The sequence below is a fragment of the Helicoverpa armigera genome, chromosome 24 (assembly GCF_030705265.1).
Source record: "Helicoverpa armigera isolate CAAS_96S chromosome 24, ASM3070526v1, whole genome shotgun sequence".
In the NCBI taxonomy this organism is placed as follows: Eukaryota; Metazoa; Arthropoda; class Insecta; order Lepidoptera; family Noctuidae; genus Helicoverpa; species Helicoverpa armigera.
Window position 1 is genome coordinate 5,038,903 of NC_087143.1, and position 72,089 is coordinate 5,110,991.

The following is a 72,089-nucleotide window of genomic DNA, read 5'->3' on the forward strand; positions in this document are numbered from 1 at the left end:
GAAATATCCGATTAAAAGCCAATCCTTTACTTGGTAATGTGAAATAGGTTTCTCTCTTGAGAATAAGCTTCCACGAATCAGTGGTGCTCAAACCACAGCGTAACGAATTCAAAGAACCTGAAACATTAACCCTCTAATCGCTACGTGAATATTTATACCTACTGAGTGGTCGACTAATTTGCAAGATATTAATCCCGGTACGAATAATCCCATTATAAAGTTATTACGTCTCTCATTTAATTTAATATCATTCTGAGGTTCTTTCGGTACTGCATTTCGAACGGGGTTCTTATTAAGTGGGTTAAGAGCTCGTGAAAGATCTTTTTGCGTATTAAAGGCCTCAGATTAAGAAGTAGGATTTATTTTAATATTGACGGTTGTGGTGTGAGATAAAGGGTTTATAGGGGGACGTGGTAGAATTGGGTTGGTTTTATATTGGTCCTGAGTTGTAAGGAATTTGGTCCTTAGGTGAGAATGTCTTCATTTGCATAATATATAAAATGATTATAAACATTATTCGGCAAAAATATTCCAGGATATATACAATTAACTACAATATCTACAGCACTGGTATTTATTTATCGGTACACATTCCCGGTATTGACTCATACCTACGTGCAGTAGCCTTCATTACAAAAAGATATGCCCCGGGTGAGGATCGAACTCACGACCTTAAGATTATGAGACTTACGCGCTGCCTACTGCGCCACCGAGGCGGATGACAGCTTCATGAAATAGCTGATTAATAAAAGAAACAGTATCATTATATCCTCACTTTTCTGTCTAAAATAGAAACAAAGACTACAGTACAATATCATTGGTTACAATAGGATAATTATACCAATTGGTATAATTCTCTCCTCATGATTTTTTTATTTAGATTTAATTTAAAATTTAAGACCATTTCCCCACAACACCAGCATTTCAGAAGTTTTGGTAAGAGTCTGACACTAACTGCCGTTCTATCTACCACATGCGCAGTCATTTGTTTTACGATCCTCCAAAAATGCTCCATTCGTTGCTCACCCACACATACGCACAAATCTTCTTTGTCATTAAACGAAGTATAGTTGCACTATCTCAGTCTCACTACTATGAATTACAGTCGAGACGTGAATGCATTAGGTTTGAAGCTGCACCTGTCATCTGGCCACGTAAATCACGGAGATACTGCCCGAAATTATGGTGGAACACATTATATTCAATGGTCTGTGTATGTGTTTGTGGGGTTCATGCATGGGTGGTCATTCTTGCCTTAGAAACGGCCGATGATAGACCATCTTATCTTACTTTGGTGGATACCTGTGTCTTTCGACTAACTAGGGATATCGTGATATATCTCAATTTCTATGTATCTAGAAAAATAGAAAGTTCAACATTTTAACATTTTCTACTTGGTTAAAATATCTACAGCAATTGCCCAATCGATCAGAGCATTCTATTTTTTTCGCTATATTTTTCTTTCGCTACGAATCAAAACTCTCGGTCGATGACATAATAGATTCACTTATTGCTTTTTTCCTTGAAAATGTGACGTTTGTAAGACATTCGTTTCATTTAAAATGATCGTTTATTACGCAAGAATAACATTTGGGTATTTTGATAATGTAGAAAGAATAACACTCGAAAAGAAATGAAAACTAAAAAAAAATATTGAAAACTAAAAATACAGTTATTTTTTCAAAGGTTCATATAACAACATTTACATTATATACATACTACACCAGTGACTTTAGTACAAACATGTTTAAACCTTCATTCGTTATCCCGAAAAAGCATAAATTCTTAGACGGTACACAGCAAGATAAGCGCTCGCATGCACTAACGACCCTTAAAGTTTGCCCGTAATTTGGCGCAAAAGGAACGGTCCCTTTATGCACGAATATTAGGACCAAAAGCTAAGGATAATAAAGGTCTCTGCACACAGAGGGCGCGGCGCGGCGGGACGGGACGACGCCACACAGAGCCGTCCCGCTCGACGCGACGCGACGCGACGATCTTGTACATTGTGTCGCGTCGCCGTCCCGTCCCGCCGCGCCGCGCCCGCTGTGTGCAGAGACCTTAACAGGACTGACGGATGCCAGCTATTCCAAGCGAGGTATTAAAATAACAAGTACTAAACTCTGTAGCCTTTATAAAGGAACTCCATTATGACTTTATGAATTTTATGAAAATACTAGCTGTTGCCCGCGACTTCGTACGCGGATCCTGTCCCTTATGCCAGCGACTACGGGGTCAGCAAAATCAAAGATCTAAATAGTCTGATATTGAATTTTAAGGGACCGAAGAGAAACGTTCTATATACTTAATTTTTGTACTTTAACAGCAAAAGCACAGCAGACTAAACAAAACGCTGAGAACTGAACCGCAATAGACGTGACCATAGGGATAAAAGTAGTGATTCTAATTAGTCCGCATTTGTGTGTGGCAAAAATATTACACAAGTATTATTACCTAAAAAAACAATAAATAGATGACAAAGTCGTGGTGACTAAGTGGAAGTCGTGGTGGTTTAGTGGGTAGAGAACCAATCTCTCAAGTATGAGCGTGCGTCTTTGATTCCAGGTCTGGCAAGTGCCTGCCAATGCAACTTTTCTAAGTTCATATGTACTTTTTACGTATATTTTGGATGCCAATGACCGTCATTTGGAGGCACGAGGACATTCTTGGCATTCTATAGTCCCGAGGTCTGGAAGAGACATACAATATAATAATGAGATATAACGCAACAAAGTCGGAGAGTGGGGGCTTGTGACGCCACGTCTAGGTATGTAAAATTTGTACTAAGCAGTGAATTCAAGCGTTGTTGTATCTTCTTTATTATTTGTTTGTGAGAGAGAGAAAAGAAAAATACGTGTCTAAAAGACGGACTAATTACTTTTTTGATTCACCATACCTATTTCATAACATTCATTTCTATACATTTCAAGTGTAGTATTGCTCCTGAAGTTCCACATCAGGTGTTCCAGATTTTCGATGTTTATACGTCAATAGAGAGTGCATCAGATTGAACCACTTTTGCTAAAACGTCATATCTTCATATGCTATAGTCTAGCTGGGCTCCTGGAGTTCCACATCAGGTGTAGGTGTGGTTCAATTTTTATAAGTCAAAAGAGAGTGCTTACCAGATTGAACAACTTTTGCTAAAACGTCATACCTCTATATGCTTATAGTCTAGCTGGGCCCCTGGAGTTCCACATCAGGTGTTTTAGATCTTCAATTTGTGTAAGTCAATAGAAAGTGCTTATCAAATTGAACAACTTTTGCTAAAACGTCATACCTGTATATGGTATAGAGAAGCTGGGCTCTTGGGGTTCCACATCAGGTGTTCCAGATCTTAAAATTTATTATCTCAGCTGAAAATGCTCATCACATGAAACAATTTTTGCCATGGCACCATTTTTGTATCTCTAATAGTTTTGTTGGTCTGTAGGAGTTCTGCATCAGGTCTTCAAGTTTCGAAGATAAATTATAGCCTATATGTTGACCAGGCTTAATACTGATACAACAAAGAAAAAATCATTGAAATCCGTTCAGTAGTTCGGAAGATTAGCTTGTACAAATCTAAGAAGATGTATACAAACTTTCATTTCCTATTTTATCCCCTTAGGGATGGAATTTATCAAAATCCTTTCTTAAAGGTTGCCTACGCCATAGTAGCTTTATGCATGCAAAGTCTCAGTCCGATCGGTTTAAAATTGACAAAGTTTCATACAAACTTTCATTCCCTATTTTATCCCCTTGGGGGTAGAATTGATCAAAATCCTTTCTTAGCGGATGCCTACGTCATAACATCTACCTGCATGCCAAATTTCAGCCCGATCCGTCCAGTGGTTTCAGCTGTGCGTTGATAGATCACTATGTCAGTCAGTCAGTCAGTCACCTTTGAGTTTTATATATTTAGATAAAGTCTTTAGAAGATGAGACTGGTATTTTTTACTGTGTTTTTATAGTTGACTTAATTCACAAAATACCTTTCATGAATGATACTGTCTGCAGTGCCAAATTGTTTGTAATTATTTTTCTGACATAACAACACAGGTATTTTTAAATTAAGAATTTTTAAGTGTGTCATAATTTTTTGTAGGTTTTACAGCCAGTTTCTTCATCAAAAGTTAAAGCCAAAGTAAAAGTCAAAGTAATGTCTAAAGTGAAAGTAACGGTCAAATTCAATTTTTCTATTAGTTTTGCTGTCACTTTAGCCTTGAAAAAACGAATTTGACCGTTACTTTTACTTTAGACATTACTTTAACTTTAACTTTTGATGAAGAAACTGGCCGTAAGTCTGTTTTTTGAAAAAATATAAGTATGTGTAAACGCTGGATCAGGCAGTGTTCAGACTTCATGGTCATATCCTCTTTTCTATTTTTATTTTTCTTCCTGCCATGACGGGTTTCGTTTTTGTTTGACACTTCTCTTTGGGAAAGTCAAAAAATTGGTATCGCCCGCGGTTCGTCGCGCGATAAAAATAAGAAAAACTCATAAAAGCCTCGCTAGAAGTGCTGTTCGTTAGTGCCTCGACAACCCGGACTCGTGAAAAGGACAATACAAAGCAAGTGCAGAGAAAGTGTCCCGCTGGCCGGCCGGCATTCGAGCGCCCCGTCGTCGGCAGACGCCTTCCTGTCCACTTCCCTGTTTCCCGGGTAAGTTTGCCTTTTTCACCTACATTGAGGGTCACGGGGTTTCAACGGGGACTTCAACGGAGTTTGCAGTAAAGCCAGCAATTTCCCCAGCGAGGCCCATCCATTCTTCTTTTGGTGCCTCCTGTGAGGAACGAATTTCCTCACAAAATCTCGTAAATACTAATATTTTTTAGTAATATTTTCTCAAAATAATATTTCCTATCGAGTTTTCGATCTGTTCCACTCGCAAAACTTCTTATACCTAAGAGTATTGTTGCTGCATTCGCCGTTGATCTCTTATAAGTAGTTCGTAGTGACAGTTGTGCTCGAAGGATTTTATTTTAACTATAAACCAATCAGTTAACTTTTTCTTTCTTCATTCAGTAGTCTCTGAGCAAGATGGAAGTAGAATTGAAATCGTTGATTAAAGAACGCGAGTATGCGTTCAAAAACATGCAAATTATTTACGACTTAGTTAAAAGTTGCCAAGAAAGTAAAGCAAGAATATCTACTTTCAATGCCAGATATAAGTCAATAGAAAAAATTCGCGATACTTATGTTGAAGTCTGTAAACAAATTAATAAAATACAATTAAAAATTAATCCGCAGTTCGTAATTGATGATCACGTTTTGTTGTCGTTTGACGAGTTATATTACGCGGCCGTTGAGTTTGCCGATTCGCTTGACTCTAGTACGTGTGCGCCATTGGCAGTAGCATCTTGTACACAATCATCGGTTGCTGCTGTAAAGCTACCTAAGTTGCAAATTCCAAAATTTGATGGCCAGATTGAAAACTGGCAGACGTTCAAAGATAGCTACGAGCCATTAGTGCATAATAACGCCTCGTTATCCGATATAGAAAAATTTCATTATCTAATTCCATGCTTGTCCGGCAGTGCGTTGTCGCTCACGAAAGGCGTTCCTATTACATCAGCGAATTACGCTGTCGTATATAACGCGCTCATCGATAGGTTCGACAGCAAGCGCATTCTCGCGACAACTTATTTAGAGAAATTATTTAAATTATCCTCAATCCAAAAACCATCTTTATCGAATCTATCCGAGTTAACCAATACACTGTATGAAAGTGTCAATGCACTTCGTGCTCTAAATATTAATGATTTAAGTGAATTTATTCTATTTTACATTGCGTCTCGACCTCTTGACTTTGACACTAGGCGAAGGTTCGAGTTAGAGAATAAGGACGAACTTCCCACGTTCAATAACTTTCTGGCTTATTTACAAAATTATATAAAAGTTCTGGAAGTAAGTCAGCCACCCGCGTTAGCTTGCTCTTCCAATTTTAATAAATCTAACGTTCGGATTAACAAGGTCGAAAATCATGATCGTCCGCGAACGTCACTAATTTCCTTAAATATTAAGCAACCTACCTCAAATAATACCAAGTCAGACCAGATAATATGCGTTTGTTGCAATGAAAGTCATTCTGTGTACCGTTGCGGAAAGATGCATTCAATGTCGGTTGATCAACGCAGAACATTAGTTAAAGATTTGCGTCTGTGTACTAACTGTTTGCGTCCTGGTCACGATTATGTTAACTGCAAATCAAAGTCGTCTTGCTACATTTGTAACGAGAGACATAATACACTGCTGCATATCGAACGTCAAAGTAAAGAAACACAGGCGGGTGATTCAAAGGTGACTGTGAGAGCGGGTTCAAGCACCACGCTTACCTGCTCATCTACGACAGCTGAACCGTTCAAGAGTACAAAGATCTTAGGTACTGCTGTAGTGCGCTTGCGTCACTCAGATGGTTCTATGCAGTATGCTCGTGCGCTCATCGACAGCGGGTCGATGGATTCGTTGATCACAAATGAGTGCGCACGCAGATTAGGTTTGCGGATTAGAAAATGCAACTTAACCGTGTCTGGGCTTGGTCAAAATTTCGTTAATATCAAGGGTCACACTGTTGGTTCGATAATACCTCGGTTGAGTGAGTCACCACAGTTTGACATCTCTTTGGTAGTTTTACCAAAGATTGCGGGAATGATGCCTTCGTCATCGCTGCCGATGTGCGTCAAGGATCATTTCGCACACTTAGATCTCGCCGACTGCGATTTCTATAAATCGGGTCCGATCGATCTTTTATTAGGAGTTGAGTGTTTTGACCAGATATATACTGGCTCTCGTTACACTCCCGGTCCCGGGTTACCTTGCGCGTTATCGAGTGTATTCGGCTGGGTGATAACAGGTCAGTTTCTTCATGACACGTTAACTCGTACACCAGATCAATCCGTTACGTCACTCGTCGCGTCATCCAGTGCGTTCGACGATACCGTTCAACGGTTCTGGGAGTCTGAGGAGCCGCCGAAATGTAGAATTTCCGGCCCTGAAGATGAAGTTCACGAAGCTTGTGAACAAATATACAAATCCGGTACATATCATACTCCGGAGGATAGGTATTTAGTTCCTTTGATGTTAAAGGATGATGCCCCTTCCCATGGTGATTCTTATCGCCACGCTTTAAGCCGATTTCTCAACCTAGAGAAACGTTTATCTACTCAACCTGAGTTCAAAACGGAATATCAGGATTCCATAGAGCAGTACAAAGACTTGGGACATATGCAGCCTATTGATACTTTGTCTGCTGGTCGGTACCATATTCCGTATCACTGCGTCGTGCGTCCAGAAAGTACTACGACACGACTGCGGGTAGTCTTCGACGCCGGTAGTCGGACTACGAATAATTACACGTTGAACAATATTGTTCATACAGGACCTAAACTTCAAATCGATATCGTCGATTTAGTTACAAAGTTTCGCCTTTATAAAATTGTTTTTACTGCTGAGTTTTCTCCTGTTTGTAAAATGCACAGACAGATTCTGATCAGGCCTCAAGAAAGGTGCTATCAGCATACTTTATGGCGAGACAGTCTTACCGAAGCTTTTGTAGAATATGAGCTCAACATAGTTGCTTATGAAGTAACTAGTTCGCCTTATTTATCTTGGGATGATGCTATTCCTCAACATTTAGCCAAACAATGGCATTCGCCTGCCGCGAATTTATTCAGTTTGAAAAGTATAATCTTACCGCGGCTAGTCATACCTCCTGATCTTATTGATATCTACTTAGTAGGATTTTGCGACGCTTCGATAAAAGAATATGAATGCTACGTGTATTTATGCGCTGTTACATGTACGAATTCTACTGTAACGCATCTATTGATAGGAAAGTCTAGAGTGGCTCCTTTAAAGCCGTCTACAGTGAATAGGCTCGAGCTAAGCGCTGTTTTGCTTCTAGCGCGTGTGCTATCTCACATGTATAATCTGTTAAAGGATAAAACTCCTATCCAAACTAATCGTGCTCATTCTTATAGCAGTAGTACGCTCTCTTGGATTAATACTGATCCTCATTTACTAAAAATGCATGTAGCTAATCGTGAAATCGTTATCACGGAAAATTTACATTCTCGTCAAGTTCGAGATGTAATTTCAACTTTAATTTCTAGACATTCCAATTTTATAAAACTTCAAGGAACCTTAGCATGGTTTCGCATTATTTCGAATTTTAAACGTCCCAAACAAAATTGGGACACTTCTCCTCGTTCTAGCGCTGAACTTAATAAGTTATTGAGAACTCTGGTTCAGTATACTCAAAGTCAATATATGACAACGGAATTTAATCCAGTGCTTGATAAGCAACAAGGTTACAAATCTATTCAAAACCTTTCACCGTTTATAAATGAGGACGGTTTGTTGCGAGTGGGGGGACGCATTGGTGAGGTTTACTTACCCACATTTACGTTACACCCTCTGCTTTTACTTAAACTAAGTCCACTGTCTCCAATGATAGTTAAACATTTTCATTTAAAGGATCTTCACTGCGGTCCTAGAACATCGCGATCGTTGATTCAACATAATTTCTGGATAATCGGATTTGCTTCTCGTCGCGATATGTGTTATTATGTTCTAACCGCTTGTCGTAAAAATTTCTTAGGCGCGAATAAATGTCTCAAAGAGTTCGTTAATGAACTTTATAAAAATAAATCTGCTATATACGATGGCTTAGCTTGTCATCAAATCGTCTTTTGGCGAGCTTGGCAACGTGATTATCTTCACACACTTCAACAAAAGAACGAATTGTTTCAAACCGCGCCTAATTTAAAAGTTCACGATTTAGTCATCGTCAACGAACCGAATCTTCCACCTTTGCTCTGGAGATTGGCTCATATAGAACAAGTGCACCCAGGTGCCGATAATATTGTTAGAGTTGTTACTCTCCGAGCTGCTAATGGCAAGACGCTTCGACAACCTGTCGTCAAGCTCTGCTCTTTGCCAATTAATTAAATATTCTACTAGATATAACTCGAGCAATATCGATCTCAGTAATTTATATCGTATTGCTCATTCTTAGAAGTTAAGTTTTAGTTTAACATATATATTTTTCGAGCATAGCTTTCGTTGCGTTCGACTTATCCGTGAAACCCATGTGGCTTTCAAGTGGGGGGAAATGTTCAGACTTCATGGTCATATCCTCTTTTCTATTTTTATTTTTCTTCCTGCCATGACGGGTTTCGTTTTTGTTTGACACTTCTCTTTGGGAAAGTCAAAAAATTGGTATCGCCCGCGGTTCGTCGCGCGATAAAAATAAGAAAAACTCATAAAAGCCTCGCTAGAAGTGCTGTTCGTTAGTGCCTCGACAACCCGGACTCGTGAAAAGGACAATACAAAGCAAGTGCAGAGAAAGTGTCCCGCTGGCCGGCCGGCATTCGAGCGCCCCGTCGTCGGCAGACGCCTTCCTGTCCACTTCCCTGTTTCCCGGGTAAGTTTGCCTTTTTCACCTACATTGAGGGTCACGGGGTTTCAACGGGGACTTCAACGGAGTTTGCAGTAAAGCCAGCAATTTCCCCAGCGAGGCCCATCCAGGCAGTATTTAATGTAGGTATATTGGATTTCAGCCTTTATTCAACGTTGAATATTTCTCACGATGATTACAGTATTTCGTTACAATATCGAAATAACCTCGACCTAGTTATTAAAATATCAACGTACATGATATTAATTTTATTTCATGAAGGAGTTTCCCTTATTTGCAGGGAAGTTATTACAGTAAAACATAATAAGCAGCTGAAAAACAAACTCATAATATTCTAGCGTACCTTAGTAATGGTATTATAAGGAATAACCGTACCTAAATTAAAGACCCACCAAAAACATTAAATGTAAAAAAATGCCAAGTCTCTCGATGCAGTCTTTCCATCGTAAAAAGTTTTAAGATCTCATAGAAGCCAAGTCCTATTCAAAATATTTTGTAGTTATAAATCAACATTTAGTAATTGTATCAATAGTTTTCTTTCTATTATGATTATAGTGACTTGGCAATGAGCACAAGAAGAAACAAATAAAACGGCATATTTGGAGGAGTTGAAAGTTACACACACCGCATGCGTAAACATTAATATCACAAAATTAATGTTCTTTTGGTTTATCCGTGTCGTCCCAACCGAATTTCGGCAACGGCAGTCAGTCTTAGTGTACTCTCGATTCATTTACTTTCATAAAGCGATGGCCCGTAAGGTATTCTTAATTATTGTATTGGAGCATGTAGTCGGTAGTGACCATCATGATTCACACATAACAAATAATCTGATCACTGGTCTCGTCAGTAACATTTGCACATAATTCCAGGCAGCAAGCAGCTTTTAATTTGTGCTCATTGCCAAGTCACTATAATTATAATATAAAGAAAACTATTGATACAATTACTAAATGTTGATTTATAACTACAAAATATTTTGAATAGGACTTGGCTTCTATGAGATCTTAAAACTTTTTACGATGGAAAGACTGCATCGAGAGACTTGGCATTTTTTTACATTTAATGTTTTTGGTGGGATCTCATTTTTTTTTTGTAAGTGTATTTCTTTCTTGTTTTTTAGGTGACTTGCTTAGAACCCATTCTCTATCTCTATCTCTTTTGTTTCTTCTCTGAGTATGTACAATATTTCACGTTCCATTACATTCTATTTACAATTACTACTATAACAATATATTAATAGGGCTTAAACTTATATATATGCATATATATATATATATATATATATATATATATATATTTATATTAAATAACTAACGAACTAAATAGAACTAAACTAACTAACTAAATAAATATAAATCTACTAACTTACAAACTATAACTAAACTAAACTAAATAACACGTAAAGTTCTCCGAATATCAATTATCACTACAATATTTTTTAGTTTCGAAATGGTTTTTCATAGACAGATGGCGCTATCAAATGAAAATTATCGAATTATTTTGAAGTACTACTTAGACTGCGCTTTGTAACGAAACCATAGCGCGATTCAGACAGGTACAACGCCATCTATCGAGCGCGCATACAATATTTATCGCAATACAATGGAGTTTTAGCTTTATTAATTTAATGAATTATGAACTTTATGTATTAATTTGTATTAATGATAGTCTATGTATTACATTTATATTATTCTTTTATATTCTATGTATGTATTCAATTATTCATCCAATTGAATAGGTACTTAAACAACGAACAAAGTTAACAATGCAGTCAAAATCCATACATAATGTTCTTGCCAAACCGCAAATATAAAATTGTTTTCTATGGCATATTATTTTTTAATGTTTTTATAATTTTTCCTTTATATGTGGCTAATGACCTATCTTTGTGCAAAATTTGAAGTTTCTAAGTCTGCTAGAAGTACCTTAGATTTTTGATGATCTGTCAGTGAATCAGTGAGTCAGTGAGTCAGTGAGTGACAAAATGGTGTAACTTTGATCGACCGTAACTCCTAAACTATTAATTCAATTGGCATGTAATTTCGAACTAAGCTTGTTCTAATGCCTACTATTATTCACTGAAAACCTAAACTCCTAGCTTTGTCCACGTCGAAGATATAGGGGGGGGGCGAAACAGCCGCGAATCGCTTCGAGAAAAGATGGTTTGCTCGAGACTTGGCTGGGGCACTGCCGTGCCCCCAGATATCATACTCAAGGTTATGAGAAAATGTTTTCGGCTGTAACAAAGAAAGAAGTTTCTGAAAATACTATTATCATCAGTGGATTTTATTTCTTTTTTATAAATCATAAGAAAATACGAGTAACTCACCCTACATAAATAAATTTTACACAAATGTGTGTAATTGCAGCACAAAGTCATTCAATTATTGTTCTTCTTTATTGTAAAAAGCTATCGCTCAACGTGGGGCTCGAACCCACGACCCTGAGATTAAGAGTCTCATGCTCTACCGACTGAGCTAGCCGGGCATGTTTAACCCATGTCATATTTAGCGATCTCTTAATCGATAGTAAGCGTTTAACTTATCGTTTTATGAAAAGAAAATGGGTATTTTTTGCCATCACATAATTTTATTTTACACTAATTAATAAAAAAATGTCCTGCAATTGTCAGATTTTCATAACTAGAATGGTCTGTGCCAAAGCGTTTTTCAAATGTGCAGCACGGATAAAAGGACCAAAAATATCGCCCAACGTGGGGCTCGAACCCACGACCCTGAGATTAAGAGTCTCATGCTCTACCGACTGAGCTAGCCGGGCATATCCTCCTCTTGAGATAATAACTATTTGCTATTTGCTCAACTTTCACAAACGAATAAAAACTGAAGCAATTTAGAATGAATTTAAAAATACATCTTTTGTTAACGACTTGGCCTTTGTGAAGAATTTGAATCGCTCACCTAGCAACAATAGTAAAAAAATACGAAATTGCTTTACTGAAAATAAAGTAGACTTTTCATGATATAATGACAATTTAGTTTTGGCTTCAATTTGTTATTAGATAGTGGAGTCACTTTGTAGAAAATTCTATTCCAATTTGTAGATTTGGTACGTTTGAGATATAGGTCAAAGGTAAATTAAAGTAATTAACGACGATAAATAACTGTTAGTTTATTTAACTCAGTTGTCGTAATGAATTGAGATCAGACTGAAATGACCTTTAGAAATAACTTGTTAAATGTAGGATATTACAAATGTTTACTTTTTGTATGATTTACCTACTCTGGGTGTTGAGTTTGCAAATTTTTGCATAAAAAATTATGTACCAAGAATAGTGTTCTAAAATTTTAATAAATTAATGGTTTTGTTTTTATATACTCTCAATGATTTTCAACACCATAAAACTTTTTCAAATAAAAACTGATAGAACGGTAACGATGTGGCGGTTGGTACAACCCTACTATAGAGGTAATATTGATAAAAATAGAATACACACAAAGTCTAAAACACCGAATAATTGGTATCAGAAAAGAATACGGAATTAATAAATCCAATGAATGTCCTTAATGTTACAGCGAGAAATAATAATATAAGCTTTCTATCCAAGCTCTGATAAAGCGAAATATTTAGCTATTAATAAGACATTAAGTAATGTACTCCCATTTATTAGAGTAACATAAAACCCGAGGAAAAAATGCTTAATAGAACTTAAATCATTACGAAAGAACAAAAACCCAAAAACTTTTATGTTACTGAATACATTTTATGGTTTCCTCTTTTCATTAGCGAGGTGCAATAATTTTGCAAAAGTTTATTACCTGAATGTACGAATTGTTTATTCGTAGAAGAGTTATGTGCTTTAAGGTACTTTTTACTACTTAACTAATCCTGCTCCTTTGAGTATAATAGATGATAAAACAATATCGCATCTAGTTGGTCTAATTGACATTCGTAGAGGCAGGCCTTTTAATACACCCATGGTTTTTATTTTTAGTTATCTGGTTTCTTAAGGTTCAAACCAGGGTTGAGAAGTACACCCATGGTTTTTTTTTGAGTTATCTGGTTTCTTAAGGTTCAAACCAGGGTTGAGAAGTACACCCATGGTTTTTTTTTGAGTTATCTGGTTTCTTAAGGTTCAAACCAGGGTTGAGAAGGTCAGATAGTCTCCATATGATACGAAACTGCATTTGGTGAGACTAGAAGCCGACTTAAACAGTCAGAAACAGGGTGATGACGACAATAATAACTTCTTTCACAGCATGTAAGCAAAGTGACGGAAACTTACAAATCAATATTTTAAATGAGTAAAAGTTAGCAAACAGAACAGGTACAATATATCAAAATTTATCAGCAATTTATAATGGGTTTTATTAAAATTCGTGTTTAGACAAATTAGATTAGAATTACAAACTAGGATAATTAATCTAGACCTTTCAAACAAGCCGCTGTTAATTAGTTTGGGTTGTAATACTATTAAAATTATTCCCTAATGGACAATTTAAAGTTTTTACACGTGTTGGTAGGTTAATATTCAACTAGCTTCGGTGTTGTGTGCACATTTTAACTCATTAACTATCTATATAGGATATAGTTTGAGGGATTTTCGGCTTTCTATTGGTGAAATCGTTTTTGGAATTTAGTCGTTCTTGACATTAACCGTATTGGCATGGATAAAAAGTTTTTTTTAAGAATTAATCTCTCAGTTACACTTCACTTTAAAATTTATTTTAATAAGGAAATATTTTTAAACCTAAGATGGACAGGAGCTGGATGCGAGAAGCCGAAAATAGATCTCAGTGGCGTGCACTTGGAGAGGCCTATGTCCAGCAGTGGACTGCGATAGGCTGATGATGATGATGATAAAGATGGACACAGGACTTTGTAGCTAATGCTGTTTTACTAGCGACCTTGTGACATGAAGCCGCGTTATACAACTAGTTAAGTAATACAACATAACATACGCCACAGAAGACACTAAAATATGGCACATACAAAAAGTCACCTGTGCGTTGCGGTAGCCAAATTTACGGCAGCTAAATGTACGCGGTCGAAATGCAAAATGTTGCCCGCTTTAAATTTAATGAGGAAAAATGTACGCGCGGACCGAAAGACCGCGTAAGGAATAAACAGTCCTGTTTGTGTCAAATAGTAAGTAATTAAAGCGACCCAATTGGGTGTTGGACAACGCAGTATGCTCCATGTAAAGTAGCCAGTATTTTTACGGCATTGAAGTAGCTTGCTTAATGAAAGTAGGTTTTATTTGCTTAAATATACTTTACATCCTTTTTTTAACATAATATTGATACGTGTTTCAGATTTCTGGGAGAAATTAATTTGCGTAAATAGTTGCTATCTGCCAACATTTTCCCGTTACTAGGCCAAGGCCTTATCTCGTTACATTCGCATTACTTTGAAATATAAATAACACTATAATAATAGTTTTTGTGTCCCACAAAAATCACAATAGTAAAATCTACCGTATAAAATTAGCATTAGGTATGACAATACAGAACACGTTAGCACGCCCGGCTAGCTCAGTCGGTAGAGCATGAGACTCTTAATCTCAGGGTCGTGGGTTCGAGCCCCACGTTGGGCGATAACTTTTGGTCTTTTTATCCCAAGAAGCAATAAGCATACAAACAAATGGTCATTGTTGATGTTAGAATCCAGTTCAATTTTTCGCTTTCACAAAAGTTAAAATCACTTAACAAGGTAATTTTTTTTCTCGAGAGAGTGTTGTCCAGTTCATGACATCTCTGAATATTCTGATAGTGATAAGACATGCCCGGCTAGCTCAGTCGGTAGAGCATGAGACTCTTAATCTCAGGGTCGTGGGTTCGAGCCCCACGTTGGGCGACATATTATTTTTGAATGAAATATTGTATCATTGTATTATATGTAATTTTCAATGAAGGCTTTTTTGGGTGGTTAACCAAGCTGGTCATTTGTAAACGTTGTCTATACCAAACAAAGTTAATGTTTGATTTATTTCAAGAGCAATCACAAAACGATTAATGAACACAAAAATAGAAATCAACACATCAAAGAATTATCCAATTAATTTCAAAACCCAAAAACCCACTTGGCTACACAGATTTTTGATACTTCATTCCTTCTTTGATGTTCACAGGCCCAAAAAGGTATCCGAAATACCTTTTTCACGAAGCTTGCATTGCTCATTTCGCCTGAGCTACGATTATCTTAAAACATAATGTTTAATGTACACTTCGCTTTTAACGTTTGAAATTAAATGGGTTTTATATGAATCGTGTCTATTTTGGGGTTTTGTAACCCTTTGGTGTATTATTTTTAGTTTAAAGCGGTGTTTTATTTTTAAAGAGTAATTCATATGTTTTTTTGCTAAAAATAAGAAAAGGAAAGATATATTTTAGCATGGTTTATTGAACAAATTAAACAAAAGTATAGCCAAGGATTATACCTACACTAACGGATTGTCAATGACTGCGGAGCAGAGCGAGCACGCAATAAGGTCCTAGAAAAGTTACAAGAATTTTAAACCGTTTTTTGCGACATCTTTTAGAACAACGTACCGGTTAAATTTACCAAAATCAAAGGTCCTGGCTGAATGCTGTGTGCCAATACCTGTCACTGGTTATTACAACTATCAGTTTTTACGACTAAATATGAGTAGTCCCTTCGATGTCTTTATAACTGATTTTGACGGTAGTTAAAAAACATAATACCCTACTTAAGTATATACTAACATTAAAGGTTCCATCACATTTATATTATAATTGTCATGGCGGACCGTTCATCCATAATAAACTTTAGTAAACACATACATTCGGACAATCGAAGCTAAAAGAATGATGGTCATTGTCCTAATGAGCCAACGCGGAATACATAAGTAATGTTATCCGAACACAGATATAGGGAGAATGGATGTTCTAATTCTCTTTGGAAATACTGGAGAACGCAAATAATAAGCTCATATGAAATAGATACGAAATTCTTCTAAAATATTCATAAATCAGAAAACAATTCCACTACCTCAGGAATGTATAATAACTGAAAAGAAATCAACTTAATCAGGAATTTACAGTTACTGCATTATCTTTTCTATTCAAGCCTATACGCATATCACCTCTTGTAACTCTTATTTTTTTTTTATTTATTATATTTTTATATTTATTTAGGTACCTTTAGAAACACAACATTACTTTATGGTTAATTCTCTCTTCCTTCTCCTATACATCTTCTTATATATAAAAATTAATTGTTGTTCGTTAGTCTCACTAAAACTCGAAAATGGCTGAACCGATTTGGCTCATTTTGGTTTTAAAATGTTTGTAGAGGACCAGGGAAGGTTTAAACGATAACGAAGTTCGCGGGATCAGCTAGTATATATATATATACTTAATAACACATCCACGCAAAGAGTATCATAGTAGTATAGTCTATTCTCATATACCTAAATATAGTACCTACAAAAATAATCACTAGCAAATTGCCCATTCCATTGTCTCAACATTCCGTGTATCGAACATATAGATTACAGCCAGTCGTTCTGGGAGATCGTGAACGAACAGAAATTAAACTTTTTGGCCGCGTCAGAGGGTTGAGCCACAATGAGTATGGTATTTATAAGAATTAGACAGGGCTGCCTGGTTAATCTAATGGTCATCAGTGAATAGAACTGTCTTTATTGCATATTAAAGTGAGGACATAAACAAGTACAAATTGAAATATATAAAACCGCTTTCATGTTTTATCTTCGATTCCTAGATTAAAACTAAAGTGTCGAATTAAATTTTTAGCACTGATCTCATTTAGTCACCCTGGCTTGAAAACCTCCTGAGCCACGAGCACTGATGTACCTTGCTTGGACCTATGGACCTTATTGATAATAATAATAAAATACGTATTAAACAGCAATGTACGCCAGGATAAGCAAAAGAATAATCGTACATTTTCATAAGTTCAAACTTGGAATAACTATACTCCATGTTTATCAATAGGGGGGTAGGTATATGAATACTTCTTCCCGTGGATTTAATCCTATCCCATTGATATAAACCCAAAGCTACATCCTCAACAGTGAACTACGATTGTTCGATTAACGACCGACAGTTAAACCTACAGATTATCACGTACTTTAAACTTAGCCTCATAACCGTACTACCAAGATTATTACGCACACATAGAAAGCAACTTAATTAAGTTCACATAAATTCAACAAGTGAGTAAGTTTAACTTTCAGTACCAAGACCAAAGTTAATATGTGAAGTTATAACTTTACACATTTTCAAATTTAACTTAGAACGAGTAATGCTAATATTTGTGTTTAAAACAGGCTAAAATTATATTTTCTTTGCTTTGAACAGGTTTTAGTGTAAATAATGAGAGATTTCTTAAGTTCAATCAAAATTACCTCCCACATAATTTAATCGTATAAAATCATTATTATGATTCAAAATAAACTAACAAAATATCGATATCCTATAACAATGCAAAGTCAACTGCCAATTTTCGATAACATTAAATCTTAACTCATTACTATAAAGAAGATTGAAAATTTCTCATAGTAAAGAAAACTCAATAAATCAGTTCACTGGCCACCTGTCGTTTGGATTTTATTAAAAAAGTTCCCAATGTTCGTGGCAATTTAATTCAAAAAATTTTGACCCAAAGGAAAACTCCATTGGAAAATTAATTCGTAAGTTGCCTGCATAATTCCAATGAAGTTCTTTGCGAAACTTAATAATATTTTCTTTTGATAGTTTTTCATTCAATCTGAGATTTTCTAATAAGTTAAAATCTATGTTTATTGGGGTAGCAAATTGTAATAGCAAAGAATGTTGATTGAATTTTCTGAGTAGATCTTTTCCTTTTAGCGTTATCTGCAATGATACCTACAATTAGATTATTTTCTTTCTATAAAAAGTATAGTATCCACATATTTTTATATCCAAGCCGAAGTTTCGTCAATCAGATTACTGAAAGATATCGTACCTACAAGTTTTATTGCCAACTTTCTTTAACTAAGCAAATCAAGGGCCAAATATTATTCTGTGTTATAGTAAGATTATTTTCATCAGCTGGTTTATTCTCACGGGGAATATGTAGGCGTTATTGTATTACCTAGTTAGTAAAATGTTTTGTGAGTACTTAATAATTGCCTGAAATAGATTGTGACGATAACCTTACCCCGAAGACTACGGTACTGTCTAAATTAGTATTTTTAGTCTGAATATTAAACATACCACTATTTTTCGGATGAAAGGGCCAATACTTTACTACATTATCGAGACCCTGGTTCCTCCACCTCTTCCAAGCCTTCGAAACTAGTTCAGCATTCACACGTAACAAATAGAAAGCTATATTTAAAGAAATTACTTTTCTTAAATAAAAATAGTCATTGAGCCAATCATTATTTAAAACCTAATTCCATTTGTCCTTCAGTCCTTGAAAGTCAGAGGACCCTTTGTGCTCGTAACTCATAATTTCCGTGCATAGGTTATTAGTATGGAACTTGGCAGACGACCCTCGAACGTAGGTATGTGTACATAAGCTAATTTGGTCGCCTAAACGACACCCAAAGGAGTCGGAACTCATCGATACGAGTATCCATTCGATAGGGTTGTGAAAACATTTTAGGATGCCTAACTACATAGTATTATGAATGAGAAACACCATGCAGGGCTATCCTGCATGTGTTAAGCAATCACGCTAAAACAGATACACCGATGGAGATGTAATTCGGCATGGAAATGGATAGTTACTTGGAGAGTTGGAAGAAATCACAATGAACAAAGTGACAATGAACTTGAGACTTCAGAAAGAAGAATTGAAATTGATTGAGTAACTAATATGTCCTTTTCATTAATTCATCTTTTTATCAGCCATCACAATAGATTTTTCCTGCTTCCATGCGCCATAGTTGAAACAAATTATGTTATACTTAATGCTTTTAATCTTCAAGAAAATACCTCGTCTGTTTTTAAAACACCTGTTTAGCTATTCAACCGTAAAACTTTACAGGATTTACACAAAAACTGGCAACCCTATTTACCCTGTTGGGAACAACGCTAATCCCAGAACTATCAACTGATATTCTGTGCGACTAGACCAAATACGCATTGATAGCTCCAACTAGGTCTCAGCCGAGCCAAGACCAGCATTACACAGAATTATTAACACGGCCGAGAGCAGTTTGTTAGGAAATTAGTTGTTTAATGAACTTGAGACTTAGGCCTTGAAGTTTGAATGGCTAATTACTTAGAATTCTCGGGGGCGTTTTTGTTTTGCACGGTGTTTAAGTATGAAGTTGAAATGTCAGTTTTAGGTTTATTTTTTTGGATTGTTTTGGAGTGTTTAATAAATTGTCGCAGATTTGTAAGTAATTTGCAAGACAAGTTAATTTAAATACAGTTTTTTTCAAATATAAGTATTTCGTGTTTGACGGTGAGTTGCCCCATTGAACGATAGTTGAACCATTTTCAGTTGTCAAATCACCGTTAGATCAATGTTTGACAAACACACGGCTGCTTATAGTTTAGTCATCGCTGTAGTTAAATAGTTCAACTGGGTCTTATTACTTAGATATTATAGATAGATTTACGTCTTTAAAATCTTCTTGATCAAATCCAAACCAAGACATTTCCAATTTTTTACCGCTAAAGACAAGCAGAGTACATTATTTTCGCTGACTTCACTGTGTTAGACAAATCTCCCTTGAGATCTTACAAACGGTTTCCTTTAAAAACTCTTTTAGAATTTAAAATCGTTTGAAGTTCGTCGCTTGCTTTGATAAAATGATTTAACTTGAGTACGTGCTGAGCGTAGTAAGTTCAAGACTGAAGAAAGTGTGTATACTGCTATTAAAAGTATTAAATACTGAAAAACGTGGAGATTAAATTGTGTTTTTATATAAACATGAGCAGAACTAAACATTTGTTGTTCTACAAAAAATCACAACCCACACCGCCGTCGGAGAGTCATCAGATGAATTCCCTCATTAAAAAGTTTCCTCAGCAATGTTTTGTTTTACTTAACCTGCTAATTCTCCTTCAATATTTAATGGGAAATCAAAAGATCTTCTATACGTTATCGTATCAGAAATCTGTAGTAGGTACATTATATGGCTTTCCTGAAGTCCGCTAAGTCCTAGAATAAGTTAAAGCTGGATTCCATCGATCCTTACGTAATAACCTTCTTCGAGGCAAGGTTGGAACCGGTACATACTTTTTATTTAAGATTAAGATTATTACGTGCAATTTGATATGGTATTTCTAGTACTAAAATTTATTTTATTATATTATATCTAGCCTGTAGTGTCCCACTGCTGGGCAAAGGCCTCCCCATCTCTCTTCCACCCTTCCCGATCTTTCGACCGTGTCCACCAATCCGGACGATAGGCGTCTGTACGACAGTACCTACTCAAATATTTTTGTTTATTTACTGCAACTGATACATTGAGAAAAGTGAAATTCGAATTCATGAGCATTCTTTTATGATTCTTTATTTCTAACCAAGCAGGAGATATATAACATTTATAGTATACAATTTCGTGGTAAGTATGTATGTATAGACTATCACTCCTTTTTCCGAATACTTTATCGTCTTTAATATTTTCATACACTTATTACTTTAACCTCAGAACGCTCCTAAAAATAACAGCCATCATAAAAAGCGAGAAGATTTCTGAAATAACATTACATACATGATTACTTGCGTACTTATTTTTTACGGCTCCCAAAAACGACTTTAATTTTAGCCAAGATTATAAGCATATTTTGTTTTTACACCTTAATGGGCAAAGAAAATATTTGAACATCTAACTGATATTTGTGAATGAGAAAGTATGCCAAGAACTTAACTTTTTTGTGAAATAATGATAAACTTTAGTCCAAAAAATCTGAACTTAGAAAAAGTTTTTAGACGAAAGAACTAACAAGTCTGAAAGCACTATAGGAAGGATAACTTTTTGATGGAAGATAATTTGACCCAGATTTGGAACAAGATAAAATGATATATGATACAAATCCTTTAGAAATATATTTCGCTCCAAAATACTAGTATTCAGGCTTTGAAAGCAGTACAAATGTGCATATTCACGCCATATTAAGTCCAAACAATCGCTTCTGGGCCGTCAAATATCATGTAGACATGTTGTTTTATTCACACTATTGAATGAATTTTGGGGAAAATTAATTTCAAATGGCCAAGCAATATTACTTACAATAGACATGGCTACTTAGGTATATTAAAAAATGACTCTGTATCTCCGTCTGTCCGGTTTTCACGAATCCGTTTCAAGAAAATTTGCAATATTGATACATAAATAACACTTTGTTCTGTAAAATTTTTGTGTTTAATTTCTTCTACTACCTCATAAAATATAATAAAGCCTTTTGCCTGACATCATTTTTTTTTGCTCAACTTAACTTCACGAACGATTTTAAATCGTTTTTATTCAAGTTCACCATTCAGGCAACAAAAGCTTATCAAGCAGTCTGATTGGGTCAAGCTTGAACTGTCCTCGCTTTTCAATTTCCGTTTCCATCCGATCCGAGTTTATGTGGCGTTTATACATATGTACCTTGAAGCTACGTAGGTACGTATATAAGTAAGTATGTATAAAGATCTTCTTTTGAATCGGAGGCTAGATAAGATTGTAATAGTCTTGAGTTGATATTTTTCACAGAGAACAATTAAATCGGTTCAGTATTCTGGTATGAAAGTGAGACAGACTGAGTTACTTTCTCAGTTAAAATATTAGTCAAATTATAAAATGAAACTGTCATGAAAATCACAATATTTTTTGAATGCGTGTAGAAAAATGAGCTCCTGGCTTTTGTACAAGTCAAGTCAAAACATTAGATAGATTTAAGTAAAAACTAAATTAGTATTGATTATGTATTATTCGGAAGCAGCTTTTTGTCTATGTACTTGCTATGAAAATAACAACATAATATGCTATTTAACAAAGCATAGGTATTATTCTGAAATATCTAAAAAAAAATACCGTGCAGATTATTTTGTTTCAAACTTCTTGGTTCATAGTATACGAAAAACTGAATACTCTATGTAAATCTACATTCTGCTATCAATTACACTTTTGGTCACACAAAAAGGACCACTAACTTTATGTTATCCGTGAGTACACCCGTCTTTCAGAACTTTGTTTATAAAGAGCAATATAAACTGAACCATTTTATGTGATCCACTGTCATTTTTATAGGCTACTTTTTTATTAGTTTTTTTTAGATGTTCTTAGGCTTTTTCAATAAGTTCTTGTTATAGTAGTAGGTAATGTAATATTGGAATACAGTAGACTTATCATATGCTTTATGTTAAGAAGAAGAAATAGAAGTAAAAGTACTATACAAAAGTTCTAAGAAAAGTCAAGAAGTATTTTTTGGTAATCGAATTCTGAAATGTGACATCACATAAAGGAGACAATCTACCAAAGTCTTATTTAAACGATCCAAAGTGGTAATCACCGATTAGGAAATACTGGCACAAAATAAATTAAAGTTGCCTTCAAAACGTCTTCAAGGATTAACTCACAAAAATAAATATCATTTCATTTCAAAAAAGTTGCAGACGTTTATAAGCTAGGCAGACTTAAATGAAGTCTAGACGAAAATAATATTAGGATTTAAGTAAAGACTTTTGTTAAGGCAGAAAAAATCCTCGAACAAACACAAGCATTCAACATGAGTTCAATAATTACAGCTCGTATCAGTATAACTATCTTAAAATAATAAAAAGAAAATTGCAGACGGGATTGTTTACCTTAGCTCGATGGATATAGAGATTAGATTCGCGTGAGCTTCCAAGTGGTCGATATCCTTCAGAGCGTATTGGATAACAAAGGTATGGGGAAAATATGTGTCAGAGTACTTGAGAGAGGAAATTGAATAACAAATCCTTCAGTCGGGCTGCGAATAAGTATGTGTATCCTACATTTTTGATTTATTGCAAACCCCGCACTTTGATTTCTTGAACTTTGAAAGAGATATCACGTACGGCCAGAATTATGGAGATTTTTGGATTGAAACGGTTTTATATCCATTGTCGCTTACGGAGGATAATATCATACTGACATTACGGCCACCAAAAGACTTTGGTTGTATGCTTCAGAAGAAACCGAGTGGTTGCAAAAATAGAGCACATTCATCTATGTGTAACAATGATAGCTACAATGAAGTGACAAGCAGGAGCCTCAAACAAAGAAAAGGACCAACCAAAATTTTCCCATAAATGTACAAACGACTCTTAAAACCAATCATATTAACAGAAGATTACTCTATCACGACTCAAACTACAATTTCAAAACTGCAGTTCTTCGATCAAAACAACGATATATTCTCATAAAGTTGGTACAAGTATCAATATATCAAAGCCTGGGGCGAACAATCTAATTGCCACGAAAAACTAGGTCAAATGAGCTCTGCTCGGCACAATAGCGTTTGCTTGTTATGGATATCCTGTCAGATTGACTTCATAAGTGTATTGGCTAGTTTGCGGAATTCTTTGCTGCTCCAAATGGACTTTTTATCTTGGCTTTTGATGTTGCTAGTTTAAGAGGATCTGTGTTGCCTTTATGAAGAACTTGGAGATTGATTAGACACGCATTTTTGAAAATTTTATTTTTGAAAATACTTACCTAAATTTTTCGTGAAACCAGCACGGGAGAAGACTAAGTATCATTCAGATTATAAAATAATCGATTCTAAAACCAGGGCCCCGATTCTCCTAAGTTAATAATGTCAAAATCGAATAGAAATCGAATCGCAATATGATCGTAATAGCAGTTTTAACCATATCGGGCATGCTACTAATAAAAGACCAATCGTATTCGATTGACATTTGATTGGTGTGCGATTGGTCTGCTATTTTGATGATTTTGGTCTATACGGTAGTTTGCTGTACAATCATTTTGCAATCGTAAATCATTTGCAGACAAAATGATTCATTATTGAATGACAGAAAAGGATAAAAACGTTTATTCAAAGAAAAAATAGCGGAATGCCACATACGCTTCAATCGTAATCGAGTCGGGATTGGATCTCAGTCGAATCGAGTCGAACGTCAATCGAATGGCGCTTAAGTAAAATTAGGAGAATCGGGCCCCAGGACGAAATTAATTCTCCATTCTTAAAATACAGAAAATTATAACAAAACAGGTCACTATATACCAGTGGAGCCGAATAAGCGTTACCAACTTCTAAACTCGGGACATAATCCAGAAGGATTTGTAAATTCATTACCCACGATAAAACTTCTCACTGAATTAAAATGGAGATTATGAAGTTTGAAAGCGGTGAAGGCGGGCGATTGGCAATTTTTTATACCCCCATGAAACAAGAAACTTGCTTGATTTATTAATAATTCTCCAGTGTATTACCAATATTGCGCAAAAATGGAATATTGTTTCCAGTGTTCCAGGGTAAAGTTTTAATTTCTAGACCCTTTTATTATAGTTGAACTTGGTCGGTCATGTTTAAAGTTTGACCATTTAGATATTTCATAAAAATGAATAAAAGCTTGCTATTCTTAAATGTTAATTGTGGGTTTAACTATCTCTTTAAAATTACGAGAACATTTTCATCATCTTCCTATCCTATGCAAATAAACGAATAAGTACCCAAATTCTCTAAGTAAGAACTGGACATGACAAGATGGTCACCCATCCATGGAGCGACTGCAACAAGGGTCGCTTAACTTTATGATTTGGCTTTAACTTCGCCACGAGTTTGTAAAATTATACGAAAGCTAATAAACTCCATATATTCCCGGTGAAAATTCTTAAATATCCTTGCTACTTAAATCCTAGGCCATTTGCAATGTACATTGAAAATAATTGGTTTCTATTTTAACGATTCTTTTCTCTCTTTGATCTATTATTAAAGGTAATGAAATCTTTCGTTCTTTGAAATGTTCGTTAATCGTCCGTTTAAATTCCGTATTTTTGCGAGGAAATTAAACGTTCCCTTTTTGTGTTGATGTGAATGTAGATTGAAAACGGATCGTTTTAGTTTTTCTATTTTCAGTAGAAATGTTTAGAGGAATTAATCAGTTTGCAGTTATCACTTAGAGCTCAGTGTTCGAATATGCATATGTAGATTTATCTAGTCTGTTACCTGTATATTAATTTTTATGTAGATTAATAAACTACGCATTTTTAAACTAAGTTAAATAATTGGATTGAGAGTTTTTACTGATCAGAAATAAGACAAATATTTTTTGTATGAAGACGTCATATTTGCATTTTTCTTATTGTACTACCATTCGACTCAAGACATTCTAAAACTCAAAAAATCCATCTCACCAAGCCCTAAGTCCCCAATCGTCTCGCTATATTTCAATGTTAATTAAATAAATAAATTACAGTTTGGTTGGTCTCCATTCTATTATAAGTTGACGCTCGGCGGAGCTGAAGCATTAACTCGATGGTCGAGTTTCATCTCGAGAGACGGTCTAAGGACTGCAGTCTATTGCGGTGAACTAACTTCGATGAATACTCGAAAGGTTAAAGAGGCTAATTTAAATATTTAGTAAAGTGACATTTGCTATGATCTAGATGAAGTCCATCAATATATTTGAACCCGTTTTGTTGGTATAGGTATGAGAAATCATTAAGCCAAGACTAAAACCCACCCACGTTTCTTCTGGATCTCTTTATGTTACAGGGCTCACATACAGACAATGGTTGGAAAGTGCATCTAAAGCATACGATAATTAGAAGAAAAATCGAAGAAGTTGATCAGTCGCATTATTTTATTTGTGTGGATTTTGAAAATATTAACTCCAAATATAAATACGTATTCTTTAAAACTCGCATTGTTTATTGAACAAAATCGCAATGGGATTTTGTGGGCCTTATAAAGAAGACCCAAAACATAAATACATATTATTTACACACCCTTTCGAACTATTCGATCGCTAACAAACTCGCGCCCAAAAGTAACTAGGGACGAAAGGAAAAACTCTATCAAAGTACCGAAAAGTGTGGCCCAAAGAGAAACATAAAACGCTTTCTCATTTAAAGTTCGTGCAGTAAAACGTTTGAATCTATTGCTAGTGTTTCCGAAGGTCTGTTAAATCTGTCATGATGATAGTTTTTCGGAAGTGGAGTTGGTTTGCAAAAACTTTGTTTAGTGGGCCACTGGGCCTTGTTTTTTTGCGTGTCATGAAGTATTTAATTAAGTTCGGGGATTGGTTTGTTTTTATTATTGTGGTACCTATATAGTTTTTCGATCTTTTTGATGGAAAGGTTTTGCTTATACATAAAGAGAAAGAGTACTTTAGTTACCAATTTATATTCAGTGAATATCTTTAACTAACAAAATACAAATTACGTTTTAAAAGTGCCGTAACCTAATTTTAGAATAGTTTCGTCAACAAAAATGTTTCGCCCAACGTGGGGCTCGAACCCACGACCCTGAGATTAAGAGTCTCATGCTCTACCGACTGAGCTAGCCGGGCATGTCTACATAGTGTTATATCTACTGTTCTATATTATTACAAATATTTGACCTTATTGGAACTGTAGTCACGGAAATAAATATTCTAAAAGCAGTATAGTATTGGTATGAGATTGAAATATGTAGATAAAAATACTGGCGGAGCATGTCATAGGCTATTTTTAATTAATATATTTTTGTACGTGCGGAGCAATTTCCGCAAGACATGGTTAATATCTTTTTTAAAATAATACTTGAATCAAACCAGCTTCCTTATACCACACAACTTTTACAGATTTTCAATACATAAATATCCAAAATACTAAAAGCAAAACTAAATCAAAGTCTGCAACACAATTTGTTCGTTACATTTCAATTGGCTGCCGACAGCGCCATCTATCATCCAAACCCCTGAACGTCGATACGTTACATAGTGGCGGGAACAGGGCTGTACTTTACATTGATCGATAGACAGGGAGCTTTTTAGCGACGTAAAATCATCAAATGACCCCTCCCGCTGTGGGTTAGCAGCGGTGAGGGAGTGTCAGACTCTTACTGACTAAAATCGTCGTGTTCCGTCATAGGCCTTTTATGTACCAGGGCCGCGGTATCTCTTTCGAACAACCCGCAGCCCCGGCAGGCCTTGGCCCTGCTGGGCCCCGCTGGGATAGACAGGGAGCTGCAATAGACTTGCAGTTTGTGAGCTTGGGTTTGTGTGATCGTTTCAATGTTTGAAACGATGGCGGATTGAGTTATTTGGACGTAGTGCAGTGAAATATCGATATGTTTTTAAAGGTTGAAGTTAAACAAATCATCATCTACCTAGACTTTTCCTAACTATGTTGGAGTCGGCTTCCAGTCTAACCTACTACAGGCTACAGCTAAGTTCCAGTTTTTTAGATTACTTATTTCACCTCCTCAACCTGGTATCCCTTGGTGGAACGTGGGCAACCGGATACCCCTTGGTAAGACTGGTTGTCAAACTTTCTGACTTCTGACTACTCGTAACGATGGCCAAATATATCATTTGGACGGTCAAATAGATAAGGTAAAAATAGAAATAGATATAATTTACTTGAACTAGCTTTACAATCGCAAATCCATGTCCTATAGGTACGTTTGATTATAGTCCTGAATAAGGTCACATCTGGATTGACCATTCCTTTGAAAAGCTTGTTGGGTTTACGTAATACGTAGGTTTTATCTGCGTGCCTACATGATTTTTAAGGTTCCGGACCTATAACAAAAAGGGACCCTTAGTTGATCACTTCGCTGTTCGTCTGTCTATTAATATAACCTTAAAAATTGTATCATTAAAAATATGGGCTTCTTCTCTAAAAGGTAGGTATGCTATTCACTGTATTGGCCATGTTCTAACTATAATATTTTTGAGATAGTGATTTTGGAGATGGCTTTATTATACGCGATTATTGTGTTATATAGAATAGCAAACAAGGGCCTAATACTGTAAACCAATAATATATAGTACAGTAATGTTAATATGTCCATAACAATGTACGGTGCGCGAAATACTGTATGCTATTTTGATAATTACATTGTAGTCTAAAGCCACCTTCAGTAATCAAAACAAATGACATTCAAAATAGCAACCTTACAAAACGCCTCAAGGAACACATCCCACCCACACACACACACATACAAGCCTAACTAGAGTTCCAAAGGCTTTCTTTAAAAAGTGCTATGTAAGTAAACATCTCGTCTTTATCTCATCTGCGTCGCAAATAGTCGCGCTGGCTGACTGAGCGCCGTGATCATGTGCACTCGATCGCTGGAGGCGGTAGGCGAAGAGACCGAAGTGAGAATATTTTTATTTTACTGTATTTACAATACGTTGACAATTTAAAATATATTTATGCTACTTGTAAATGGCTGTTATCATCGTAGCCTGGTAAAGTGCCTAAAAGACTGGCAGCGTTGCCTCATTGGATGGCAAAGAGACCGTAGTGAGAAGATCCTTATGTCAATTTTTGTTTCTTTGAACCAAGGATGCTTGATTTGAACACTTTCTATTAAACTAAACACACAAATCACTTGTGTTAATCTAACTTACCTACAATGCGAATATAATTTAATACCTATTTGATAATAATAAGGTGGACAAGAGATATTAGTAAGGTTGAGTTCTCACCAAACTCAATGGTGGCTTGCAATTTTCGATCACAAGAAAGCACAAAATAATAAAGCCACTTAAAAATGTCTATGTGTATAGTCACTCGTACCTTACACCACAATGCCACCGTTATAGTATTGCGCACTTTGGCTTAATTTGTTTCACAGCTTTAAAATTAGTATTGGTAAATATTCAAGCAAATATCTCACTTCAAACGCAATCAAATGTCTTGCATCCTGGATCAATGTCAGTTCACTCCAAAGAGGTTTAAGTCATTAATACAGTCTGTTGCTGTTACAACCTTTTTTATCGTCCTACTGCTGGGCAACGGCCTCCTCTCACACGGAGAAGGATTGAGCATTAATCACCACGCTTCCTCAATGCGGGTTGGTGATTTCAGACTTAATAGTCCAGGTTTCCTTCACCTTTTTATCAGCCACTGGTGTCCAAGATATACTTAGAAAGTACATACAAACTTAGAAAAGTTGCATTGGTAATTGCCTGACCTGGAATCGAACCCACACCCTCGAGAGGTTGGTTCTTTACCCACTAGGCCACCACGACTTTTCATACAGTCTATGCTTACGCTAAGATTGTCGTAAAATACAAGCCATCCGAGACCTGAAAGAAGACGAATAGATTGCCCAATGAATGGAAATTCTAATAACACAGCAAGTGCATTCACTAGCTCCCGGATAATACGCGGCATTTTGCATGTGATTCAACTGCACTCAACTCGTAAACACAGATGTAATTAAGTAAAGCGCTGCAGCGCTTAATGCTCGCTATTACGTACGAGGTTAATACTGTGTGCGATTGTTGGGGCTCCAGCCTTTTTGTGGAACGAACCAATGAAGCGCTTTTAGCTGTGATGACATATTTTGCTTTATGGAACGGGAGTTTAAAGAAATGCTTGAAGTTTTGTTGTACATTTGATAGGAGTAACCAGTCTATAAGGTATAGGTAAGAATGAAGAATTATTTTGATATTTGGGCATACCTAACTCTTTCTGAGATAACTGACATTTTCTCGAAAAATTCATTCAATCATTTTCAAAGTTCATTCATAAAGTTATGTGCATTAGAAGTATCATTAATTTAATTTACTTGCGTTAGATATAAAAACATTAACTACTAATGAACAAGATCTTGTATGTCCAAACTTCGCGTGGCTATTTCCGTACCTGATGTTATTATCCCAAGTAATTTCAAGGTAGGGTTATTAACTATCATGTAATACCGAAAATCCGACAACGCGAAGCATCCTTTCATTACTCGGAAACATCTTCATACAATGCCTTTTCAATAACCCTATGTATGGATAGCAAAGGAAAATAGCTAAGTAAATAATATTTTGGCGTGCAATTTTTCGTTTTATTTCTAACCGACTTCCCAAAAAGGAAAGGTACCTACCTACTCAATTTAGACTTTAGTAGAACTACTTATGTAGTTCACAAAAACTGTGCTAAAGTTTAATAAGTACCGCTATTGCGTATTATTTTAGAGCCACTTTGCAATAGGCGAGTGCTTTACGGTATACAATAATATCTGACAATTAGGAATCAAAATCTAACATTTCAATTTAGAAATCAAATTGCTTAACTACACTTTATTATAATGTGTACTTATCGTCTTCCGATGCTGACTGTACATAAGGGTTTAGCAAACAGCGACTAAGTTATCATAGCAAATAACAAGAGTACCTACATAATAGTTGCCAGTACACTTAATCATCCCTTTTAAAAGGTTATCCAGAAATATGTTGAAAAGTAATCTAATGAATAAAACTGTAATATAACTATTATTTATAGCACAATATAGCTTCATATAGCTTGACATATTATAGGTACACAACTTGATACCTTTCTTGATCTTGCAATCTGCTTGCCATCTCAGGCAAGTACCAATGCCGCTCTTCGAACATACATTTTAAGCGTATCTTTAACACCACTGACTAACATGGACTTCAAAATTGGAAATCACCAACCTTCCTTAACAAGCGCAATGATTAACACACATTCCTTCTGTTTATAAGAAGAGTGAAAACAACAAAAATCAAACAAAAACAGGAAAACAAGAGCGTATAAGACTCATATCCATTAATTATGGCAGACACGTGCAAACCGTTAGGCCAAAGCCACACAATTACAAAACTAATTCACACGCTGTTTCCTTAAATCAACACTAATATTTCGTTCATAATATATTGACATTTGTTTTCCATCTCACAGAAAAATCACCCTTATACTAAACACAATAGAGTGCAGTATTCCTTGTACTATCACAAATACTGCATACCTCACTGGCAGTATTGTCGCACATAATTGGCTGAATGCGGGCAATAATTATGACGTCATGAAATAACTCTGAACTAGCAAGTTAATGGGAAATCGCTAAGTGATTCAAAGTTTAGTTCTATTGTAGTGAAGTTCTGGTGGATTCAGACGGCGGTACGTTGATACATTTAGAAGGCTTTGAGCTACTCATAGCACCCGAAGAAACACTAACTTCGTATAGTTCTCGCCAAACTTTTTGTCGTCACACAACATTGCGTGAATAGCTGCGCAGGCAGAAACATGTTTTTGGTGTCAGCAGGTTTTTTTTAATGTTGTAAAAAATTATCATTATCTAACCAGCACTTAATCATCTGTATAAAACTGTAAAAATATTCCTATAAAACTGGCAAAAATACATACAACTAAATCTAGGTAAAATGTAAGACACTTTCACAGAAAGAGCCAAGAAAACGTCGTAGGATTTATTCCTTATCTAAATATATCATCTTCTTGATCTACATAAATGGACCATATTTTACGTCATAGTTATACCCTAGTATGTACTACTTTCTCCAGAAATTTTGGGGTCGGTTTCCAGTCCCACCTCATGAAGCTGAGTACCAATGTTGTATATGAAGCGACTGCCTGTCGGACCAACTTTAACCCAATTACCTGGGTAACCCTTTTGTAAGACTTTATGACTGGTTGTCAGACTTTATGGCTTCTGCGTACCCGTAACGACTGCCAAAGATGTTAAAATGCCAGACTAAAAATTAAAAAATAGTTTTTTCACAAATGGCGATATCTTCCTAAACCAAAATTCGAGCATAACCAAAAACGTTATCTGTCCCCGGCATTAGTAGCTCAGAGCACAATGTTGACAATGCTACAATAGAGTGGAATACGTAAACGTATCTGGTTATATGCGCACAGTCGTTACAGAGTTAGACATTACTGTACTGTTGCTTTGACAATAGTTGGAGGATAGATTATGTTGTAAAATACAAGTTAATAATACTAGCTAGTATCTGCCCCCCACCCCTTCATGTGTGCGTAGTCTAGCCTTGCTCAATAAATGGGCTATCTAATACTGAAAGATTTTTTTCTATTGATCTAGTATTTCCCGGGATTAGAGCGTTCAAACGGACAAACTACAAACTCAATCTCTCTTCAGCTTTATTAGACGTTTAACAAAGTAGTGGTTGATCAACCAACTGGGTTGAAAGTATGTTTTGGGAGACAAAGTTAAGGTGGTCTAAAAGCAGATATTCTGATAAAGAAGGAAAAAGGCGGCTAAAAGGATTTTTTTTCTAAGCATAGCATTATATTCTGCAAACTTACTGAAGCTAAAACGTCGGTTATCTCTGAATACCATTAACTAACAGAGAAGGAAAGTAGGTAATCATGAATTCCAAAAGTCTGCCAAAGCTTGCAAATTCGACAACCAATTTACCTGTCCGTATCCTTTCACTTAAAAAAAACTTCAAACAAATAAAATTCTAGAATTCAATTTCGAATTTGCGTTTAGAGCAAATTGCATCGTCACTCCTGTGTATGGCCAAGAAATCTAGGTCGGAGCTCACAATTTATAAAATGTAACCTAAGTTGAACCCGTTACAGGGCTTTTCGTATGACAGATGGCTGACAGAGCGTTACAGTATTATGTAATGCTTTATTTCATATTCCTTACTTAGCACGTAAGGATACATGTACGAGTTAAAAGCGGTAAGCGAGTACTGTTTCTATTGTTATTGACATTTCTTAGGAAATGCTTTTCAGAAGAAGTCTTTGCCATCTGTCAATTCAAATTAAGCTGCAGATACCGCTGTCGGTTTTATGAACTTTATTGTCCCCTTTTATCCATCGATTCTTAACAGAAGTTGCTTTCGTAACCAAATGTTTTAGTTTTTGGTGGTTGGTACTCAACTTTTCATAGCAAAATTAGTTTCAGTAAGTTTATAAAGCAGCCAAAAATCGATCTCAGTGGCGTGCACTTGGAGAGGCCTATGTCCAGCAGTGGACTGCTATAGGCTGATGATGATGATGATGATGAAGTTTATAAACTGAGACCCATTACGTTGTGAAAGCCTGCCGCAGCGAAGGAATTGTCCGAAACAGCTACCACAGCCCTACTGCACAAAGAAGAACAAACTGTATTTGAACACCACGAAGGTGAGGGGAGATCCAAAAAATTATATCCATATAATATATTAAAACCCCATAAGCTTATAACTTGTCCCACCCAAACCCAGCACGCCATCATCGATCACGTCCGCCTGCCGTGTCCGGCGTCCGGTTCGTCCCCGGACGCATTGTAGACAACAACCCCAATCACGAGCCGGATTTGTGAAGCGATTTCTTTCATTTCAAACTAGGAGACATGATTTTTATTTACGGGGAATTCGCCCTTAGAGATGAGAGGAATAGAATTTTAGTATGTGATATGTGTAATTAGAGTAGAATTAGTAATTAGCCTAATTGTAAAGCTGATGATGAGCTTCGTGTTTTCGAACTTCTTCACGTCTTGTTACGGACAACTAGAAGCCAGAAAGTCCAACAACCACTTTACCTAGGGGTGTCGGGTTATAAAGCTTAATTTGGATTTTGGATTCAGTCTGATTTGAAAATTATGAACTAAGAGATAATTTAAAAGGAGCAGGAAGGTTTAAATATTTAAACGTTTCAATCAGTTTAAATTATTACGAATTAATGCTTAAATTCTCAAAAGTAATAGTCTACTTACAGTCTTCATTAATAACTTGAATTAAAATTAAAATGTCGCAAGTATTACAAAATATTAATTAATTCCTCTCAATGAAATGGTTTAATTTTACCAGGCCAAGTAAACAAGAGTGTTTATAGTGAAACGTTCACGTTTTTAAATTTTAACATTTTTTTGTTATTTATTTATTTTTGTTTTACGCAGTCGAAATCATATTAAACTGCTTACCACGGTTCCCACAATTCACAGTTTGGCAATCAAACGCGAAACCAACTTTCGGTAAACCATTCCATCCAAGGTTTGAAGGCACGTGAGCTAAAATTCCAACAACAAGCAACTGTATCCAGCATTTAGCAGAATTGCACAAACAAGTTGTCAGACATCTATCATTGCATATCTGATATTGTACGTACACCGTTGTTTGTCCGTGTATGGCAACAGCTGAGACTGTAGACAATACTCTCGATACATTCCCTGCTGTAATGCACGCACACATTCACAACTTACATGTACACAGAGACGTTCGAGCGCAAACGAAGAATTCCATTCAATTCTTGCTTGAATTTCGTATAGACAAGCTTTTTGTATGTGTGTGTGGGGTGTGAGATAAAATTGTGGAGTGTAGTTGTGAGTTGTGTTCATGTATATACTGCGGTTTACCGTTTCACTGGGTACGGAAAAGCGGAATATGGCCACGTGGCAGGTGCAGCCGTAACACGTACGGTTGGTTTTTTGAGAGAGGAAACGAATGGCGATAATTCAAAGCAGAAATCTTGAATTTGTAGCATTATTTTGTTGGTACAAGCTTGAAATTGGAAATTGTGTGTTTTTGACTGGTGGAATACATTTTGGGGAATATGGGAGAGGAATGGAGGACTGGTATATTTTGATGCTTATTTCAATGTATAAGTGTACTGCTATTGTGAACTTCAGTACGTAAGTTTGTAACAGATTAGTAAGAGTGGATCCTATAAATTGCATGTAATGCAGATATTTACATTTAATTCACATTCTTTTAATTACTTTTTAAATAGGAACAATATAGGTATTTATCGACCTCTAAAGAGATTATTTTCACCTGAAAACACATTCCAATTTTGTAATTCCTGGAAAGGACTATTGCTAATACCAGAACAGTTCCTAATATAACCTGCTGAAAGGTCATGACCTCATCATCATAATACACAGTTATGAGAGTAGCAATCAATATTGAAGGAAAACAAAAGAGAGATTGGCGGCGTATCTTTTTGTTCAAGCTTTGAAGCGCATATTACAGTCAACCTGTATATGGGGTTTGTTTGGGATTACTGTTTAGAATCTACATTTGTAATCGTCAATGTGATTGTAAATCTTTTATTTAGTTGTATTGTTTTTTAAGTTTATATGTTCCTTTAATAGGCCGAAAAACATAACTAATCTAAGTATAGAGCAGTCTTTAACCTGTCTGGTTCAAAGTCAAACATATTTAGGTTATTTACACTAATTGCACGGTTCCAAAAAGTTGAGAGTCCCCTCTACGTTCTATTTTCAGGTTCATTCGTTTTTTAATTTCTTTATCATAACTTTTTCTGCCAGTTACAAATGACCCCTCTGTAGTCCCAAAAGGGATACATACATCATCATCATCATCATCATCATCATCATCAGCCTATCGCAGTCCACTGCTGGACATAGGCCTCTCCAAGTGCACGCCACTGAGATCGATACATACGATTCTAAAAATCCTTTTAACATATAACAATCTCCAATCCTTCACTCCTGCCATCACAAACCATGCCAAACTAAAACCAGATGCAAGATATAAATGAAACAAGATCCATTTTCGATTTCCAAGTAACCGCTTTAATGGGAGCGGCTAAAATGTATGTCCTATTTTGGAGCCGAACTTAACCCCAAACGGTGCCAAGACAAGATAAGGAATGCAGTTTCCAGCCAAATACAGCAATAATAATTATATTGGATTTGATAGGACATTATTGGTGTAAGTTCTGTGTAGAAGCTTGTTTGGGAATGAGTTTTATGAATCATAGCCATCCCGCGGCCTCGCCCTGTAGAAACTACTCTTAAAATCGGTCCAGTAATTTTATATGTATCAGTATAGTTAAGTACTTTAGAATATAGATATACTGTTCACCTGGTTATGAAAACACAGAATAAGTAATATATTTTTTCCTCTTTATAATATCAGTATAGTTAAGTACTGTAGAATACAGATATACCTACTATTCACCTGGTTATGAAGACACAGAAAAAGTCATTCAGTCTGCAAATTCGTGACACAACGTTCAATGATCCGCAAAGCAACATATAAAACACCATAAATATTTTAAATTCAGGATAACACTCACTAAACGAATCGAATAATATCAATATACTCAATGTTCTTTCTTTGCCGCGTGTACAACCATTGTTTTCTATCGAAAGGTACAAAAAACAGCTGAACATTCACTTGTTGCGAATTACTCAAACAATATAAAAATCATCACATTGATACTGCACCGAATAAAAACCAGTTTACTGCGCTGCAATATACATTTACATAAACCCGATATACCTTTAAATCTCATCAGATTGTCTCAAAACGTTTCGATGTAAGGTTGGCAAAAGAACTTTCGGTACGTATGTATTTTTAGTCCTTTTGTACGGAAATTAAAATAAGCGCTAAAACTGTTGCCTGTGGGGTATGTGGGTAGGGTAAGGTAGGTAGGGTAAGGTAGGATATAGGATTTGTGGATTTATCCCAATTAAACTTGACTGTGGGAGTCCATTAAAGGTGGTTTCCATTAAATATTTACTAGTTCTAGCAAAAAGAAAAAGAGGACACCAATCATAGTCCTACACAGGACTTTCAGAACACCAAGAAAGACTCCTCTGTCCTAATAACGGTCAATACTTTAGTATTGTTTAGTTCATTTTGTCATTTGAATTTTAGGTGTGGAAGAAAATCGCCTACATTTTTCGCCAGCCCTGATACAATCTTGTATCTTCAAGGTTTTTATTGACTTAAAGGCTGTTGCTGTTTTATTGTCGTCGACTTTCCCCTCGTAACTCCGTGACGGATAGATCCATTGCCTACTAATTTGATTAGCTCAACTGTTAATACTTTCTGTTTTTGTTAGTTTAGCTTTAGATCAGGGTCGAAAGTTTTAGGAGTAGTTTGACCTGAATCATTCGTTTATTTGTTAGTGTCTTTATCTGTATTTAACTTTCATGTATTTGCAGAATCAAGGGAATGACCGATGTTAGCTTGGACCTTTTTGAGAGCATTATTTGGATGGCTGATCCTTATTTATGCACTGTATCTTGATGTGTGGCTTCAGCCATTAATCTTGTCTGCTTTCAGGCCTATCTATCACAGTTGTTTATTCAGCCAGAGCTTTGATTATTTAGAATGGTTTTTGGGTTTAGAATATCGAATAAGTTTTGCAAGGACGGGTAACGACCCATGTATGGAATGACATACAAGAGAACTTAAACCATCATTCATAGACTCGTTTGAAGTGTTATTAAGCTTCAAAGCTTTCTTTAGGTCCATTTCTATCAATAGTTTGTTGAATTCATTGTTCAACCAATATAGTGAAAGCATGTCATGCAGGAGAAGTCCAGCATTATTTCTAAGAAGCGAGGATCTCTCCGCAAACATGGTAAGAGCAAATGCAGGGCCAGTAATTTGAAGAATGACAGTTGTAGGCATACAGTGAGTATTGAGCCCCTTTTTCACTGTAAAGGCGGGTATGAACAATAGATGCATTCCCCGTAGTAAAAGACGATTGTGAGAATAACCTGCAACATATTTCGCTCCATCTAAAATCCATGTACATACAGCTTAAATTCTGGGTAACAGACGAGGTGCCTCGATAGTGCCGATGGTACATCGTTTATACATTGATGTACGCCTTCCGTCCGTGTGGCCTAACTTTACTCAATCGCTTCATATATCGCACGTGTTATAACACAGTGGGTTTTAGCTTTACGAGGTACGCCATCATTCACAACGATCGTGCGGTGGCTTCAATTTTAGAGCCATTTGTTTCACAGGTCTGTATATGAATGGAGGTTGTGTTAAATCTTTTGGGGTTTTCTTTGAAATGTAGGAGGTGATTTCTTGTTTCTTTTTTCGAAGGTAGATTTTTACGGTAATTTAATGTAAGATAGATTTCTATAGTTCGATCTTAAAAACTCATTCAATTGAATGCTTAATAGGCGGTCTTATAAGAGCGATCTCTTCCAGACCTTTGGATAAAACACTCTTTAGGACATTTTTACAATCACCATTTTTACATTCATATTTGCTGCTGTCTTATTTTAACCTTTACTTTAGCCATTTTGGTTTTATCTGCTTTCAATATTTGAACATCTGAAATACCCACATATTCTGGAAAAATATAATAAATGGAAGCACAAATCCGGCTTTTAACGTCAAAATATTTTGAGTCCAAAATACATTTCCTTTGAAATTCGTGTTCAATAGAAGTGAAGTCCAACAAATAACACTTTCTTTAAAAACATTCGCACAAAAGCTGAACAAATGCACCTTTTACAAGGTCTGCTGGCTTGAGGTAAAACCCTGTACACTACTTTTGATTTTATGCCTCTAGTTTTTTTCTTCTATGGATGAAGTGAGATCTTTGACACAATGCAAAAAAATATGTGTTAAAAAGCAATTGGCCAATCTATATACAAATCAGTAACACTATACTACAAAATAACGCGCGTTTATTTTAGTATACTTTACCTTTTTAGCATTTAAGGACATTAGTGAAATCAAAAATCATAAACGAATCAGTAACAGTGAAAAAACCCTTGTTGCTTAAATACATTGTAACACCCTATGAAAAGTTATTTTGTTGCACATTATAAAGGCAATAGGTATTATATTTAGTTCAATACTAATAGTTTATTGAATACTAATAGTACATTATACCATTGCTCAAAAAGAAAACAAAAAACCTATATAGTAAGACCAAGAAAGCCAGCTACCACGTCTTAGCACAAACGAGCGACTAAATGCGATAAGTCACGATATTGCATGTTGAACCACAATACTCGCTGTAAACATTAGCTTTTTATTATTACAAGCAACGACCAACACCTCGTTACAAGGAATGAGGACTGTTTCTTCCCTGTAGAAAAAATATATCTGTACTATAAAACGGCTATAAAAATGGTCGTAGTGACCAGCATTGTAATCACAGGCCTAGGCTTAATTATAACTACCTCTTTGATGGGGTCGACTTCCATTCTAACTGTATGCAACTGAGGAGGTACCAGTGATTTTCTTGGTGCGATTGCCTATCTGACATTCTCTAACCAGTTACCTGCCTGGGCAATCCAATACCCTTTGCTAAGACTGGTAACTCATGTTGTCACTCCAGAATATTTTGATAGTGCTATATTTTTTAAAGTTAGCCCAAAAGTCGCGTATTTACGCTACAAATAACCTACTACGATAAACCGAATGACAACCCTAGTTTATTTATAGCTTTTATTAGTCACTTTTCGTGACCATTTCCAAAGAAATTATTCATTTATAAGCAATCAAAGTTACGCTATGAGTTTAATAGTTTTTGATGGCTGTCATCAAACGCTGTTATAATGGCACTTACGTTTTAATAGAGGTTGGAAAGGTCATATTTAATTCAGGACTATTTTTGACCACGTTATTTCGGACACAGGTATAAACGAAGTTAGTTTTATTTTAAGAATCAAAGTGATGTTATAATGTGATTAAATGATACGATTACAAAATATTGTATTATAAGATATAGTATCTATACCTTTTCTATACAGTAACTAATATAAGTTAAAACTTCTATAGGTAACTCCAAAACCAAAATTGAGAATGTATTTGCACAGAACATTGGACCCAACGATCTATTGATTTCGCATACAAGACTATTCAAGCTTTCTAATATTTTATAATATTACCCAGAAAATAACTATTGCGTACACAATACAGCGTACATTGGACCATAATTTACTACTAGTGACACAGTTATTACACCGTAAATAATATTTATATGATGTTACACCATTTAACACTATCCCATATCGGGTTATTTTGTGATAAAATTCTTGAAAATATTTACGTGCAAAGAAAGTTCTGGAACATTTCTCGGGTTTATGAGAAAATTGTGGAGCGTGAAAAATAAGCTGCAAAAACACTGCAAGGTGAAAATTTTTGAAAAACAAACCTTTTTGAAAAGCCGGTCATAAAAATCTTTTGTATTTTCAACTTCAAGAACAGTGTAAAATATTTTGCAGCGTCTCTTCAGAAATTTATTTTCAAATGTTTGATTCTTCTGTTTTTCTGTTTGATAGGCTTGACGATTCTCCACAGAGAACATACACACATATTATGTTTTAACCAAGTATAGCGGAGTAAACTCAATTGTTTATTGGCAATCCATATGTTTTACATTTTATAAAGTAGACACAATATGGACCCGGTATAGCTTAAATATAATGGTTTAAGTATAATAAATCCATCATGATTTTCGATGTCTATGAGGTGGTTTTGGAGCAAAAGAACCACTCACATAATTACGTTTTAAATTAAAAAATGTTTAATCCTTATAATGTGCACATGTGAAGAGAGTTACGATGTTGAGAAAGTCTGCAAAGCTCCTAAAAGTTAAACAGTAATAAATGGAATCCAAAGAAGATTAAAAACTTTGTAATCAAGTAAAGTTAACGTATTCTCTCCACCGATGCATCTTAAATAAATTAGATTTCCAACAAATTGGGTCGCATTAGCGCTGATGACAAAAATATCTTTACAATCTTAACTCTGCTGCAAAGAAAAATGAATCTTCTTGCCTATGTTTAAGGTTTAAGCAAGCCCAAAAATCTTTCATAGAAGATTACCTTTACTGGGGTTTATTGATAGATTTTGGGATACAACGAAATATTCTATGGTGACTTCAGTTGCCGAAGATTTCTAAAAATAGAATCTTTTGCCTTAATAGCTTGTGTGAATGAACCTTGAGAGCTTTCTCATGATTGGTATCATTTGTTCGTTGTTAATCTGATAAATTACCAATTTGAAAACTCAGATACTTATCTGAGTCAGATTCACTTCTTTCACAATACTTTTTTAGCCATCTGGAATCACATTTTTTACTTTCTAATCTACCGATAAATAATAGACATTATTAGTATACTGAGCTGCCAATAACATAAGCCACAACTAAGTTTGAACAACCATATAATTCAAATCATAATATTGGTACCACCAACAACCAACATTGCAAGAAGGACGCAAGATAGACTACCGCAAACTCCATCCCTTACTTGCTTGGCCAAACATTTGATTAAACGTTGGTCCTGATTACGTATTCTGGAGCTTGAAGCTATTAAAAGCACGTTCATTAGTGTGTCATAATTAATTAGCCGAGCTGGAATTCGCTGCTGATAAATTGTACGTTTGTGTACGTAAATGGACGTAGAACTTAAGGACATTTGTATGTGGGTATTATGGTACCAGCAGTTATGCGAATGGGTGCTGGTAGAAGTTACATGACATAAAGAGCTGAGAATTTGGTTCGGGTTATGAGATGTCTTAGTTCAACAGTGAACTGTTGAATAGGCAGATGATGATGATGTTACTGTCTGGAGATTTTTTAAACTTTAGTATTTCTAGTATAACATGTGATCAGGAGTATTGCAACTTTTGCGCCATCATATATTAGGGAGTGGTAAAACGATACAACATTCGAGAATAGACGAACTAAGTATACGCTGAGGCATCTTACGTGACTTTCACATACCACAAGTGAACGCTTATTCTATTTCCATACTAGCTTTTGCTGTTCATAGAATCTAAGTAATTGTTAAAATATCAAGAAAGTATGCTCTTGTTCTAGCTCTAATTATTACTTAATTTGTTTTAAAATACTTTTAAAGCTTACATAAAACTCCCCACTTCAAAACCCGTCGAACAGCTATCTAATTTTCTATTCAAAACCCGCATAAAACCCATATGGCCTTATAATTCTGGCACAATTATCGCAGCTCAGTGGGCATGCGTGACGAGATAGAGCGGGAAATCTAACGGCTCATTGTATTAGTTGCCAGGAGGGAATATTGACGGGTTCCAGCGGGTAGTTTTGTTAGCAGACCTGATATTATCAGAGAATTGTGCCAACTGTTTTGGTTGGTGACTGGTGGAATCAATTTAATTTGGAATCAATTTAAAAAGTATTTTTCAAGTGTCGACCATCTGCAGCTGATTTGCAGTGTTTTATATGGAGCGTCTGTCTATGGGACCTCCTCAACCCATTTATCTGGACAATCCGATATAACCCCGTAGCGAAAGTAGAAAATATTCATATGAAAACTATTCAGCTACCATTGTATCATGCCTTCCGAAATGCGGAAGAACTTGTTATGACAAGATGGTCAGCTATCCATAATCCGACTGCGATAGCCGTTGCTTAACCTTATGGTCGACCGAACCGTATAGCTGTTACTTAACCACGAGCCGCTCTGCCCCGTAAAAGTTTATTTCTTTATCGATGTACCCCGTAGTTTTTAGATGCTCATTTTCGACAACCAAATATTGGTGCTGCCACTAAACTGCTATTTATCAAAAAAGCCTCACAAACAGGCAAAGTCCCGGTATCAACATACAACGTAATTCATAAATGAGCTGCACATCAGCTGCTCAGTATCGAGCGATCTAAATTAGGCTTAACCTGATATACCGAACACGTAATGTAATTGTGTACGCTCCGTAAACGAAACTTCGTTACCACTGAACTTGGTACACATGAGAAAGAAGTTTTGTAATAGAAAGTGTTTTATAATTTGATTAACTTATAGTAATTTATTGGCTAGTAAATGCTAAAGTTAAGATCTAAGTAAATAAGATTTTTTCTTTTTTAGGCCTTTCTTGTTTAGGTCATGCACTAGCATCGCACTACTAGCAGTTTAAGCCGTTTATTTTATACATGCTTAAATAATTTTATCATCTAGAATCACAATAATATGGATATTGGTCAAAACTATGTGAAAAACAATTTTTGGATTTATCGTGAACGACTACGGTAGAGGATTTTGTTTTACAACTATGACTTTTCTTTCGATTGCTTTTATGACCCTTTTGAGGCAGGGCCTTTAACGAAACATTCCAAAAAAATAATGATGTGTCCAAACCAAGATGCTTCCGTTGCGAAATGAGTATGGGTAGGGTGTGAAATTGACCTCTGTCTAACGCATAAACTGATGTACAGCATGTTGAGAAAAAAATCATTACTAATATTTTAATACTGAAGAGTTTGTGCATTGGTTTTCTTTTTTCAGTATTAGACCATTTACTGAGGAAGGCTGTAGGGCTATATACAAGACGCGGGGGAAACCGCCGGCAGAATCTAGTCTGTAACAAAAATAGATCCACACTCCTGTAAGAAAGCCCAAAATAACAGTTATTTTAAACACTTTACAATAAACTTGGGGAGATCGTATTGAACCGTTTCCGTAATAATGACAGACATTTACGGCCAAAACGAAACTCGATTAATTTACATAAATTGAGTTTAATTTCTATATCTATAAATGTTACGCTTTCAAATGGAGGTGGCATCTAAAATAAAGATTAACATGTTCTGCTAAGTAGTCTTGAATTAAATACAAGCCGTTTTAGATCCGGATGTTATAATGTTTAAATATTTTCTGGACGTTATGGTAATATAGGTAAGACTTAGTATATAACAGACTAAAGTAAGTAGTATTTATTACCCTGACTAACGATTCTACGTAATAAAAAATATTAATAGCATATTTGTTGATAGTAAATCCAATACAAAGGAGATGGCTGGATTTAACACAACTACCTATTACAAACACGATTTAACCACCACAAAAAGCAGATTGGGACTTAAAAGATGAAAGTTTTTAAAATATGAGTAATGTAAAAACATATTGTTTATAAAAATAATACCGCATCCAAGTAACATTTAAATATCATGCATTGTCCACAACAAAACCTCGTCCGCGAGGCTAATTAATAATATTGAAATGGATTGTTTTTGATTAAACTTTCAAATATCCATCTCTCTCGAACATTTAGAAATGTAAATTTCTATCCCTTTCCGACGGCAAAAATATCACTTTGATTGACTAAACCTTATTAACTTAGCTAACTGTTTCCTCGTTTCCTTTGATTTCCAAAAGGTACATTCCAATTTCCTCAGAATAAACGAAGAAGCCTTTATTTTGGGTTTCATTATTAAATTTTATTAATTTTGGTTGATCTTTCCGTCAAGATTAGCTGTTTTCCCGCAGTTTCACTCGCGTCCCGAGGAATTCTTTCGATACCGGAATAAATAGAATAATTTACTTGGGAATTGTGTAGCTTTTCAACAGTGAAATTATTCACAAATCGGTTCAATAGTTTCGGATCATTTATGGTACAAACAAATAAAAATAATATTTTTATTATATGCCTCTACAATTAATATGACGCTAATCAACTACATATTATTTCTTCTTCCCAAAGAAGATGATCACGGTCCACTCAAACACTTTCACAAAAAACTAATATTCTAACAAAAATAACTTATTTAATCAAAGTTCCTCGGAGACAACTGAGATAAACATCTCGAACTCATTTAAATTTATTTTGGGAAGAATAAGATGTCATTAGATTGATCGTTGAAAAAATATTTGGAGACAAAAGGTAATAAGTGTCAAGTACTGAATATCTCATTGGTGTAATGATTCCATAGACAGGCTTTTGAGTCCGAGCTTGGTTAACGAGTTAGGTATTAAAATTATACTAAATGGCAACTCACCGACTGTAATAAAAGCCCTTAGACTGTGTTTAAACCTGTACATTACAATCTGTATTTTTATAGCAAATTCATAAGTACTCACCGTATGTGATGTCCGAATAACCTTTTTAACTAAACAAACATGCATTCTATATCTAGGTACATTTAAAAGTTCCTTTAACACAACTATCAAGAATTCAACGCAAATTGGACACCGTTTTATGTGTTCCCTGCCTACGCCCTAACAAACCAGTTTGTCTGTACCACCTGTAGAATTTTTCACGGAATGTCCGCTGCCAATAGCATTCAACCTTTTGCTCCCAACGATTACTCGTTTTATGTACACGTCGTAAAATTCCTGACTTTTGTTACAGTGGCAGCGATGCCATGGTATTTCTACCGAGTGTAAATAGTGAAATAGTATAGTAGTTGAATTTACTAGACTTATTTTGTTTCAGAACGCAATTTCCCCTAAGCTTATACCCCTATTAAATGCGATAATTGAGCATTTTATATTAAAATCTAAAATTATTAGCTATTTAAATCAGGTACATTTATGTTCTTTAAGAATTATGCTCTTTTTACATCAGAGCATGGTAAATATGGATTAAGAAAACCTCATTTCAAATATCTCCAGACAAAATGCCATATTTTGTGATTATCGCATTCACTATACCTCAAGGTTTATTCAACGGGCCAGTCGTCTCGTAAACGTGTCGTAACGTGTAATAAAATGGTGTAATTTGACGTTAAATATCTTTTTTGTACATCGGAAAATTCACGGTTATGTAAGGATGTTGACAGGGTGATAAAGTGGCCTATATCGTTGAAGATAATTAAGGCCTACGGTATAATTATTATCTACCTGTGTTCTGCTGCAGGCCAGCTAACTGGATACATACGTTATGTTCTAAATAATTAGTCAGCTACTATTTATTCAGTTCTTCTTATTAGCAGCTATTACATATTAATCAACATCATCTTCCTTACATACATAAGCCAATATTGGCGTCCACTACCAACGTTGGCCTACGAACGTCAACCATCCTTGTCTTCGGCAGCCGAATCAATCACCACAATATTATTTTACTCAACTCAAAAACCTTAACAAATAAAACAAAATGCTCCATAAAATCTTTTAATCCTTATTGGGTTCAGATTTAGAACTTTCGGGTGACATAACTGTCTGGCCACCGTCTTCCGTCGCGTCTGTCTCGTCATCCAGTTGAACTTGCAGGTTGAACCTGGATGACTGTTGTGTGGTGAGGTCATTCGGCTCGTCCACGTTGGGTATGCGGTACGCCATGATGGCTGCCCCGTAGTTGCCCAGACCAGTGTCGTAGAATACTATCTGTAAGAGGATGTTAGTAATGTGAGGAGAGGTATGAGTTCTAAATTGGAATCCAGATCATATTTAAGCTAGGTAGCGAAGTTGATAAAAGTTTAGCTGTAATTAGAATTTTTTGTGTTGACTTAAGAAACAAGACCTGGTCAATAAAATAGGACAGTGTTAAACAGAAAATTAGGTACATTATTCCCAAATTGTATACACGAAGGCCAATCATAACAATTCCAATCACAAGCAATTATATTTTCTTTTAAGTTTCCTCTTCTTAAGAAACCTCTAGAAATTCACAACAACCTTAAACATCCTCTTTTTAAACCAGAAAAAAATCACTCTAGACAAATTACTCTTTTCTTTTTGGCATCGTCAGTAAAACTGATATCCCCCTAATATGTCTACCACCTGTTAGCATCAATCAGTACCCGCGATGCATCCCTTGAGCAAAAGAATTGCTTCCCATCGTGACGTCACGCCAACCAACCAATCATGTTGGAAGGGAACCCAGAAATTGAGCGGTAAAGATTGGGATTGGGGGTTGGTATAAAAATTGTGAATGAATTGGCTGTATGTCATGGTGCTAGTGAAGTTTGAGGTGAAAATTAAAAATAGTGACGATCCTATTGTGACGGAAAGATGTAGTTTAGTAGACTTAGTTTTTCAACTCTCGGTAGCCAATACAGGCTGGATAATTTCAACCTGCTATAAGATATTTCCGCAACCAAGGATTTCATGTCAAGAAATATATATTTTTTTTAATGTCCCAACTTTTAACCCTACTGCCTAGCTTTGTACCCTAGGCTTGGCTTCAAGACTTACTATTTCCATGCATATATCATAGCAAGTCTGGTAACAATAACTTTAGAACGCAAAAGGGTGTCCAGGATCACTCTATAAATCTGGAGGTTTTGTGTGCCAAAACTCACCTCTCCATCAAGCAGGTACCTCACATAGTAAATTTCGTTGAGCTTGGTGAAGCCCAACTCTTGCGCTATCGTCTGCGATCTCGCGGTAGTGAAGATGCCAGCTATAGCTGCCACACTGGCGCTCGAACTAAGTGACATCGCCGCTTTCAACATCTCTTTTGCTATGCCTGAAATATTTGGAGTAGTTAAACAAGGATTAAAAGCTTATTTTATTAAACAGACGGCAATTATCTGTATATTCCAATATACTGATAACATAATTAGTGAGGTTTTTGGGTTTGATATAAGTATGGATCTTCATGATTGATAAATATGCATGCCATTTCTAGTATGATAAGTGAATCGGTGAAGGTTGAGCGTATTTGGGGGCTATCTCATAAAATATTTGACATTCGAAAAGCTGCTGTCTTTCAGCTTATATTGTAAAAAAAAAACAATGTAATTTTGATAAACCTTTACCAAATTCTACAAAGGAAATAAAGACCGCGTTCAGATACGTCTGTTAATTGACAGCAACTATTGGCCAACAGTCACTGGATAGCAACCAAACCTTTCGCCTTTTGAATTCTGACGCATGATTTTGCTAATTAGCTACTACATTTAACTGAACACAACAAACCTCGATGCCTATACCTGTTCTTGAGAGCAATGACATATATCTTGAAATATCGCTTGATGTTCAGTGCATCGTATATATTCACAGGTCTCTCGATCTCGTTGTAGAACCCCATCACAGTGGTGTACAGCGGATTGTGGGTTATTTTCACGCGGCTGAATGTTCTTGAAAATGCACCTGGAAATAGACGATTAGAACATCTTTATTTATCATGTGGCTTTTGACGACTATGTAACGACTGTTCTTCCACTGTTTCTATAAAGTAACAGTGAGGGTTTTCAAGACTCATTGGTCTCCCTCAGTCTTGAGGTAAAAGACAAAAGTGTAATTTTAAAAAAACGTCAACCCTAACAAACCGTGACGTCTTTTTCACTTGTCATAAATAAGAAACAATTGACATCTAAAACTCCTCCTTAACATTCTTTGTCAATCAACTTTCTAAAACGACTGTTTCTAACACCATCACAAATCACCATAAACATCACAGAATAATAAATTAACTCCGTTTGACATTGACTTGTCAAATACCAAGCGAAGGACTCTATCCAAATTGATTTGAACACGCAATCAATCTCAGAAGTACTAATGAATCAATCGCCAAGACATTTATGGATGTTAAGTTCAATGACATTGATAAAGTAACTCGTGCTAGTCAATAAACTAAGTTTACTAAACTAATCTTATGAAGCCTAATGAACGACAAACAATTATCGGACTAGTTAGTTAATTCTAAGTAAATATTGAGTTCCAGTGGCACTATTCGTCACTATAATAAATTACATTTACCTAAATATACTACAGAATTCATTATAATATTATCACTGTCAAATACAAATGGTAGAAAGAAACAAAATGGTGTTTTTATTCTATACTAGCGTTTCCAGTGGTTTCACATACATCGAGGAAACCACTTCATTCGATCGGTTAAAAGTAGCTTATGTCCCTTCTCAGGCAAATCGGTTCATTTGTTTTGGTGTGAAAGCCACTCAGACACACACAAAGGGGGAAAATAACTTTGGCACTTATAATATCAGTAAGTATTCAACATTTGAAGTCTACCTAACCTAAAAAATAACATTACAAAAACCAAATACAAAAAGCAAACCCCTTATAGATTAAGCACGTCTTTAAACCCCACTAAAAATCGCATCGTATCGACTTTAATCCCGTTCAAGTCGAAATTGTCTCGTTCTATTTATTTAGCGTTATCAATAGAAAATCAGAAAATAAGCTCACCTCACGTTGAGTCAGTAGTGTGTTCTGTATACGCTTCGATAGCATCACCGCCCCTAATATAGACCTACCCGTATCTACTACTTGGAATCCAATTTACGTACAAGAAATGAGGTGTTCGTGATAAGCGGTAGCGTTTTGTAACTAATTTTGTTAAATTAACTGTCCGTTATGACTGTAACGTAGTAGCAGTTAACTATTTTCAAGCCCTTTCTACAAAAATTTGCAATAAATATTCCAATTCCTGTTCCATTTCCATTTCCATTTTTTTTTTAAAGAACAATGCATTCTTCTCTGAAAGTCATCACATCATTAACATTCACTTTAAGAAACATAAACATACCTCTTACATTGTAATAATGCTAGCGTTTACACAAATTAAGTAGGTTTAGGTAGTATGTATTTGTTCAATCTTAATTCTTTGATTATTCTCTCAATAAATAATTTTATTTCTGAATTTTTGTACACACATACACAAACTTTTGCTTCTCTGCTAAAATAAAAAGTTAATGAAAACGCTCAAGCTCAAAACTTGTACCAAACACAAAACCCTATAGCTGAATCGGAATTCTTTTTACGGATGCAGTAAAAATTTAGGCTCGAAGCATTGAAGGAATCTGCCCCCTAATGTTACTGCTATCGGCACAGAACGAATCGAGTTCCATTCCTTTCGATTGATACGCAAATAGAATCGAATAGTGACTAGCTTTGTGAACGTTACATTTTTATGAGATACAAAAATGTTGAGGTGATAGTTTTTAATGATTTGCATGTGGATTTTTTTATTTTTTTCCAGTGGGACTATATTGTTAATACATTAGGCAAGAATTTTTTGGAATATAACGAGGACTTTTTTTAGTTTTTCAGCGAAATTAATATCAACAGGTTCAGTGCCAGAAGGGTCTCATACTATCATTTTGTAAACAGCACCAGTACTAATAATTTTGTGAAAGTTTTTCATATAGGAAGTCAGAAAAACAGTCCAATTAGAAAATAATTTGCTTTTGACAGAAATTACCCCAACAAACTAGGATAACGATAAGATGAAAAGAAGTTTTGATATACCATTATTACGTTCAGATTTTCTGTTTGGTATAAAATCTTTTACTCACTTTTCTCCTGTATCCTCATAATAAGAACTCCAACGAGCTGGTCCGTGCCTTCTTTAACCGCCGCTATAGACATCTTGTCTTTCATCCATATCCGAACATTGTGGACGAATTCATCTGTACCTTCCTTATCATCTGCTATTTTCACTGATCTATAAGTTATCTGAAAAATTTGAAAAAATGTGTTCATCATGCTGTCTCAAGAACTAGATGCACCATTTAACTATAAAATAACCAAACCATAACCAGCCACCATTGATCAAATTGGCGAGTTGACAACTGTACCATATTTCAGAGGGCACGTTGAACTGTAGGTCCCGGCTGTCATTTGAACATCTTTGGCAGGCGTTACAGGCAGTCAGAGGCAAGTAAGTCTGAGAACCAGTCTTACCTGGGGTATTGGGTTGCCCAGATAACTGTATTGAAGAGGTCAGATAGGCAGTCGCACCTTGTAAAACACTGATGATTGAGTTAGATTAGACTGGAAGCCGACCACAACTTAGTTGGGTAAAGGCTAAATAGATCGACGTAGTTTAGACAACTCAAAATGGTTCAGTTATCGTTATAGTTAAATGATGCAGCTAACTGTAGATTGCTCAAAATTAACGGAGACAGAGCTACGGTTAAATCATGTTGTGAGTTGAACATGTTTAGTGAGTAGTCAAGTAGTTATTCTACGTCACGTAGTTACAGAAGTTGGTTGTGTATGTATGTATGTATGGCTTGTTACGCTACGAATTCTGCTACGGCGTAGCAAACTCCATGCTACGATGACGTAGTTGCTACGCGTTTAGCATTATTTGACTACGGTATTTAAACAGTAATCTGATTCCGAAATTCTTTGTGGAAAGCGTTGTTTCCCCAAACAGAGAGAAATTAATTACAAAACAATAAAATAAACAAGTGTAATTAAAACAGCAGTTTCCATTCAATAATTTAGTACTCTTGAGAAAAAATAATTTCCGCCAACAATGCGGCGATCGGTTAGACTATTTAATTAAAGGGTCCAAAAACAAAAAAGATGAATTGCCCCGTTCGGAAATCTTAATTTACTTAATTAAGATGTTTTGTGCCGAGAAAAAGTGGGTGAAAAACAAATTGCCTATATTTGAATGAAGGCTTCAGTGAGAGCGTGGAAAGGAAACTCGTTAATAATTTTTTAAAAAATTTAGCTCGTCCATGAGCTCGAAGAGAATGGTTGTCAGACTTTCTGGCTTCTGACTACCCGTAACGACTGTAAAAGATGTTCAAATGACAGCCAGAAACCCACCAATGGAACGTGCCTTCCGAAACATGGAGAAAATCACCATGTCAAGATGGGTATCCATCCACGGATTGACCGCGCCAAGCGTTGCTTAACCTAACGATTGATCGACTCGTGACGCTGGTACTTAGCCAAAGGCTCTTAGTTGTCTCAGGATGTGATAAATATGCTGATAAAAGCTTAATATTTGATAACTTTTTTTGTTACTTTTATCGCTGAAACTAAAACCCTAAGTATTCACAGCTTCCACAGATAATTGAAAAATACTTTTAAGAGATATACTTTTTAATAAACCTTTTTTCAACTTACCAACTCCTTATTCAATTTACGTCCAATTTCAACAATTTATTTTAAAAAAATAAAGTATTTTCTTCAATTTTGACTTGATTAAAATACTTTTGAAGTTAAGACTATTATGTTTTTGAAATCAAAATACCAACCAGAATGTTCATAAACCTTTTTTTTTCAAAATACTAAGAATTAGATCCAATGCTTTAAATTAGAGCTTGATTATTCTAGGAAATTTGGAAAAAATCATTTCAGTCTAAACCATCTAACGACTTGAAACATGTCAGTTCTGATCTAAACTATAAACTAGACTAAATAATTATGTTTCGGAGAAAAAAACATGAAAAAAACCTTCAACTTCTAACTAACCAAAATAGTTAATATACATAGTTCAAATCTTTCGGCTGGAAATTATTAGGTATTTTCATAACGCTACGATCCTTGGAAGATAGTTAAAAAAAATAGTTACCTTAGATTCCATTACATAGTTACATACAGGTCACATAAAAGTGATAAAAAATACAAAAGTGATCTCACCTCTTCAGGCAAATAATGTTTCTTCAGCAACCGAATCGCCTCATCGTACCTTCGATCCTGTAGGTCCTCAAACCTGACTCCGCAAGCCACTCTCCCCCATATTGAAGGAGCTTTTATCCTCTCTTCTAGTTGTTTCATCCGTTCTAGGGTCGCTGCATCGTTTTTTGCCATGATCAGCTAGCGGGTAGCTGGAAATAGTACTTTATAAGTATACTGGCCAATTGTTACAACGGTTTTGTGGGGCTTAGCAAATAAGATGCTTACCTCTGTGAAATAAGATAAATAAATAAAAAATAGGCTTAATTGGGGTGAATTATAACATCTATAATATAAAAATGAATCGCAAAATGTGTTGGTAAGCGCATAACTCAACAACGCCTGGACCAATTTGGCTAATTCTTTTTTTGTGTTGTGTTTGTTATTGTCAGGAGAAGGTTCTTATGAAAAAAAAATAGGGTAAAGTAGAGAAGTCAGTTGACGGGAGCGAAGCCGCGGGCAAAAGCTAGTAAATAATAAAAACGCCTTGAAAGGTGATAAGAGGATTGATGTTTGTCACTCTTTCACATAAAAACGTTTTAATATCGACTACTGATTTTCGTGAACAGAAACCTGCCGTACTCCGAATGCGAGCTCGAACTACCAGTGAAACAGTGCTATTAAAGTTCTAAAAGTCCACAGAACTATGGAAATACATTGGTTAAATACCAAATAGTACTTTTATTGACAAAGTTTCAAATTCTTACCGCTATTTAAATTAAAAACTCCTTCAGTGTATACAGAAAAAGATCATCTGTTCAAGTAAAACAAACTTAACACAAAGAAAAGCTGTAAACTAAATATAAACAATTTTAATACATAATCTATTTTTGTTTACAACGACCTGAAAACAGGTCGCATTGACAGTTTATTTTTTATAAGTCATTTAGATCGACGATTAAAAAGTTTTCATTGAAATAGTCTTTACATAAATGATGCAATCTCTTTCGATTACAACTTACAACGAACTTAGTATTAATAAATAGAGTAAAAAAAGGTACCAAAATTGATCAATAATACAAATTATGCACTCATTTAGAAGTCCAATTTGACGTAATTCAATATAAGCCAACATTAGGTTTCATTTATTCAATTAAGCCTAGATAGAAATCTCAGCTAGCAGGTGTGTCTGATTAAATAAGGGTATCATTGTTTGGGCCACTCCAAACAAGATGTTTGCTTACGCTATGGCAAGTTTCTCTGCTAATATAGTGATGTGACTGCGATGAATATCGATATATCGACTTTTTAGAAATTATTTATTTGGGAAGTAGAATTTTATGTAGAAGAAGGAATTATTGGATATACAAATGTATGCCATTCACATTGTTTAAGTAGATTAAATGAGTAAAAATAATTTATTTAAAAGTATGAAACTCTTTAGATATCATCAGCTTTTGTACTGTCGTCCCACTGAAGGGCACAAAACTTCTCTCTTTTTATAGACGTTCTTAAGTAATTCAGCAGATCGGCCACAGGCCTCTTCTCATATTTTTTATTTCAAAAGTATTGTTACTTGGAACAGATGCTTAATCTAGGTCTGCAATTAGACTCCTTAACAGATCGTGACAATTAAATACTAGTACCAAACTTTAGCTATTAATGATCACATTAAGTACTTAACTAGAATTGTCTGGGCGTTGTTCAGTTTCTACACCACTTTGGTCTATATCTACTTACATTTTACATACAAGCTCATTCTAAACATTTACTTTATACGAATTTATCGATAAACTAGAGGCACATCACTAAGTATAACAACTTAGTTGTCATAGGCAATGCTCTTATCTGTGTTTACTTAAGAAACAACTATATTATTTTGCATGTATTATTGTACATTCAAATTATATTAGTGCTAAGAAATTGAAAAATATGTTCTTTTCGCTAGTAAAAAGTAGCTTATGTCCTTGTCAGTTGAAGCAAAGATTTAAATCAGTTCGTTTCTTTTTGCGTGAACAGATAGACAGATATACATACTTTGGCATGATCACAATGTGCATATCAGTCTCAGGGATAATTAAACGCAAACTGATTTACCCCGAGAATCAAACGTGATTGATGGGAAATTATTAAAGAAACAGGCTTTTGATTGAGTACTGATTGACACGTTATTGTGATAATGATGATTGCTTTTTCCAAGGTTAAGGCATCAAAGTAAGTTTTTCTACCAACCAACAAAAACGTGTGATTCCGCCTTGATTATCGTCGTTAAAAAGAAGTATGAATGCAGTAAGAGATCTAATAACTCTAAATTATGACAATACACAAAAATAAAAACAATTATTAAAATAACACAGTGATTATAGACCTGAAAACATTAAAATACATGAAGTGATCTACATATATTAAAATCGAAACAAAAAAAGCTGACCTTACCTCGCCCAACAATCTTCTCTCCACAGAAAAACACAGCTAACCTACTTATAAAACAGTCTTTAGCAACAAAATAAAATGGCGGCCGATCCGCCATACGGAGCAAAGCACGCCACACTGTCTTGCCGAACTTGGTTCAATAGGGGAAGTGAAAAAAACGAAAATAAATCAATACCAAGCCAAGGCATTCATAAAAGTTTGCACGGCATCAAGTAAAATGACTTGGAACGAAGAATAGTTTTTATGTCTTCGGTTCGAGGGGTTCCGTAAGTTTTTTTTTGTATGGAAAAGCGACTACGGAATTTTATGTAGATTTTTGATAATTTATTGTAAGTGAAGCATTTGACTGAGGTCAGGAGTTATCACAATTTAAAACAATGGTGGTCGGGATCTACATTTTTTATTGTCAGAGTGCAGGCTTATTTTGGTCCATACTTAATACACCTCTGGTAGGTGATGGTAAAGTAAGTGTCATATCGCATTGGCCTCTGTGAAAACCGCCGATACCTGTATACCTGTATACCTGATACCTGTCACATAAACACCGCCGATTAATACTCTCTACCCTATGTATGTGAAGACATATTTGAGCACACATAATAAAAATCCACATAATCATAATAAACCTATGAAACGAAGCCCCAAAAATCACTTAGCTCGGCTAATATAAAAGATATTCCTACAATAATTCCCTTAGCCCGCTATCTAGTCGACACCGTAAGCCTGATTTACGTCCAGGCCAGTCAAGTTATCTGCAGATAGTCATTCGTTTAACTGTCTATGTGATATCATATTCAGTAGCCAAGATTTAGGAGCACCGCTAAATATATTTTTTGGTTCATTATTTAGGCTTGCATCGAGGCAAGTTCGAAGAAAGCGCCATTAAGATTACGTAATAATTGATGATCATGTTTTAGGTGAAGCTGAGATTATCGGATAGACTACGTTATTTTAATGTGCTTTAAAGTGCATCTTAATCTAGATAATATGGTGAATTTTGCTAAAGTTTTCTCTTTGAATCTCATATGTAAAGCTTCTTGTTTCACTTAATAAAACCCACGGCGTTAACTTAAAAAGTCTACCTGCTATCACGGTTTGCCATCGTACTTTTTTACAGGAGATACGGTAATTTATTAAAATGACTACAGCCACCAATAACAAACACTCAAACAACGAATTACAAACCCACAGGTAATAGTATAATTAATCTCCAAGAACCAACCTATCTTTGCTATCACTCATTCATCAAGTGATCAACAGAAGGCAGCCAGCGATCAATCGCCACGAGGCACTCTCATGATTACATTATCTGAACCACGCTAAATATTTCAACGTGTTAAGGTCCGTCCATATACATGGAAGTTGTGGTTAAGCCAGGAGCCCCTTCAGAACGAGTGTGCAGGTTTGATTCCAGGTCAGGCAACTTTTCTTTCTAAGTATAATTTTTTACCAAAGCTGAAGAAAAACACCTTGAGGAAACCTAAAGTTTAAAGTAAAAAAATGCCAATCATCATCATCATCATCATCATCATCAGCCTATCGCAGTCCACTGCTGGACATAGGCCTCCAAGTGCACGCCACTGAGATCGATTTCGGCTGCAAAATTGCCAATAAGCTTGGTGATTAACAAATCGTCCCTTCTCTTTATGAGAAGATGTCTGTGTATTGCATTAGGGTAAATTAAAGGCTGGTGATGATGTAGGTTAGGTGTAGGGGTACCAAATGTATTGTGCAGTTGACAGCTGTCAGTTTTCAAGGAAAAATGCAATTGTTGGTACTGACTGACAGAATAACTGTCAACTACACCAAAAATCAGTCAGACTGTATTTGTGAAGACTGTTGTCCAACAGTGTCTGCCACATTACAAGCTGGCCACACCTCGCTATGTGAACGAGTCTTAAACCCACAGACCCCTAATTCCGTAGAAAGCACGAATCGATGCAAGACGTGCTTCAATACAATTTGATCGTACACCGCGAACTTACAAAAGAAACAACGAAGGTATTATAATGATAGAGTTGGTTTAAAGGTTTGATGGTACCATGGCTCGGATGTTACCGAAAGGGTGAATTTCTTATAGAAATGACAGTAATTGTAAACTTATTATTATTTACAGTTTTTGATACTTAATAGACATTTTAGTGGCAAGGTAAGACTGTGAATTTTGTTTAATTGCTTAATTATTAGTTTGATTATTTAATAGCTGTTTTTCACAATTTTACCAGCCTTTTAAGATAACTACTTAATCTACGCTCACTCAGATTAAAAATAGTTTCATAGTCTTTCAGAGTATTTTCTGCATGTGTATTACAACTAATTCCATATTTAATCAGTTTCGCCGTGAAAGTGTGACAACTGAACTTACTTTTTAACCGACTTCCCAAAAAGGAGGAAGTTCTCAATTCGTCGGGATCTTTTTGATTTATAACATCAATGGCGCTAGAAGATTTTATAGACAAAGCCACGTTCAGAATAGGTGACGAATTAATAAAGGCCCCATCGCTGTGTCACACGATTTGAATTTGGAACACACGTATTGTCATAGGGTTCTCATTGATAGACCTGTTGGGGTAGGTCACGCGATGAGTTCGTGGAATAGAATGCTTTTGTTATTGTCAGGCGTTGTCCTGAGTGAACGATAAACACGGAAAAGCTATACAGCGTGAAAATATCCGATACGTGTAATTGAACTACATTGAGGCATGTATCACATAGCATTGCAAAGTATAGCATTCCGCTACATATTGCTTGCTTAGAACAATAGGCAGAAAGTTAACATATTATTTGAATACAAAACTGGAAAGTAAAAAGTACGATTACCAAATGCATGACCCAGTTTCCAAAACATAATTCTTCAAAGTAATTTCCATCAAAGGATTTAACAATTTTTCCATTATTTTTTCAACCGACAAAAAGTTTCAGGTTTGTTATTTGAATTCTTTGTAAAACTCACAGAACGGTGTTTTGTTCATCAGTACATCAGTTTAAATACATTCCATTTCATTACTTGAAGAGTTCGATCTTTTGGTGGGAGTACCAACAAGTATAGGGTACAATAAAAGTATCTTTTAAGGAACCTTTTTCCTTATCGGTGTTCCCTGGTCCCTTAATGTAAGGAACGTTTACGTTTAACATAAATAGTAAGTGCTGAGGGACTGCAAAACAGATGTGACAGCCCTAGGCCATTGTGCTAGTAAATCAGTGGTACAAGTAGGTTATCAGTATTTATATATTTCCAAGAAAAAAAAATAGTTATCATTCACTATTACTTGCCTCGTGTTTTCAAGAGACAAACTATGTAGCTAAACCTAAAATAAATGGATAATAGTCGTCGTCGTGTCAGCCGAAAAACGTCCATAGCTGGACTGCTGCCTCCCCTAAGGTTCGCCACTATGCTCGATCTTCAGCAACCCGCATCCACTGCTTCCCAGCGACCTTAGCCAGATCGTCCGTCCATCTAGTTGGGGCCTGCCCAAGCTGCAAATAAATCACTCTATTTGTTGAAGCAAAACCGCTCAAAAATTAGCTTAATAGTTTTCGATAACATTTCAAAAAGACTGACATGGCAGGGATTTTGTTTTATAAGGTACCTACCTCTATAGTGTTAATAATATTTGCCATCAAATACTGCAAAATTACACGTTATTTCATCTGCATTCAAGTTACTGCACATCATAATTAATTCTAAAGTAATTATTTCAATAATTTGACGGCACTAAGTAAGTACGTTATTACAAACTCATACACAAGTTTCTAGTACAAAGCAACTCACTGAAACTTAATGGTTTAACTTGAGAAAGCGAACACGTAGCATGATTTTAGACTCTTGATAATAAGCACGTTGTTTCTTCATTCACGTATTGCTGTGTATGCCTTTATTTTCTGTAAAATATAATGACCAACGGTTCTACAAAAACAGACAGACATGGTATTTCATGGTAGTTCGTTATGCCAGTTTTCTTCCCAGAAAAACTCATATGAAGTGGTGAAAGGAAAGCGTTTTGGGAGCAATATTTGCATATTTTTGTGATGTTTAAAAGTGTTGATTTTCAGCCTACTTTGATTAAATAATTTTAGTAGTGAGACAATTGGACCGATTGAGATGTAATTTTGTTGTAAGAAACATTCGGATGCTTGTATTCAAATTTTATGCTAATACAATTTACAAAATTAGTTCTAAATAATATATGATGTAAATATCTACTACAGCTTAAGAAATATTGTTTAAAAAAAATCAAAGTCGTAAACAAATGGGACTGCTGTTTCTTACACTTTAAGAATATGATGTCCATTTTCAGTAATGGCATTATGATGAGATGAAAATCCGTCGTGTTTCTGGTTTCTGAGTTCCTTAATTTAAAATGACTCCTATGTTATGTTTTGTTTAACTGATAAGTTATTTCTGTAAATCCTGAAGACAATGGCTATGTAGTTATAAATATCAAATCAAATGTTAATATGGACGATAAACATAAGTTAGATTTTTTCTCACGTTCACAAGAGCACCTTTAAATTCATTATTTATTTGCTATTAATTATTTAGTATCATAACATTTATGTGAGAAACATTCTCATTTTTAAGAAAAAACTAGCATAGTTCCATATTTAAATCCATTTTAGTAGCAAAAGCCCTTTTCCTTTAGAGCTCAAACGTACCACGTATCTCTACGTAACGAAATAAAAACACTAAAAGTACTCAAGAGAGTGCTGTATGACGTGTTTCTCCCGCCGGCTTTTTACCAAATTTATGGAAAACTAGCTTTCTGCCGCGGCTTTACCTACATCCAGACGAAATTTTATCTTCATACCTAGAATAAAAAGTAGCCTAGGATGATTCTTCTTATTTCCACGTCAGATTTTATCTCAATTCGTTATCACAGCCTAAAACGTCCACTGCTGGATAAAGGCCTCCCTCAAACTGGGGAGATTTACCCATACTCACGGTTGGCATGCTTTACTGTAAAACAAGCCAACTCACTTTCACATGGTATAGTGTTAGTAAGGCTATAAAATGCACGCGCAATGTTTGTACTCTTACATTTCGGTGGCAATAACATTTCAAAGCTCAAATGAAAATAAATATAGGTTTTTCTTGAAACGAATAGCAAACACATTCGGAATGCTAATAGACTATCGTCGTGTGCATGCAATCGTAAATTAAAAAGATATATATACCTACTATGCTAGGAGTCTACAGATAAAACAGCGAAATATTATGATACTTTAGAAGTCGGTGACAAAATATCAAAACACGTTTTATGTCAAATCTATATGCTTTTCAATTGATCTATCACCAACATAGGTATGGTGGAATTGATCCTAATTCTATAACAACAACAGCAATTATATTCCAAGTCTAAACATAATTCACTTAGACCGAACAGCTAGACACAATTTAATTTTCATCTAGACGATAAGGCTAAGCTATAACATTGAGTTTTTACGATAGGGTCGGTGTCTTCAAAAGATTAGTGCGATCATATATTTTCATTTATTTCGTTTTCCTTGTTTGTGTTTCAATTGTAACGTAATATGGATATGGGCTAGGGGAGCCGTCTGTGTCCTTGTGTTGTTGGTGCATTGAAAACATGATAAAGTTTTATCTCTTCAAAATGTTCTTGAAAATTAGCATTAAAGGTAATGACGAGAAGAAGATAAGTGGCAATAATATTGCCTATATTGAGTGAAAAATGAATTGTAGTACATTGATTTAAGAACACATTGAACATCAATTAATTACACTCTGATAAGTATTAGTATTTAAGATGCATAGAAGGTAATAAGTATGACAGTTTATTCAACATATCTATTTAAATAAAATAATTCTTCAGGATTTTTAAGAATTTATTTTGATGAACACATATTTATAAGTAGGTTGTTTACTATGTACAAAGTATGCCAATTATACAACCAATTACTAGATTCTAAGTCATGTAACATTTTCACATATTCTCAGTCGTCATATTATCAACGCGAACATATTATATACGTAGATAATACAAAGTCTAATTGTCCTGGACACAAACATAATAGGCAATATTGTCACAATTACCACATTAACGAGACAATAGACAGTCTCAATATGACGCTGTTTTATACATGAATAGATGTAGATAATATTAGAGGGAATGGTAGTTACCTACTATGGAGTTGTTTAGTAAATAGTTACTACAGTTAAAGTAGGTACTGATATTTTTTTAGCCGTTATACTAGAATCTAACCTGAAAGTAATTTTGAAAGGACTAGATAAATAAATGGTGTAATAGTTGGCTTTTATTGACCTTATTAAATGTTTCATATGAGAAACGATTTAAGGTCTAAATTCAAATAACCAGTCAATCGCTGGATTGGGGCTGCGTTGTGTAGTAGTGTATATACTATACTGTTTGAACAAAACAATGTTCAAATGCATGTATCTTTATATTATGAACGCAGTATATGGACATAGAGAAAACATTGTAAGTTCCTACCCATAGAACAATCACCATAAAATATAACCCTTATCGTCACTGACTAGAAGTGTACCCGTGAGACCATATAGCATTGTCACGTTGCATGGCGATGTTTTAGTTTTGTTCTAAGTAATATCCGTTATATCTTTTGCAGTCACAACATTATAATGTATGAGTCAGTATTTCTCTTGAGGCACACCAAATAGATATCCGACATAAACAAAGTCTTCTTGAGCCAGTTACCTGGACAACGTGATACCCCTAGCTAAAATTGGTTATCAGACTTCCTGACTTTTGAAAAATGTGACAGACGTACAAATGACCGCCGGGACTCAAAAGTTAAATATGCCTTCCGCAACACAAAGAACACGTTATGACATCAATGATCACCAATTCACGGAGCGATCACGCCAAGCGTTTTTCACCTTATAATTCGATAGACTCGTACTTTTACTTAGCCACAAGCTCTTCTAGAAACCACCAAACCAAACTGCAACGTAGTCTCAAACAGTCCAGCAAAGATCAATACATCAATGTTGTAAATGGGCAAGATCTTGATGTATGTTGGAATATTAGTCCAAGTTAACACTCGTTTAGTAGATTAGTAGCTCTGGCTCAAGGCCGCTCGAGGACGCTGTGATTAATCGCCGTTAATGAACTGAGACGGACCAATGATGTACGAGGGATGGGAATGGAGACTGCTTATGTATGGGGTAAAGTGTGAGGGTGTGTGTATTTTGGATTGAAACTTTTGATGTAGTTGCAACAGAAAGATGGATGAGTGTAGGCAAAACATTCATACTCATAAATGGTTTTATTTTTTACTTATATTATAAACACATTACCCTCCTTTTGAATCCGCAGTGGAGTTATAAAGATGCAAAGTTCCTGAAGTTGTAGGTTTGAAAATATTCTTTGAAGCTGTGTATTTAGTATCGAAAAGTTTTATCGTATATGCTAACCAAATACGACTATTGACCACCTATATTTCCGAATTGCATGCAAATTGACTGTGAATTCCCATTTATACTATTCATAAGTTTCCACTCCTTGCACCAACGTAAAACTGTAAAAAACCAAAATTCTTCCCCAAAAATATTGTACATCTCGTCTACAAAGTCCAGACAGCAGTCGCTACAATGGGTAAATCCTTACATACATCAAATCGCATGTCAATTTGTACAGTTGTAAGTCTGGAAGACGTAAATACCAAATGGATCGATCCGTCGGGGTATTCCAAATGCAAACATTCGCTATGCGTCATTGTATTTACCCGTCTATTCGTAGTACTTATTATTACAATATGATCATACATTCTGATGACACTCTATTCTCTTCTCACGTACGTTTTGGCCGAAACACTTCTTGTAACCCGATAAAAAGTAGACAGATAGAAAGACTTATTTTCGCGACTATAATACATACTACTATAATAACTAATCTTCTTTGTTGTACCAATGTTTTGAAAAACCATCTTTTCACTACCTACGTACGGCAAATAACAACGCAAAAAACAAATTCAAAAACATACGTACTAATATGTGGCTAAAATAATAATTATACATATACAGAACCTCCAAAGCAATTCGTAGCTTAACGACCCACCTACCATCTGCACGGGTCGTCTATCCAAGATACGTTCCGTATTTAGCCCAGTTCCCGTGAAAGCGGCACATTAGTCGGTTTTACTAAGGTTTTACTCTAAAATCTTAGTTGCTACCTAGTTGCTACCTTGCTACATTTGTTGTTTTACGGTCCGCAAAGCTAAGGCTTGGATTATTTTAAAACAGGTGAAGTGAATGTAAGTAGTAATGCAAGAAAGCGTGTTTAGTGTCATAACGTTTAAGTGCTCTGTACAAAGTTTTTGGAATTACTTTGTTGGCTGTTGAATGTCTTGAATAAGGATGGGTATAATGAATTTCAATAATAAAATACTGTTTAGACATTTGTGATATTTTTAAAATATATGCGTATGGCTTATATAGCTATAAAAGAAAGTGCTTGCGGCACTTATAACCGCATAGACAAGCACTGCCACAATCATTTGACCAAGATACTCTGTGGCCAATGATGATGATGATGCGTATCATAAAGGAATCTCAAACAAAGTCAAAGTCAAAAACGTTTATTAAAACTAGGCCAATTTTTTGCACTTTTTCAGGTCAAATTTACAAAACGCTATTGACTTGTATTTTTTTGATTAACTAAACTCCGTTAGATAATTTTCTCGGAAAAAGCAGGAAGTGTTATTATCTAAGAAACATTATAACTTTAACTTATGTAGGTTCATATTCTTCAAAATATAAGATCCTTAAAATGTACTCAACAGTAGATAAAGAGCGAAAACTAACAAGAAGCATACTCAGAATTACAAAGTTAGGTTTAGACGGAACTTAAAATTTCTTTATTCTTAAGCGTTTGAAAGAACTTGAAGTAAATAACATGTATAGGTACAAACATAATCTGATTCATTGACTCGTTTCAAACAAAGCGTTGGAAAACTTTGTATGCGCTCGTTACCCCAAGACAAGAAAATTTCTTTCTTACATTTCAGACGCAAAATGCTCTGTATCAAAAATATTCAATTTGAACTCATAAAGACGGAGGAATTGAAAAATCGATTCAGCATAGACAAACGTGATTATTTTATTTTTCAAGTACAAATCACAGGTGCATTGTTTGTCATCTTGCAATTATAATTCTGAAAAGTTACACGGAAAATATAGGTGGTTAACTTATTAAAAAGAATACACATACCGAAACCCATCCAATCAACAAACACGTCGTACGGAAATATAGTAAAAGAAATAAACAAAAATATAAAATTATTGTAAATCTCAACTCAATCGGGACCACAACCGTAGTCATCAGAAAGACACACAAATATAAAATTATTCAATCTCAGTCCAATCGAGACTACAACTCTAGTCATCACAAAATCCACTGTTAACCAACCTCATAAAATGTTCACCAATAAAACTGCTTCCTAGTTGAAAGCCAAACAAAAGTATTGCCAGGATCTCAACTAGAAGTAAGTAAGCTATTTAAAACCTTCGCAGAACGTCGCATCGCTGCGGTTTTTAGGGTTCCCCAAAGGGTAAAACGGGACCCTATTTCACTCCGCTGTCCATCCGTCCGTCCGTCCGTCCCTCCGTCCGTCTTTCACCAGACTGTATCTCATGAACCGTGTTACTTAAAGAGTTGAAATTTTCACAGATGATGTATTTCTGTTGCCGCTATTACAACATATACTGAAAACTAGAATAAAATAAATATTTTCGGGGGCTCCCATACAACAAATTTTGCTCGTTTTCTAAATCTGGTATGGAACCCTTCGTGCGCGTTCCGACTCGCACTTGCCCGGTTTTTATTATCCGAGAATGTTCTAAAGTAAGGGGGATTACTATTCCTCCGACGAAGTCCCCCGGCTGGAACGATTGTCTCAATTCTGTTTGTGTTATACAATTTTATGCAATAATCCTCAGGTTACGGTATTTTTTCTGTACCCTTTTATCTCGTAATCCGAGGAACGTTTGAGGTAGCGTTTTTCAAGTTTTCCATTTATGAAAAATACCAACCCTTCATTTTCTATTGTTTTTTTTATTTATTTAAGCAATTATGCATATTTTAGTATGATTTAAAACATGCGAAATTTAAACTCAAGTTTTTTTTTTACACTAATTAATTTTAGAATTATACATTTATTTCCAAAATAGCAATTCCATTTTAGCTCGAAGTGAGCTAATGTAGTTGTGATCTGGCTTATTAAATTAATAATACTGCATATATAAGTAGGTTTAACCATTAGTTATCAAATATTATGGTTTGTGAATCTCGTAAATACCTGCGTAAGTGCCCTGCCTTCTATGAACTAGCCATTTAAATTAAGCCATTGATATTTCATAAAGAAACCAGAAATAAATAAATTGATAATCATCTAAGACTTAACAAAAATAAATTTTAATGAATTTAAATTAAGAAAATAGTGTAAAAATTTTTAATGAATATAAATTAATAAAAGTGTGAATACAAAAAAAAAATATTTAAAAAGCGTAGTGCATGGTGTCAATAGTTATAAATATTTTATTGACAGATAATATGAGTAGAGTGATTTTCATTTCGATAATACCTTTAAAAGCACCCCACGCTTTTTTTTAATTTTTTTTTTGTATTCACACTATTATTAATTTATATTCATTAAAAATTTTTACACTATTTTCTTAATTTAAATTCATTAAAATTTATTTTGCTATTTTTTAGTTCGGTTTTCTATAAAAAGCGTGTTTTTTAGTTTTTTTTAAACTATTATTTATTTTCTACCTTTTAGTTTGTTTTAAAACTATTATTTGTTTTGTAGAATTAAAATTCTCTCTAGTATACAAAAAAATGACAATATTAGAGAAAACGGCTAAAGATAATTATTGGAAATAAAAATTAACATCGAGTCCTTCCTCATTGACTGTAGAGAAAAATTCTAGAAAATTTTAATTAATTTTCTTACCTTATCGACTATAGATGAAAATTATATAAATTATCAAAAATCATATTTTGCAAATTGAAAAGCCTAGAAGTCGGTGTCTAATGGATGTTATTAAGTTAATTTTGCCACCGACTTCTAGGCCGATGCACCTAAAATTAGTGTTTTTTTGCTTTTTAGTGTTTTTGGAAGTCGGTTTAATTTTTTTGTAAAAAAGTTTTTTATTTAAAGCTTTTCAGTGATACGAATAGTTGTCACTATCCATACAAGTGGGAAGTTCTCATCAATACAAAGAATATGAGTCCAAACGAGGTATTTTACATATTCAGTTGTCGAGTTCCCTCGACTTTCTCTGGTCTCCATCATCAGGTCAGCTCCCAACCTTCACTGTTGCAAAGGTCTTGTCAATACAAATAATTTAAGCCCAAACACGAGGTAGTTTACATATTCAGTTGTCGAGTTCCCTCGACCCTCTCTGGTCTCCATCATCAGGTCAGCTCCAAATCTTCACAGTTGAATAGTGCTTTTAGGCGTACACCTGAGTGTTAAGTTTTTACCCTATGTAAGCCTACAACTTTCGAAGGTTGCCCTCGATTTCTCAGGGTTCCCATCATCAGATCCGGACTTGATGACTATGGGATCAACTGGCAGCTATTCCGAGTCGAACAAAAAAAGAATCACGTAAATCGGTCTATAAACCTCGGAGTAATCGATGTGTATGTGTAACCTCCTTTTAGGAAGTCGGTTAAAATGGAATAATTTTATCAAATTAGTGTATTGTCATCGGTCCTCAATAAATCTACAAAGTTTGAACGAAATCTGGCCGTTTAAAGTGGGTCAAAATCGCGCCCAAAGAAGTCGGTTACAAACAAACATACAAACATACAAACCTACAAACATACAGGTGAAGCTAATAAAAAGCGTGTAAAACTTTTACTTAGACATTCATCTCCTTTATAAACGATAGCTAAAAATCATAACCCGGTAACCACAGTTCATTTTACCAAAGCTCAACAGGAGCCCGCAATATAAATAACGCCTAAACTTGACTTACAGCAATTGTGAACATCTTAAACGCTGTTTCAGATTGGATGGCTCCTTGTTATTTACATTTGTGCCATAAATCGTGTAGTCACGAGGTACCAACGTCTGCATCGTTACTGTAAAGTGAGTCATTTTAAACTTGAGAATGTACAGATTTTGTTCCCTTATTGCAGCTTACCGTGTTTTTCTTTTCATTAACTCTGATGGTTGAAGTGGGAATAAAATTGCTTATGGGAATGGTTGGTTTTTGACGCCTGTTTTTGATGTAATTATTATTTTGTGAAAATTTAGTGGTATTTGACTTTTTATATGAGTGTTTTAATTGTTTGCTTATTTTATCGTAAGGATCTCATACATAGGATCATTTGATTACGAACTACGAAAGAAGTTGGCGAGATGCAGCTGCGAAAGATATGAAGCTTTCCGACATCGATATCATAAATAGAGTGAAAAATGTGTAATAGGTAGCAGGAAAGTAAGAAATAAGACCATTTGATTACAAATGCAGAGTGAAGGGACAGAAGAAAGAAAACCATATCTTTTCTGGAAGTGTAACATTGTAAGCCTTGAATTAATAAAATAGTTAACCATTAACATTACTACTAGTGAGATCAAAATCTCAAGCAAAAAACTGTAATGGACATAAGGCGTAACCCTTCACGTTTAAACACGAACAGTTCTTAGGACTACCGTTCACCTGACTATCTTGCTATAGGATCTTTGAATGTGCCACTTTATTTTTATCAGAAACCATTAAGGACATAACTCCGATCCTTTCCCTTTGAATGTCTAACAAAGACCTTATTGGATCAAACTTTCAAGAAACCGTTCTTTATTTTAACACCTAAATTATACCTAGAAAATTATACATATGACAAAAAAATCATATAATGAAAACTTCTTCAATAAACCGGTATTTAAAAAAACTTGAGATTTTGTTTGTTACAACAAGTCACAATTTAGAAAACTTACGACTATAAACCAGATAGAAAAGCAATGAACTTTGTCCACCAGCTTATAATAATTCCTAATCTCCTAAAGCATCTTAACTGCCTAACAAAACAAACTTCGCTTAGAACCAAACACCACAGCAATAATTAAAAGCGTCATCAAAGATCTCTTGAGGAGATTAGAGTCTCTTTCTTAACACGCGACTTAACGATCTTAGCTATCAAAAATATGAAAGAGGCTAAATAAGTATTCTGTCCTTAATTACATCTTTCCTTTGTCTTCTAATCTAGGCGGCCTTGTCAAAAGTTTGGCTATTTTATTACGATGCTCCCCTTTTAAGAATACTTTTAGGGATCTGTTCCCAAAGGGTGAAAGCGTGTCTCTCCGTCAGTCTGTCTGACGAACCGTGATAGATATTCAGATTATATTTTATAATATTAAATCGATATTCTGGGGGGCTCCAAAGCTCCAATACGAAACGTGTTGAGATTTTTTCAGCATTTTTGTTCGGTATTAATATAGAATTTTTCGTGCAAGAATTCGAGTCGCACTTGGCCAGTTTTTAATATTCGCCTCTTTCGGTTCAAAGGGATTTCGAGAAAGGGGCTATGAGTTATTGGTTCACAGTGAAGTGTGAGCCAATTGGAAATTCTCCTTTGCTATAGGCTACCCGTTCGGGGTTATCCATCCTATGAATGTGTCTGGCTTCACCAATTTCCTTGCACATATCAAATGAAGAGGTGAAACTGAATATTCAATGTTTGGAGGTGCTATTAGTATTGGTAAAAGCAAAGGTCATAGTATATAGTGCAAGTGCAGATTTTATATAATTTTAGTTTTATTACAAGCGTTTATAATACATTGAGCTGTAAATAATGACCTAAAAGAATCACACAATCCTGTGATCGTAGAGACTAAAAAAGAATTATTATTAAAAAAACAAAATACCCGACTGCACACTAAAAAAAGAGTAAAACAAGCCCCACAATAATATTGATCAATACAACTTTACTGAATATAATTTATAAATATTGATGGAAAGCATCGCAGGCGGGGACCAACAGAGGCTTATTTATAGTCATTTCGGTTGTGCACCATTTAGCAGAATTTTCGTTGGTGGCGGTCAAGGTGGTCCCCGCCTGCGATGCTTTCCATCAATATTTATAAATTATATTCAGTAAAGTTGTATTGATCAATATTATTGTGGGGCTTGTTTTACTCTTTTTAGTGTGCAGTCGGGTATTTTGTTTTTAATAATAATTCTTTTATTTATAACTTTTAGCTGTTTTATTTAACGAAAATGTTGTAGATGTAGAAGACTATGTATATGTAAGTACCATTTTAAATTATTTCGACGACATTTGGCTTTAGATTACGAGTGATGTTACTCCGCAACATAAATTTACCGCCAATGCGACGTTCAAGACGATCAAGACGACGTTCATGCATTTGATCAAGACGACGTGATTGTATCGCCAAAGAATCGCTTTTGCTTGCTAACGCATGAGTTGCTTTGCGTTGACGCAGAATTAACATGTTCCCGTGGAATTTTGAGAAAAACGTATCCTATATTAATTACTCCCGTGATTGAAATGAATCTAATGATACCGCATACATATTTTTAAAGGGAAATTTTAAAAAATATCCCGTGGACTTTAGGATAAAATGTATCCTATGACACTCCCGTAATCAAGACAAATCTAACGATACCTCATACATCAAAATCCATCAAGCCGTTTAGGCTACAGGAGGTCACAAAGGAACAGACATACATACATACATACATACTTACATACACTCGAAAAACATTACCCTCCTTCTTTGGCAGTCGGGTAAAAAAACTGAAAACACGTGAACCTCGAAGAAAAGATTAGCCTCCATTTGACCCAACTAGCGTCAGACATCTTCCCTCTTATTATAAAACGCGGTATCAAATAAGTATCGGCTTTTATACTACCTTTAATCCACCTTTAAGTACGACCTTGAAAAAACGTTATTACAAAACGCAGTTTATCGCAAGTCCTATTACTATCTGTAGTACAAAAGATAAACCATCGAGCCCCCTAGTTTAACTGCAGTACTTAGTCGACAAACGTCAAATTCCGACATTATTTACTTTTGAGGTTATTTGTTTTAACCCCGACGCAAAACGACGGGTGTTATAAGTTTGACGTGTCTGTGTGTGTGTGTGTGTGTGTGTATGTGGCATCGTAGCTCCCAAACGGATGATCCGATTGTAATGCGGTTTTTTTTGTTTAAAAGGTATGCCAGTCGGGAGTGTTCTTAGCTATGTTTGGTGGAAATCGGTTCAGGTCTTCAAGGTCATCAGCTCGTTTGCTAGATGTGATAGGAATGTTACACGCTCAGTTTACTTGCAAGTATATGTGGGATCTGAAATTGGAAACACTAATGTCTTTGGAACCACTGAGCTGGTCTGCTGTTAGGGCACGAAGATAGGAGACGTAACCCTGAACTGCCTTTTAGTAAACCCATCGAGTTTGGGCTCGTTGAATTTGTCTTGACGAGTTCTCTTCATGTTTCTGATTGACGAGAACCTGATGCTGGAAATGGGATGTGGCGGATGAAACCCTGGAATGCCGGAATGAAACGGATAAACCGATTTCTATTTTTGCTGAAAATCTAGAATGTCCAAAGGTTAATCTTTATTGTTTCTCAATCTGTGCAATTCTCCCAGAGCCAGTTTGTCATGAGGATTGTAAAACAGCTTCCTTTGGCCGAGATCGCATATAACGACCCCATCTTAAGATAAAATAAATTAAACGAAAGAAGGAAAAATTAAGGAGCTCCTTTAAAAGCATGAAATAAAATTAAATTATAAATTTAAAAAACCCCGACCCAAAAGTACGCAATAATTATGACAAAAGGTTAAAACGCTAAACCCTATAAAAAGCAAAAATAACTTTTAACACTAGGTAAACTAAATTTTGACGTGTCGGGGACCGCTTTCTACCTTCATAAATACTTACATAAATCAAATGATACCTACCTAATTACAACATTCGTTTAAAAAAAACACGTATCTAAAGTAATGAATTAGAGCGGTCCCCCGACACGACAAAATGTAGTTTACCTAGTGTTAAAAGTTATTTTTTGCTTTTTATAGGGTTTAGCGTTTTTAACCTTTTGTCATAATTATTGCGTACTTTTTTTGGGTCGGGGGTTTTTTTAAATTTATAATTTAATTTTATGTGATGAAAAAAACGAAAGTGGACATAAATATGTGTGATTTGGAATACTTGGATGTGTTAGAATACTATTGAGAGTGTCCAGGGACCCAACAGAATGCGTCATCGACAAAATCTCTTCAAATTACCTGACGACAATTTTCGATATAAATATCGATTTACGTTTTTCGAAATAATAGTCAATTGAATGCATGATGATAATCCAGGATGATCCTATGATGCTCAACTGGGCTCGCCATAAAGTAAGTAGCCTTTACAGTGCAAGTAGGTTGCCAAAACATCCTAATTAATTGTATACGAGTCAAAGTTTTTATTATGGATGTTTGTTTATGTTCCACGCATAAACTACCACATAGATTTTGATGAAACTCCGAAAATATATCAGATTATCATACAGTCTATTGTTTATTTACAGATTCAAGACTATTTTGGCGTTTTGCACGCCGTATCTCTGCCAGTAATATGCAATGTTTGTAAAAGACTGGAAGCTTGCTAAAATGTACAAAAATGCCTAGATGAGAAAGGGAACAAGATTGTGTGATGAAGAACAGTGTCCAACATGTATCAGTGCATTTGACTGTATAAATAGACATCGGAATAAAATATAATTTTCTACTTTTATGTTGTTTCAAATGTTTCATTTTCTTTTGGTAATTTAATGCACACGATATTCTGTGTGTAAGTTATTGTGCACTTAATTTTGAAGAGGTTCTAATTAGATGCACAACGTCTTATTTAATCATTTAAATCGGGATGAAAATAATCCAAATTATTTCTAACCTAAAAACAAAACATAACTCGGATACGCGCGCTGACGTTCCGTTATACGCGCGAACTCGATAGTTGTTTAAAAGAGAATAATTGAATCATGTATATCGTTAAAAGATACTAGAAATATAAAATTACCTTTAAATAATAAAAAGTAATATTTTCAACTGCAGATATATTTTTTATTATCATAGTTATTTATTTTTCATCAAAATAGACTTAACAAAATAATGTAAAAAGGAACAGCGCATAGAATTCGGAACGATTGAACGAATGATTTAAATATTTGTTGCTTATAATCTGTGGATATTATTTGAACCATAGACAAATCGAAGTACTAAACAGTCTTCTCTTAGTCTACGTTTTGTAATAAGGATGTCAAGACTATCGTAAGTACCGTAACAAACCAAGACGTCTTCAGTCGGGTTTAAACCACTACTTGCGGCAGTTTTTATAATAAGAGGGCTTAAGTTTGACATAGAAATCCCTCAGAAAATATATTTAGCACTTCTAAACCCCGAGCCGGCACCAGATACTGTACAAGCTATATCCTGACGTCATTCAGCGCTGAAGTGTCAAACACGTGTACCATAAAACGTTTTAGGAAGACCAGCGTAACTTGACCTTCCTCGATCCCCCCCAAACTATTCCAATAAGGAACCCCGAGGGAACTTAGAACTCAACTAAGGACCAACTTTAAATGGTCTTCAACCGTCTCTTGCGCTTTACAATGTTATTTTATATTTCGATCAAAGTAAACTAGGTCTTATTG

The 72,089-nt window shown here is 35.3% G+C and overlaps 1 protein-coding gene, 1 long non-coding RNA gene and 6 other non-coding genes across 8 annotated transcripts; 3 read left to right on the forward strand and 5 right to left on the reverse strand.

Annotated features, from left to right (window-relative positions):
* Window positions 1-643: 643 nt before the first annotated feature.
* Trnam-cau (transfer RNA methionine (anticodon CAU)) lies at window positions 644-716 on the reverse strand. The gene has a single exon. It is a non-coding gene; the product is annotated as a tRNA-Met (tRNA).
* Window positions 717-11,816: 11,100 nt separating this feature from the next.
* On the reverse strand, window positions 11,817-11,889 carry Trnak-cuu (transfer RNA lysine (anticodon CUU)). The gene has a single exon. It is a non-coding gene; the product is annotated as a tRNA-Lys (tRNA).
* Window positions 11,890-12,107: 218 nt separating this feature from the next.
* On the reverse strand, window positions 12,108-12,180 carry Trnak-cuu (transfer RNA lysine (anticodon CUU)). Its single transcript has one exon. It is a non-coding gene; the product is annotated as a tRNA-Lys (tRNA).
* A 2,703-nt stretch (window positions 12,181-14,883) lies between these two features.
* Window positions 14,884-14,956, forward strand: Trnak-cuu (transfer RNA lysine (anticodon CUU)). Its single transcript has one exon. It is a non-coding gene; the product is annotated as a tRNA-Lys (tRNA).
* Window positions 14,957-15,143: 187 nt separating this feature from the next.
* On the forward strand, window positions 15,144-15,216 carry Trnak-cuu (transfer RNA lysine (anticodon CUU)). Its single transcript has one exon. It is a non-coding gene; the product is annotated as a tRNA-Lys (tRNA).
* Window positions 15,217-26,744: 11,528 nt separating this feature from the next.
* On the reverse strand, window positions 26,745-26,817 carry Trnak-cuu (transfer RNA lysine (anticodon CUU)). The gene has a single exon. It is a non-coding gene; the product is annotated as a tRNA-Lys (tRNA).
* Window positions 26,818-45,820: 19,003 nt separating this feature from the next.
* On the reverse strand, window positions 45,821-52,900 carry LOC126056625 (uncharacterized). Its single transcript, XM_049850361.2, has 6 exons — window positions 52,754-52,900; window positions 52,011-52,198; window positions 49,925-50,084; window positions 47,583-47,756; window positions 46,964-47,130; window positions 45,821-46,046 (listed from the first exon to the last, which is right to left on the reverse strand). The coding sequence occupies exons 2-6, from the start codon at window positions 52,179-52,181 to the stop codon at window positions 45,834-45,836; spliced, it is 885 nt and encodes a 294-aa protein (XP_049706318.1). The 5' UTR covers window positions 52,182-52,198; window positions 52,754-52,900; the 3' UTR covers window positions 45,821-45,833.
* Window positions 52,901-70,557: 17,657 nt separating this feature from the next.
* On the forward strand, window positions 70,558-71,168 carry LOC135118675 (uncharacterized). The gene is made up of 2 exons (XR_010277709.1): window positions 70,558-70,791; window positions 70,965-71,168. It is a non-coding gene; the product is annotated as an uncharacterized LOC135118675 (long non-coding RNA).
* The last annotated feature ends 921 nt before the right edge of the window (window positions 71,169-72,089 follow it).

Bases quoted from the DNA above. Each gene is read 5' to 3' on its own strand.
- LOC126056625 (XM_049850361.2), bottom strand. From the start codon at position 52,181: ATGGCAAAAAACGATGCAGCGACCCTAGAACGGATGAAACAACTAGAA. The intron at 50,085-52,010 runs GTGAGATCACTT...CAAATTTTTCAG, and splicing joins AACATTATTTGCCTGAAGAG to ATAACTTATAGATCAGTGAA. The intron at 47,131-47,582 runs GTTTGTTGTGTT...CAAATATTTCAG, and splicing joins GAACAGGTATAGGCATCGAG to GCATAGCAAAAGAGATGTTG.